This window comes from Eulemur rufifrons, chromosome 8 (assembly GCF_041146395.1).
Source record: "Eulemur rufifrons isolate Redbay chromosome 8, OSU_ERuf_1, whole genome shotgun sequence".
In the NCBI taxonomy this organism is placed as follows: Eukaryota; Metazoa; Chordata; class Mammalia; order Primates; family Lemuridae; genus Eulemur; species Eulemur rufifrons.
Genome location: NC_090990.1, coordinates 71,500,313 through 71,567,500, shown reverse-complemented (window position 1 = coordinate 71,567,500; position 67,188 = coordinate 71,500,313). Strand labels below are relative to the sequence as shown.

At 40.4% G+C, this 67,188-nt stretch overlaps 1 protein-coding gene across 1 annotated transcript; it reads left to right on the top strand.

Moving 5' to 3' along the window:
• The first annotated feature begins 9,205 nt into the window (after positions 1–9,205).
• BARHL2 (BarH like homeobox 2) lies at positions 9,206–14,963 on the top strand. Its single transcript, XM_069478197.1, has 3 exons — positions 9,206–9,934; positions 11,744–11,969; positions 13,865–14,963. Exons 1-3 carry the CDS (start codon positions 9,310–9,312, stop codon positions 14,175–14,177), a joined length of 1,164 nt encoding a protein of 387 aa, XP_069334298.1. The 5' UTR covers positions 9,206–9,309; the 3' UTR covers positions 14,178–14,963.
• Positions 14,964–67,188: the final 52,225 nt, after the last annotated feature.

Genomic DNA, 67,188 nt, shown 5'->3' with positions numbered 1-67,188 from the left:
GGCTCTGAAGGAAATCACTTGCACAGTTTGACGAATTGCTTGCAGTCCCTGCAGCAATCCATAACTCGCTCTCTTTCTTCCTCTTCTTCCCGTCTCCCTCTGCACCCCTTCTCTTCCCTTTTCCTCAGAGCCTACCCCTCCTTCCATTTTGCCCTTTCTCGCGGACTCCAGGTAATCCGAAATGGCATTGACCCTTCTCATCCTCCGATTCCCTCTCTGAAGCATGAACTTGGGACAAAATCACACATCAGAAAATTCGCCGTAATTATTTTGCGATGCTATCAGCACCGATCAATCACGCGCGCGGCCCAGTGCTGGAATGCCTGACGCAGCCCGGGACGCGGACCTGCGTCCCGCCTGACTGACAGTTTTGGTAATTAAGTGATTGTATAGACCTTTCTGACTGTTCTAACAACCTTGTCAGGGCCTGTCTGTGGACAGAACAAGCTGAAATCAATGTGCTTCCTGCTCTCTGAGCAGTTCTGATCGTGTACTCAGACTGATCGGGGAGGGGGAATCTGACAAAAGGAAAACAGCAGCTCTAAACGATCGGATTATGGGGGTGGGGGGAAGGCAGAAAGTTTACTCCTTCACGAGGAGGGAAGGGCGAGAGGCCCAGACCAGGTCACTAGAGCTTCGCTGAGCTGAGCGGCTGGCCGGAGTGGAGCGAGTCTCCATGTCCTTAACCCTCGGGCCCCCGGCAGGGCTGGCGGTACTTTGCCCTCCCCAGCTCCCAGGAGGGGAGCAGGGGCCTTCAGGGTTGTAGCTGAGGGGCCCGGCCCGGCAGCAGACAGCAACGTCGCCGAACGCCGCAGCCACGACTGGACAGTACAATCGTTTTCGCTTGGATTAGAAGCAGAGGCTGGTGGCTCAGTGTAAATGTCACGCAGCAGCTTTTAATAAAGGAACGTTCAGATTGTTAGATTGCGCAGTACAATGTGAGTTCTGTGCCCCCCCTTCTCAATCCAGCTTCATCGTCCGCCTCCCCCCCCCCCCCGCCCCATTCCTGCACACACATCACACCTCGGCGCGCGTTACAAATATGTTACATATTCAGAGAGATCTCGCTGCGGCGCCTGCGGGCGGGGCACTCTCTCGGTGCTTAAGATCTACCTCGCCAAAGGCTGCAGGGCGCCCCGGCCGACCACCAGCTTCAGGAACAGAAAAAAAACTCAGACTGGACCTGCTCTGCGGAAGCTTCTTTTACACCTCCACTTTCCAATCTCTGAAAGAAATTCCCATTGGGAAGGGCGTCCTAAAAGCGCCGAGCTAGGAGGCGGGACCAGCAGCTATCGGTTAAAGGGCTCTAGTTAAGAGTATTTTAATTCTTTCACATGGGCCCTCCCAAACCTTAAAAACCTAACCAATTGAAGACACACACACACACACACACACACACACACACACACGCACACAAAAGGGGAAAGGGAAGCAAAATCAATCCGCCGAGTTCAAAGCGCGGGGTCTCGGGAGGAGGCTGCAGGGTGCTGGGCGCGGGGCCCAGTGCGCAGCGGAGGGCCCCGTCGACCGCAAGGAGACTTCAGGTGCCACCCGGCTGTCATCCAGCTGCGGGTGTGTGTTTGTGTGTGTGGTGGGGGGCGTCACGCCCTAATCCAGCCCGCTGTTTGCCTGTCTTCCCTCCCCTGCCAGCCAGCAGCCGCCCATCCTCAGAGAGAAAAATGTTAGTGTGGGCACATTACGCACCATTAGGGAGACACTACGGTTTTAATGTGGCCTAATTAGTGCCGCTAACCGAGCAAATATTATTATATTGAATAATGATAATATGATGAAAATATTAATGCTTCTGAACTTTGCACGTGGGAGCTGTTCCTTCGGTTCTCCTGGGACACCCCAAGCACGCTCAGACCCACCGGCAGATGCGGTCAGCCGCACCTCCGGGACGGAGAGCCCACAGACCAGCTCAGGACACACGTGTATCATCGCAGGCACATAAACTACACCCTGTGCCATGCACACATCAGCCACCCACCCATCACCCACCACGCAAAAGACCTTCCTTTCAATGGCGTTCTCTTTTTCTCTGTAGCAGGCTGTAAAAAGCAAATCAGACAGGAGTCCGCCGGGGTCTCCCTTTACTGCGCTTCGGCTCAGCACCCCAGGAATGTTGCAGTGGGCGCTCCGGGTGTGTTTTGCCTTAACAAGGACCGCGAGGCAGGTGGAGTTGGACCGACAGCCTCCTCTTATTGCCAAATGTTTCTCCCTCGGGAATTCGGTGAAAAGCAGGCATTTAACAACTAGGGAATGAGGAAGGCTCGTCAAAATAAGAATTCGAAATCTTAATTCTCGTAGCGAGTTTGGAGGGCCAGTGGCATAGGAGAAGGGTGAATGTGTTTGGCTGGGAGGCACGCACTGGCTGGAATATGCCCCGGTCGCAGATGATCAGCACATTCTCCCCCGCCCATCCCATTCTTATGGAGCCTAAGGAGAAAGAGCCAGGGAGGTTGGCTGTCCTATCCTTGCTGCCTGAAGTCAGATCAGCTCTTTACTGGTGGCTGGGCTGCAGCAGGGCAAGGGCCTAAGAAGAATTTTCAAAACGAGGCGTTGGGTATGTCCCGGGAAATGGGGATAAGTGATCTCAGCCTGAGAGCGCCCCCTCTCGGGTTGAATTGCCTCCTTCCCCTGCTGGCGGCCCACAGATCACCTTGCTGCGCATTTTGGGAACTCTTTCCGGAAGGCAACCTCGGTGTTGGCTGCTGCTCAGTGAGTTGTTCTCCGACACAACCACTTACTCCCCGGCCCGTGCGTCTGGACTGGAAATCGCCTCCTAAACACTAGTTCAGTTCTGCGGGGGCGGGCAATCTGGCAGGCGTGATCCATGGAAGTTGGGAGATTCTGTAGACCCGGGAGAGACTGAGAGAGCAGACGGAGACAGCTCCCCGACTCCCCGCGCGGTATCTGGGAACCCAGCCCCGCCTGCACCAGAGGGAGGAAACGGGGCGGGGAGCTTTCAATTTGTTCCAGTGATGGCTGTAACTTAATAAGGCGATTGATTAGCGCTCAAAGTGCCGTTTTAATTAGCCGCTTGTTAATTAACATCGCAAATGAATTTCCTCTTCTCTGATTGGCATCCTCTCTGTGTGCTCTGAGGCTTTCGTTTCTCCTCTGTCTCGGCCTCTCGGTTCTTTCTTAACTTCAGCAATTGCTAGAAGAATCAATTCCCTTCATGAGACCTTACAGGCTTCAGGGTCCTTTTTACGCGGGACGTGGCTGTGTCACATGGAGGCCCTTTAATTTCTTCAGGAGCCTGCCTTCAATGGACAATATTTCAGCTTAGGAGGGGTGAAATAAAATCTCTCCCCATGTCCCCCACCCCCACTGCTTTCACTTTATCAACTTCCCTATCTCCTCACCTGAATTGGAGATCTCTTTCTGAGCTTTCTAAGCTCATCAAGCCTCCCAGAATTCAGAAATCTAGAAGGAGGGAAGGGGATACAGTTCTGGTTTGAGGGGGCTGAATCATCTCCTGGGACCACATCTAAGAGACTATGTAACCTGTTGTAAACTCTGCTGCCCAGATCTGTGGACATTGCCTTTAGTTCCTTTTCTCTCCAAAGTGTTCAAGAGTATTTTGTCTCTTCCTGCTGCATTCAAAAGAGATCCGTAAAGCCAACGTATGCCTACAGTTAGCAGCAGAGCTCTACAGTCAGATTAAAAGTTTGGACAATTTGTAGACATTTTTGCACCATTATTACCCTTAGCTACCACAGAAATCCCTCTATATCTCACTACTTCAGATGTTCCCCTTTTCTTTCTTAACTGAACACACACTTCATTTCTTTAGGAAGACCTTCTCTTCCCCCAACCTTTCCAAAGGTAAGATTTCCCACTCCCTTTCACATCTCCACTGTAGCAAGTTCAGATTTGCATCATGGTATTTATGACAATTTCTGGCACAAGCTCTTGTCAACTCTTTGAGGTGGATTAGTGTCCCTTTGTCAAGCATCTGGCATAGAATGCACATTCAGTAATGTCTTTTGACTGAGTGAATAAACACACTAAATGAGAGAAGGAATAAATGAAAAAAAATATGGCTACTGGGTGTTGGCCATAGCTAGAAATAATTGCCATCTTTGTGTAGTGTATTTAACAAACTCTTGCTTTACATTTTGTAAAGAGCTTTTACATAGAAGGTCTTATTTGGCCATGAGAGCCATCTTATTCTAGGCAAGAATTATTCTCTTTTTTTAATAGAGAAGGAACTTGGTGATCAGAAAGGTTAAGTGTCTTGCCCAAGAACACTAGAAAGTAGTAAAATGGGACTAAAACTCTCCTTTCCAACATTCTTTCTTCTACATCTGTGCTTACCTTCCTGACAGTTGCCCCTGCACAACATATATCTATCCCCCAGGGAGAGCCAAGTTCACCAGACCCCTTTCAAAACTGCTTATCTTTAAAATTTTGGTGATGCTTATGGCTCTTGCAAATTTTATTATAATACCAGAACCATCTCTCAAAACTTTCATTCCCCTAGAACAATTAGTAATTACATAGATTATCATTTTAACTTGTTCCTATTAAAATATTTTTTAGTTACCTTATTTTTATTTCTTTTACTTTACCTTTCTCCTTCTGCTCCCAATCCCCATTCTCTCGGTTTCAGTCTATTTAAGGGACTCAATTACATTTTAATCTCTCTTTCTCTTTCTCTCTCTCAGCAGAGCTGCCAGTATATTTCTCTTTAATATATTATTTTTCTAAGCAAATATGCATCAAATCCTGAAGCGGTTAAAAATATATTGATAGACGTGGGGGGAGGGGCGGGGAGAAAAAGGAAAACTTCCGACGTTTCTGTTGCTTTGAAATGGCGAGAGGTCACACAATCTTCAGGGTGTCAGCCTTAGAAGGCGGAGAGCTCATTTGTGTATCTTGCATCTTTTTTATAGAAAGAAACAATAGCTGGATCCCTCGGTTCGGAGCTCTTGGCGCCGCCCAGTGGAGGGAAGCGCCTTTGCACCTCGTTCCCATCAGTTGGCATTGTCATGTGAACATTTAGAAACGTTAAAATTGAATATGATAAAAAGAAACACTTCCTCCAAGTTCATCATAGTCTGTGGGTGAATTTCTTCAAAGTTAACCTTCATTAAAAAAAACCGGATGCTCCAGTTTAAACACAATCTAGGTGGTGAAAGTATCTTGTTGAGAATTTAGTAAGGAACAAAACTTGTTAAAATATGCTAGTGTTTAGACCATTCTTTGCAGTAGGAAAGGAGCATCTTTGGTGCTGCTCATCACTGATGTGTCCTTCAGAGCTAGGGAAAAAAAGTTTGTTCTCTATTACCCACAGTTGGCAAGTAACTGTTTTCTGGACGATAATTCTAAAATCTTTCAAAACATTAAACAATTTTCTTTCTTCCTTCTCTTCTTTTATTTAAGGCTTGAAAGTGAAAGATTATATTTAAACTCATGCCAGTTTAGGGACTCTATTTATTTGTATTTTAAGTCCAGAGAGGAAATCTGAGATGAAATCCAGTTAAAGTATTTCCTTTCATTTGGAAATGTGATTAATCTGCACCCTATTCTATTTCTGAATTGTGATTTTTTAAAATGAAAAGTGAATTATGCTTACTTTGCCAGAAAATGCATGACTTCTTGGATGTATACATTATATGTACTCTCAGGGGGGAAAAATGGCAAAAGAGGAATGTGTCTGGAGAAAAAAGAACTCAGAAAAGTTAAACAAAACTCCAGCTCTGAAGAATTTGTTTTTCATTGAGTTTGTGATCTGGTCCTCAAGTTCCTCTTTTGAATCTTCAGGTCACTAGTAGCATTTCCTCTCTGGGAGGGACCTAAATATAGGCACCTTAATAAAAGTCAAGGTCATACTTTTCCCTCACCATTGCTGCTGATCTCCTAACACCGACCCAGAGAAATCTTCTGTGATACCAACCCTTTCTTAAGAAAATATGATCAAAGACATTCACAAGGTGGGGAATACTGGGTTCCCGTTCGCTTTGCTTTAGGGTTGTCATAAAACACCCACTCTCCCCTGCTCTCAACACTTCCACTTTCCTCTCTCCCTTTCTTTTCAGATTTCAATTTTTCGTAGGGTCATATTTGCACCGTCTCCCCTGCCAATGTTGTGAATTATTCCAAGCAAAAAACCCTGCCGAACCGCCCAACACAAGCTGTGCGATCAGCCTTTTGAGCTCTTGAGTCATTTTAGGCGTCGGAACAAAACAAAAACAGGCTTAAATGAATTATTTATCAAGGTCGAGAATGATTGATTTGTGCAGTGCCGTCAGTTCTGGATTTTAAATTTGTTTTCGCCCCTGCCCCACTTCCCATACTGAATACGCAGTGAGGGGAGTGCGAGTTGGAGACCCCAAGGGCTAGGAGAAAACGCACCTCATTCGGAAGTTAGTGGGCGACAAAAAAAAAAAAAAAAAAAAGGCACCCTAATCGATATGTGAAGAGGGGAGAATGTGTAGTGTCCGTTTGCAGTCTCACAGCCCTGACGCCCTTCCCGCCCTTCCCACAGTGGTCAACTGTGCCAGAGGCAAGGAGATCAGGGTGCCCAGGCAGCGAAGGTGTGCGGCGCCCGGCCTTACAAGGCTGGGCCTTGAGACATTCGGTAAATTGACCTCCTACTTTCCTGGCCCGTGTTCGCATAACCCCGGCCCGAAGGCCAAGGCCTGGCCCAAGAGCCCTCTGGAGGGTCCTACCTGGCCAGCACTCAGTTCCTGCGCCAAAGGCGGCGGATCCAACCCTGCTCCAGCCTAGGGGGTCCCTACCCCTCACCGGCCACACGTTCCCGAGGGGCTCCCCGCACACCTAATGCTAGCGTCGGCCTCTGCCTCCAGCACGTCCCGCGTCCCCGCCTCGGCTCACCAACCCCGGCTCCTCCGCCAAACTCCCCTCGCCTTCTGACAAAAGCGAGAGCTGTCCGGATTGTACATCTCCTCGCCTCGATCCCTCCTCTCCCCAGTGTTCTCAGAGACAGCCCTAGGAAAAATGGCACGCAGATGATAAAAAGCAGCTCAACACACCCTCGAAATAGCGCGGGCTTTTTCTGGGTCAAACACAGAGATTTCCCTAGGAAAACGCGGAGAGAATGAGTGTCCCACCTACCCCCTTCCGGACCTAGGGTTCATACAGAAGCAGTTCCTACCGAAAGGCAAGATCTTGTCCCAGGAGGTCATTTGCCTCCCTGACCCTCCTCCCCTCGAGCTCAATAGAAAAAAGCTGTTGCCCAGAAAGCGACCTACAGAACTGCAACTAAACCCCAGATTTTGGCCCAGCCCTTGGAGACTTTAAAGGCCATTTTCTAACATCATTCTGCATCTAGTCACGGAAGCGATGCCAGCCCCGCAGATTCATAGGGTTCTTAAAATGGTAATTTGGAGTAAATTGTAACTCAAAGAACTTTGAATCATTCATTAGCACCTTATAATTACTCTGCTAATTAGGTTGACACGGCACTTAATCAGGAGTAATACGCCGTCTTGTCACTGGCACTTCCCATTACTCTGACATTCAACAAGAGACAGGTTGGAGACGTCCTAGAGAAAATAATGCAAGTTGATACCCTCCGACGAGGCGTCACAGTCATGCTTCGGGTCCCAAGTGGATCCACAGTGACTGTTTCCTTTCCAAATGAGCGGCTGGCCGAAAGGGGTGGGGGGTGAACGAACTGGCTTGTGGCGAGGCTGGGGCCCAGGCTGAGAACCGCCACTCGGGTTCCTGAGCCCCACGCCAGCCTGACCCCACAGTGAACCGTGGCTGCCCTCGCCACCAGAGAACGCTTCGGGCATTACTTCCCCCGCTCAGGAGAAAGTGTCTGGCCAGGCATTTATTTCTTCCAGCACGGGCTCTCAGTGGAGACCAGCTGGGTCTCCGGTTTTGAGCCGCAGGCTCGGGCTTCCCCGCGTGTCCGGTGGACGCGGACCTGCTGCATCTTCCTTGGAGACCAGCCGCCCCGCCGGGCTCAGCCCGAGCGCCTGGGTTTGTCTGTGGAGAAACCAGAGCTCAGAGTCCGCCCGCCCGCCCGCCCATCCGGAGCTCCAGCTCCTGAAGTTGTAGTTTCCTGTGGGTTCTTTAGGGACCCCCTTCTCTGCTCTTAGTGTCTTCCCACTATTCCAGCGCGAGTCTGGGGAGGCTGCGAGGGCGGCCGCGCTGGAGTCTAAATAAAGGTGAGTCAACCCAATTCCTTTTCCCTTCCGGTCCTCTTTCCCCTCTCTTCTGACTCCTTAAGAAAACGGGTAATTACTATTTTTTTTCTTTCCTCCCCTTTGGCTCCCTCTCTTTAGTCTCCTCTTTCCCCCTCCCTTTGCCCCTCACTCGTGATTGTGGACACCGGGACCACTAGACTAGGCGCTCGGCTCAGGGCTGCGGGCGCAAGGATGTGCGGGTTCTCAAAAGAGCAGCGGGTCCGAGCCGCGTTCGCTGACGGGCTCGCGAGCCGTGCGCCCATTGGCTCCCGGCACGTCGGCGTCGTTGGCTCGCGCGGGCACGGCCAATGGGGGCGCGGGGCCCGGCGCGCGGCCTCGGCGGCGGGGGCGCGAGCCCGGCGAGGCTCGGCTCGGGGAGCGGCGGCAGTGGCCGTGACGTCACGGGAGGGGGTCGGCGCCGCCCGCGAGCCGCCGGATTACAAGCGAACGCGCCCGGCAGCGGCCGGAGTCGCCTGGCGCCACGTCTCCGCCGTCTCCTCCGCCTGCGCCTGCTCCTTCTCTTCTACCTCTCCTTCCTCCTCTTCCTCTGGTTGCCGCTGCCACTGCGGCCGTGTCTGCTCCACAACTCTCCAAGAAAGTTCAGAAACTTGGCTCTGGGGCGGTCGAGTCTCGCGCAGCTGCCACCTCGGGAGCCGCGGGGGAGCTCCAAGGGTGCGCGGCCGCCGGGGCTTCGCGGTCGCTGCACCTGCCACATCCGCCGCCGCCGCTGCCGCCCGGTGCCAGGCTGTGGGCAGACCCAGGCGGCGGTGGCGGCGGCGAAGGGGTCGCTTCCTGCCGCCTGCGCCTTCGCCTGGGTCCCGGCGCGGCCACCGCCGCCCCACGTGCGCGGTCGTTCTTGGAGCGCACATTCTGTGGTTTCTCAAAATTTTTTGTAACTTTCCCCCTGTCTTTCTTTCTCCCCACCCCTACTTTTTGCATAAGGGAAAAAAAGTTGTGTCGAAAGTGTGCACTGATTGTCACCTCCCAATTATCCTTCCTTTCCTCCCCAACCCCACTTTTTTTTTTTTTTTTTTAGCGGCGGCAATATTTAGTGTTTATTTTGTTTTACTGTCGATAGCTTCCTTTGCTTGTTCTGGGCGGCTGCTGAACGGCGGAGTGGCGTGGACCTCATGTAGAAATGACAACAATGGAAGGGGCCAGCGGGTCGAGTTTTGGAATAGACACGATTTTGTCCAGTGCCAGTTCGGGCAGCCCCGGCATGATGAATGGAGATTTCCGCCCGCTCGGTGAGGCCAGGACCGCGGATTTTAGGAGTCAGGCCACCCCGTCCCCCTGTTCGGAGATTGATACCGTAGGAACGGCGCCTTCTTCTCCTATCTCGGTCACCATGGAGCCCCCGGAGTCGCATCTGGTAGCGGACGGGCCCCAGCATCACCACCACCTCCACCATAGCCAACAGCCGCCGCCGCCAGCAGCGGCCCCGACGCAAAGTTTGCAGCCTTCTCCCCAACAACAGCCGCCGCCGCCGCCACAGCAGCCGCCGCCGCCCGCCCAGCAGCTGGGCTCGGCCGCCTCGGCCCCCAGGACTTCCACCTCTTCTTTTTTAATTAAGGACATCTTGGGCGACAGCAAACCTCTGGCGGCGTGTGCACCCTACAGCACCAGCGTCTCCTCTCCCCACCACACCCCGAAGCAGGAGAGCAACGCAGTGCACGAGAGCTTCAGGCCAAAGCTCGAGCAGGAGGACAGCAAAACCAAACTCGACAAGCGGGAAGATTCCCAGAGCGACATCAAATGCCACGGTGAGTCGCGCCGCCCCGGCTCTCTCAGCCCGCTAGCTTCTCCTCCAGGTTCCCTTTTTCCCCTTCAGCCTCCGGCGAATCTGATGGGGAGTTTTTCCCGGAGCTTCTCGGGCGATTGGGCGACGGTCAAAAGACTGCAAGCTGGAGGGAGGCCTAGGCGTGCGATTTGGTAACTAGTTCCAAGTTCTGTTTATTGTTACATTTCCACCCTACAGCTTTCACCGCCGTCGAGCTCCTTTCTTTGTTTTACTTAATTTTAATTTGTCTGGGGGTGGCGGCCGCGGTGGAGGCCATCTGACTGGAGGAAATACTTTTCGTTGGTAAAAGGGACGGACTTGAGGTTTTCCTAGCCGAGACCTTGGGAATGCAAATGGGAGGAGGTGGGAGAGAGAAACAGCTCAGCAAGCGTGGTGTCTCGGGGTGTGAATAAACAACCTGATATTTATTCTTTAATGCAAATGATTTCACCACCACCCCCACATCTTATTTTCTAAACACCATTACAGGAATTACTGGATTTAATGAAAGAAAAATTTCCGAGTTGATTATCAGCAACTTTTTTTCATTAGATTGTGTAGATCAGTAAAAATTCATAAACAGTTTTTTAACAACATCTTTATTACCCCATGGCCCCAACTGAATATCTGTATCTTAGTAAGATTTTTGGCCCTGTACAAGTAATTGGGAGGTTGCATTTATAAAAATAAATTTTTATGGACTTGAATTTATCTATTTTTTGTAAAATCAGAAAATGAAAATTGAAATTGTCCTTCAACTCCCTTTTTACATTTTCTTCTCAGATAATTTCGTAAGTAAATGTTGTGGTTTGGGCATGACAAGAGTTTTAGCATACCAGGAGAGTTTTTTCACCTTTATTGATAAGTTTATTATCATTTTTATTATTAATCCTTGTTTTTCTGGTAAAGATATATGCTGACTGTCTGGAAGGTAGGATATTGCTCCTCATTTTACTATTATGATATTAGCATAATAGTGTCCAAAACAGATGTACAGTCTGGTCTGGCGATTTTTTGTGCACCAACCTCCCCAGTGGGTCAATTAGAGAGATTATTGTTCTTCCTGCAGGGAAGATCAAGGAGCACTGCACAAACGGGTACAAACAGAGAGGGATTGACATATCGATTTCCCAGCATTTCAGTAAAAAACCAAAGTTGACAAATAGAATCCGGAAATCTCCGTGCTGTCACCTGGATGGGGTCAGTGATTTTGAGCTCAGCTCGGTGTCTGTGTGACAAATTCTTTTGGAAGCTTTAAAAGACCTGATGCAGGTGGCTGCACAAAGCTTGATTCCAACATTTCCCAAGTGCATCTGAAAAAGAGAAACAAATGCCTGTAACTTTCAGTAGAAAGAAAAAAGTAAAATGAAAAAGGTGCCCCCTCAAAAAAAGCAGAGTAGAAAGGCCCTTTGAAAAGTACCAAATCAGAGAAACAAAGTCATAATGAAAACATTAAAGGAAAGAGACAGTGTCTCCCCCCAATCAAGGAAACAACAATAACAAAAGAACCCTTTATTGAAAAGTATTTTTTTTTTCTTTTTAACTGTCAACCATGTGAGGATCACACATGAACCCCTTTAGGACCTTCAAACAAGTCCTCCCACTCCCCAGTCAGAAAATGGCCCTCTTGCTCCGTATTGGCTGAGGCCCAAGTATGTGAGTGAGGAGGGTGGCAGAGTGTAGTCCCCTGAGAGAAGTGGCTGGCTTGGGAACGTGGAAGTGTGTGCCAGGAGGACTCTCCATCCTTCCCCATTCTAGCCTAACTTACAGCTATGGCTGGTTTCTGTTACAGGAACAAAGGAGGAAGGAGACCGGGAGATTACAAGTAGTCGAGAGAGTCCCCCTGTGAGAGCCAAGAAGCCTCGCAAAGCCAGGACTGCTTTCTCCGACCATCAGCTCAATCAACTCGAGCGTAGTTTTGAGCGGCAGAAGTACCTGAGTGTGCAAGACCGCATGGACCTGGCTGCTGCGCTCAATCTCACTGACACCCAAGTTAAGACCTGGTACCAGAACCGCAGGTAAGAGAGGCTGTTTGGCATAGCAAAGGTGTCTGGCCATTTAAGTCATGACCATCATACCAGTCTTCTCTCCTGGCCTCAGGAGACTCTTGGGAGAGTGAAAGAGCCTGGAGTGGGCACTTGGGTGCTCTCTGGCTGAGGCAGGAGTTAGCCACACCCCCAAGGTGAGAGGGACTGAAGGGCAGCTGGAATTTGGACAGTTTTGCACTTCTAAGTGTCTAACAGGTGCTGCTTTCCTTCTGAAACCTGAGTGGCTGGAATTCCCCCCACTTCATCCCCAAATCAATCAAGCCACACCTTCTGAAATTGAGACATCTGTGCAGCTGACACTCAGCCCCAGAGAGCCTGTGTGGTACACCCCTTGGGCTTGCCCCAGGCTGGTTCCAAATGTCTGTAGCCGGCAACGCTGCCTGATTATTGCAGTCCCACAGAGGGGTCCCACCAGCCTTGGTTTAAATGTCCTTGCTTTGGCCTATGAGGCGGCTGAGAGAGGCAGGGTCCAAGCCTTGGTCTGTGTAGCTGCAGAGTCTAGGAGAGCCCAGCTGGGTTAGGGTTGGGTTGGTAGCCGCAGGCTGGAAAATTGGGCAGCTGGCCAAGCATCCGGACTTGGGGAGGGTAGGGGAACTGTCCTCTGTACTGGCTGCCTCCGTGCTGTCTAGACATGGAGGAAGGGTACTGTGGAGCCTGCCCAGCATCGCTGCTTCTTTAGAAGGGAAATTGGGAAAGCAAAAAAGGCTGGCAGTGCTAGCAGGGTCCTGAACTGTACGAGCAGAACCTAGGCAATTGGTGGAGGTTATGCTGTTTTTCCCAAGCCTGGCAGTCTTCTCCCTTCTCCCGGTCTGTCTCCCCCTCCTTTTCTCTCGTTTGTGTTCTAATCGCCCATAAGTGCGGTTGGAAATGCCCATCCAGTTGTCATCTTTACCATAATTTTCTGTCTCATTACATACGGTTTCAGCCACCCTAATTCTGTCGGAAAACATTAGTGTCATTTGTAGCCAATTTAAAATGGGCGACATGTTTATTAATTTGGCTGGAGCTGCTGGGTATGGATGGCCCAGCAGCCTTGCGTTCCTTCATAAGGCATTTGAGCAAATGCCTGCTCATCTCTTTTTCCTAGCTGGGTGTGTGGTGGGGGAGGGAGAAGACCAAGAAAAGATGATCACAGGTTTTAATTGTTGCTTTCTCTCCAAGGAAGAAATATCTTGAAATGCATTCCCCCACCCCCACAAATGGCAGGGAGATACTGTCCCCTTGGGAGGGCCCTCCCTCAAACGAATTTGCGATCTTGTTACCCTCCTCTCCCTGAACCCCTTGCTCACTGTAAGTTCCTGTCAGGCTGATGAGAGAGAGATGTGTTTCCACAGCTTGGGGACTGAGAGGGGCTGGGGTCCGAGGCCCAAGAATCTCTGTGTCCCTTTGTTTCTGGTTTCTTCTCTCTCAGCTTGGAGGGAAGAAAGAGGGACCGAGAGGGGACACTTTGGGGTTGTTGGAGGGCGGTATACGGGAGGGAAAGGAAGAGACAGAAGACTGCCTGTGGAAAGAAGGGTCTCATTGGTCCCCCAGGAAAGTTTCAGGAAGTAGCCAAACTATAAGGGTGACAACAGCAGAATAGAGGGATAGGAAAAGGCAGCAAAGCTTGTAGGATTTCATTTGTGTTTCAGATGTTAAGTGTATAATTTATAAAATTGGCTTTGGATTTGGGTCGTTCTTCATTCTTCCAGCAATGCTGGTGCAGGAGAGGGGGTGCATTCCCGGTGCTCACCGGTCTCTCAGTCTTCCTGTCACCTTTGAGACAGAGAAGGGGGAGGTGGGAGAGGGCCAGAGAAGGGGCCGGGGTCTTGCTGCCTGCACAGTGTCCACAGCCGCTGGGTGCATGCATGCCCGATTTCTTTCAGGACCAAGTGGAAGCGGCAGACTGCGGTGGGCCTGGAGCTGCTGGCTGAGGCGGGAAACTACTCGGCGCTGCAGAGGATGTTTCCATCCCCTTATTTCTATCACCCCAGCCTGCTAGGCAGCATGGACAGCACTACGGCGGCGGCGGCTGCCGCTGCCATGTACAGCAGCATGTACCGGACTCCCCCGGCACCCCATCCCCAGCTGCAGCGGCCCCTGGTGCCCAGAGTGCTCATCCATGGCCTGGGGCCCGGGGGACAGCCGGCCCTCAATCCCTTGTCCAGCCCCATCCCAGGCACCCCACACCCCCGGTGAAGAACTGGCAGAGCAAAGGTGTTGCAATCCCTCCCCCATACCCCACTACCCGGACAGCTGCCCCTCCTCTCCCCGCACCAAGCCACCAGGCCTCCCTGGCAGTCGACCCTGGGAGGCAGAGGAGAAGGAGAGGAAGAGAAGATGCTCACCAGTGGGCAGAGGAACCTCAAAGAGGAGCCAGCCCTCTACTCTGCGTCTCCCCACCCCTTGAGATAGGGCTGGAAAGCTCTCCCACAGCAGTGTGACGGGCGAAAATGCCGAACCCACACAAAGTGCGACCAGTAAGTGAAAACATCAACAAAAACAAAAGCTCAAGTTCTTTTAAACAAACGACTTTAGGGACAAGGAGGAGGGAGGGAGGGGGGAGGGCGAAGGAGGGAAGAAAGAAGGGCACGGAGCGGAAACCGCACAGGCAGAGAGAATTGTCGATGGACAGATAGCCTCAAGTTCGGAGGCAGAGGGCGTTGCTGTGGACATTCCGTCTGCCCCAGAGAAAAGAGGAGGGTGACTGAGAACTTTGCACTGATTTCTCATGACCTTTTTTCTTTTGGAAAAGTGGCATGCTCCATAATATGAAAAAAAAAAATGTACATTTGAAAGACTGAGTGATAAGTGATATATCATATTTATTATATGTTGTCCAAAAGAGAGTCACTTATATACGTTAGTAAAAACATGATTTTTCTTTTCATGTCTTTTTGATTCAGTAAAATAAATGCTTAGACAAAAATATAGATTTTTTTGTGATTGAAAATTACAAAAATAAAGTTTATCTTTTTTTAACAAGTGATGAAATCCAAGGGAGCTGATTTTGCTAAAGCAGAATGTACTATGATGAGATGTGTGACTTGGTTTAGGAAAAAAAAAATCCTTCTGGAATATTAGGAGTTTACAACATCTGTAAAGACGTTGGATTGGCTTATGTAAAAACAGCTCCATTTTTTATGCTGGCCTCTTCTGAGCCATTATTTGATATGTGTGAGTTCCTTTCTTTTTAAGTGGACGGTTTCAGAGAGCCCATGAGGCCTTGGGAGAAAGTCGGTACTTGTAGGCTGTTGGTGCTGGCTAAGTGGACGGCCAATTTCTGCTGTCCTGGCCGGCCTGGAGGCCCCAGCTTGACCGCGTGTGGGGATCCCACTGCCCACCCCTCCCCCTTCTCCTAGGGGTCTTCTTGGGTTAGCGCTGGGCGCTGAGTGCTGGGCGGTGACGACGCTGGCAGGGGCTGGGCGGTGGGAGGACGCTCCTCTGGCCTCGCAGCTGTTCTGCCGCCTGCGGCTGGGCACCCTAGCGGCCTGGACAGCCTGCGAGCAGGAGGCTGCAGGGTGAGCAATTAGGACGCCCCGGGGGACTCAGAGAGGCCTCACTAACAAACCCTTGTCGCGGCTTTGATCCTTGCCTTCTCGGTCTCCCAGCGGCGGGCGTCCAGCCCCCAGCTCCACACAGAGCTGCTTGTGAGTTCGCTGTGCTGAGATGCCTGGAGCAGGAATGCAAAGGCGAACTCTGGCTGAGACAGGCGTGCCAAGCCTTTTATCCCCGCCCCTGGGACAGCTGGGACTGCAAAATGAGAGAGACCCTGCCCAGAGTGTGGAGGAGGCCCATTTCCTGCTTTAGGAGTGTGTGTGTGTGTGTGTGTGTGTGCGCGCGCGCGCGCGCGCGCGTGTGTGCATGTGTAAATGCTCATAGTACATGAGCGAAGCCCACCGCAAGCACCCCTGTGCAAAGCTGGCTTCCTACCAGGCTCAGTGCTCAGGACTGTATGAAGGAACAACTAAGTGGAGGGTGCAGTCCTAAGCCTGCTCCCCCTCTTCTCCAGCTCCCAGGATACTTCCTGAGTAGCCAGTCAACCCCCTATCTGGGTATCCTCAAATTTCTATCCTCAGTCCTGCCCTAGTACAGTGGCAAAGGGGTAAAATACATCTGGATCTGGCCTCCAATTTTCTCTGATGCTTGAACCTTAGTAGAGTTAAAAATGTTTTTAAAAATGTGAAGTGGTGTGGGAATGTCGAGGAGGGGTGGGAAGGAAGAAGGGAAGAAAGAGGTGAAATCTGGGCAGAAATTGCCTCGGGCGCCTTGATCAGACCTTGGCTAATTAAGGAGTGGTTTTTGCAGATTTCTCTTCAGTTCATCAATTTGCTTTAAACTAGGTTTTAGTCTTGTTTGATTCTAACAAAAGGATCTGGACTGGCCTTTCTCATTTTCTGCCTGCTGAGCTGGGACAAACTCAGACACCTGGGCTTGGCTGAAAATTGGGTGCCGCTGTGTCCAGTGGGGATGCCCAATGCCTGGGCACTCAGCAGACTCTCCTTGTTCCATCTTAGCTGTGGTTGGGTTTTTCGATCACGTTTAAGCAGTTTAAAAATGGTCTGCCTAGGCCTAAAAAGGCACTTTTCAAGGCTTGAGGGCGCTACAACTTCTCTCTGCACTGAACCTGCGGCTGGTCAGTTCTGGACACAAGGGGGACCTGGAAGGTCACAAAGTTCACACATACAAAGAATTACCTCAAGTCCAGGTGGGAAAAACACACAAAACTACATATCCCAAATAAGGCCACAACACCCATTTGCTGCCAGCAGCTCACTAGCCACCCTGCCAGGGAGTCTATTCACTGCCGATTCACTCTTAAGGCCCAACTTGGACTCCCTAGGTGAGCAATACAGGGGGAAGCACTATCCCTACAGAGAGCAACCTCACATTCTGCTGCTCTTAGCAATTTCTCTGGATCCACCAGAGTCCCCCCAAGTTTAATTTTTTCCCAAAGACATGTTTTCTTTTACCCCCTAAATCATGTAACTGAAAGTGGTCAAGCTCCCTTTTAAATTTGTTTTGGTTACTCGATATTGCATATAAGTTGGCAGATTGAATGCTGGGGGTGGGGGTGATTGTCCCAGGAAGAAATTTGGGTGGGTGCTGGGCTCCTTTCCTTTTTTTTTTTTTTTTTTGGTCTGAAGCAGTACTGCAAAGGCCACCTCAGCAGGTGCCCTAGTATTCAATAGTCCCTAAACTACTGTTTAAAAATCAGGCGCAAACCCAGTTCTTCTTTACAAGAGTTCCTCTTTCCTTCTGTGCTTGCTCAACTAAGTTGGGGGGTGGGCTAAGAGGTGAGAAGAGCAACCTCAGGTTTTCTGACAAGGAAGGAACAAGAGAACAGGCAAAGGCCTTTTCTCTCGGGAGATCTGGAGTTAGTTACGGAGGCACAGAGGGACAGCTGTTCCTGGGAACTGCACTCCTTTTCTTTTTCCCACTTCAGCTGGTGTCTGAAGGGCACTCCATGGCTGGACTCCATTTAGATTGCTTCTCTGGTTGAAGGCTAGCAAAACGGACTTTCAGTGGCAATCTTTGATTCCTACAGAAACAGGAATGTGAACTTGTTTCAGAGAGATGTTTAAAAACCTGTGAAAGTCCCTTAGATTTGTTCACCCCAAGATTGCCTTAGGGACCCCAGAAAACCTAGCACAAATCTGTAGTGAGTGTGGGGGAAGAAGTTAACTCACCAGCTAGCAGCTTGCTATTCTAGCCCAAGCCAGCAATTTTCAATGAGTTGCAAAGTAACGATTGCTACTTGGTTCCACACCTCCAACAAATACACCTACCGCCTTGTATCAGTTTATTTTTGCTCCACCTCTTAAAATGAAAGCCCACACGATGGCAAATTAGACAGCCAATTTCCTCTGTTGCAAATAAAACTGCATTCTCTCCCTCCTCCTCCCTCCTTGCCATCTGACTCCTGCCTAGGCAGCCCTTCCCCAGGAGTCTGCTGCATCCCACCTCCCCTCTTTAAACAGGCAGCTTGTGAGTAGTTTGTTTTGTTATATTTTTAACTTTCTAAAAATATTTGGAAAAGCTCTCCCCAGGGCTAAAGAAACTTTAGCTCTCGTTAAGCCACGTGGTTACAAAAATATACTGGAAGAGAGCTGCTTGGTTTTAGAAAAAGCCAGGCACTGCTTGAAGTCAACATGCTTGGAAAGAAACTGACTTTTAAGCACCGGTAGAAACGGTCAGGGGCAGGGCCAAGCCTGGAAGCGAACTGATGTTTCTTCCGCAGCTCTGAATCCTTGGTGAGGGAAAGCTGGCTTGCCCCATACCCTGGCTATTGACTAGAGAAAGGTGTGGGCAGATAAGTGAGTGGGAGTTTCTCCAGGGTTGACCTCATAGACTCTCTGGAAGTGTCCCCAGGCTCCTTAATTGAGTCTCCCACTAGGTCTTTGTCCAGTCCTACTTCTTGGCCATCTCCAGCCTTCCTCCCTACCATTTGTGTCTTCCCGCCAGGGCTCTGCACCTAGCGCCCCTCCCTTCTTACCTCTGGCAGGCTGAACACCCCCAGGGCTGGGGAGGAGTAAGTGTGTGTGTGTGTGGAGGGGGAGGAGGTGTGCTTTCAGAGAAAAGAGGTGTCATTGGCCTCTTGCTTTGAAAAACAAGGTCAGCTGTCTCAGGGCAATGAGATGACCCAGAAGGGACTTTTCCTCCCCTCCTTCCGGCTGAATTTTGAAGGTCTCTGTCAGTTTGAGTATTGCTGGGTGGACTGTCTCGGTCAACCTCACATTCTCAGTTTCTATCCTGGGTCTCTTTCTCCCGATTTCTCTCTCCTAGCACCACAGACAGCTCCCTGGGCGAGCGGTGGAGCGAGGTGCCCGGGGCTGGCGGGTTCCCGGCAAAGCCGGGGCTGCCGCAGGGGGCGCGCCGAGGAAGGGTCGGCGGTGCCGGGGGAGGTCCGCGAGGTGATTACAAAGCGCCCTCCCCGGCAGCGTTTCCTGATTAGCTCTAAGTCCAAACAGGGTCACATTCCAAAGAACAAAATCTTCAGATCAATAAAGTAATTCAAAAACCAAAAGATCTCGGGGTAAGTAGTGCTCAGTGACAGATCAACTCTAAACCGTCCCTATTTAATAAGTTCTTAGTGGAAGCCGACTGGGTTGGGGGGAGGAGGCCTCAGGTCTGCTGCTCCGAAGCCCTTGCGTCGCGGCTGCGGCGAGGTCGCCAGTGGAACCTCTCTAAATGGCATTTATTTCTTCGGCTCTCACAGTCCTGAGCGCGCTCGGCGAGCCGCCGCCTCGGCCGGTGCAGGCCCAGGAGAAGCGCTCCCGAGGCGGCCGCTCTGCAGGTCGCGCTGCGCCGCGGCCCGGATCTCCACCGCGGCTCCCACCACGCTCCCTCTCCCTACGGGTTTGGGACTTTCCCAGCTCCGGCTGCTCGCTGGTCCCGGACAGCAGGTCGCCCCTGCGGGAGCGCCACTGAAAGAAGAGGACCTTCTCGAGTGCGAGATTGAACTTGATTTACGATAAAAGGGCCTTTTCATTTTGTGGAGCTGATGGATTCTCGCCCCTACCCACCCCCATCTCCCGCCGTCAGACTTGATTCCTTAGTGAAGAGGCCCTCAGTGTGGCCGTCCTCCCGCCCACTCCTAACGATTCGCACGCACGTCGCAGCCAGGGATTTGGCGAGGCGGCCTGGAAGCCCTGTCGCAGAGCGCCGGCTCCGCGCGGGCTCCTCCGCGGTGTGCCCCCCGCCCCCAGCCGGGCCCCCGCGCTCCTCCGCTCCCTGCACAGCCCAGCCGCCGCGAGTTCGTGCGTGTTTCAGGGAGGAATGGGCACATCAGGACAGGGGCCTTATAGGCCTGGGACAGAAATCCAGATCATTTCACGGACGGTGCTTGGAATGGCCTACAGAGCAGGGCCCTTCTGTCACATCTCGGTGGGCCCTGGAGGGAATAGAAAGCCTTCTCTTCAGGTGGAGATAATGTAATGATCTTTGCCCAGTTGGGAGCTCATATCTGCGTCCAACTTCACCCCACCCCGCTAAAGCCTTCATGGCTGCAAATGATACCTCCTTCAGATCTTCCCCCAATTCTTGGAGGCCAACTCCTCTGTTGATAACCCCTCTCCTCCCCCTCTGGCTCTCCTCTTCCTCTTCCCCGCTATAGTTGGAGGTATGAAAATACTAAGTGGAATTTAGGAACTGGCAGAGATTTGTAATGGCATAGATTGTCCACATGTGTAGGTTTAGGCACTACTGAGGAGACTGGGTTTTGCCCAAAGCCTCTGGGGGCTGGAGGAAGAGGTGATCTAGGGTGCCCATTCGGGCACAGTCCATCTTTACGTGAAATGGGAGGGAAAGTTTTCTATAGAGCAATATGCAGCTATAATGCCTCGTTAGGAGAGAGGAATTAGTCATTGATGGTGAGTTGTTGTCCTACTCCTATGATATAGTGCCCAGGATGGAAAAATAGTCTGCATTCTAAAACCAATTGGCTGACAGAATGTTAGACAATAGATGTGCAAGGCCGTGCTATTCACTTCCCCCTTGCAGGGAAGCTAAGCTGTTCCGTATAGTTTTCAAAGATGGGAGTTTCCCAAGTGAAAAGACCACAGTAGGTCTCTTTCACACTAGCTGTGTTTTCTGTTGAGTGTACTGATTTTCTAATGATTTCATTTAAAACTTTTGATTTTCTTAATATCTCTAATTTGATAAAATTGTCATGTCATAATTTCTGAAAGATGCAAATCATGTTTGGTAATAACATTGAGAATCAGCTTCACCAACTTCTTCTTGAACCAACTCTTGCCTCTCGCAGGCTGGGCATCTGCAGGCCTGCGGAGAGGCTCCAGCCCAGATAGTAACAGAGACAGAATTTCCCATTGGAAATAGGGTGTAGCAGAGCCGCAGCCACTTGAAAACGTCACCATCTCATTCAGCTGCCCCATTTCCCACAAATTGTTCTATTAATGGAAGCTTACCAAATTGTTTCCATTAAATTAAGAGGATTTTAAAGGGACACCTCACATCCTCACTGGCTTTGTATGAACACACTGCAGAATCACATTAAGCATGCTCATACGTAAATAGATGCATAAGTGTCACATAATCTTTCATTGCTGTGCATTGATAGATTGGCCCAGAATATCAAGTAAAGCACAAATGTATAAACGTGTGTATGGTTCATTTCCCTTTCTCGTTTTTTTTTTTTTTTTTTTTTAATGGATTGCTTTAGAAATTTCTGGCAATCCATATCTTGGATTGCTCCATGAACTTCTCTACATTTATGTTAGAGCCCACCACAAGGGTAGGTTAGCACCAGAAGAGCTCTACCCATCTGTGTCACGTGGCTGCCCTCTGCCCGCCCACCTCAGCCAAGCCCAATCAGAGCGCAGGAAAGGAAGCTGCGGCTGCCCCCATGGCCGCTTCTACGTTCACCCCCGGAGTGGATGCTGCTTGGGTTTGGCTGGTTGCAGGGACCAGGGCCAAACTTTTGATACCCCTTTCCTCTTACCGTTCTCTTGTTATCATTTTGGGTTAAAATCCGTTGTCCCTGCTAGCGTCCAAAGCATGAGAGGATGGAATTCTACAAGCGCCACCTTGCGCCTCATGATCTAATTATGCCTGCAGAAGGCAAAATTCTTTTCTTGTCCCCAAAGTCCTTCCACGAATATATTTATCAGGGTAGAATTCGATTAGAATTTATATAAACTTTAAGAAAACATTAAGACTGGTCCGCCTCATTTAGTAACACAATAATGACTGGTTTCGTTTCAGGAACTGGTAATATTAACAGATATGATGGCCAGAGATCTGGTGAGAAGTGTCTGGGTGAGCAAATTCAAAAGGGGAAAGCTTTGGCCTGCTGGAGACTTTTCAGGCCTAGACCGGCAGAGTCGTTCTGCTCTCCATTCCCTGCTTGCTTTTGGCCTCCTGATTTTTATTTTGCTATTTCAGGTCTGTGGTGTTTTCATGGGGGCAAAGGTGATAGGCCACACATTTCTGTTGAGGGATGTCAATGCCAAAAAGATGAACTAAGTTTGTAAATATATTGGATCTTACTATTAATATTTTGGAACAGGATTTAAAACAATAAAAACTGTTCAAAGCACTGCTTCTTTACACCAGTGCAGCAAACATCAGTGGCATTTCAAGAAGGATCTCCTTTGTTTGGCAACTGTTTTATGGACTTTGCTTTTCCTCCCATGAATGATCTAGTTCGGTGGGGGAATATGACTGTTACTTGATTCTGCCTAGAAATTTGGCAAAAGGATATTTCCAACAACCACATTAATAAGTAATTGGATTTTAAGCAGAACTGATCTTCATCCAAACCCAGGATTGGAAGGAATCTCAAAGGTCATCTAGTTTAATACCTATTCTAAGCTTCAGTTTTTTTTTCTACAACATATTTGCTTAGTGGTTTTTCCCTTTTGACTCCTGTCCCCTCTCCCATTTTTTTCTGTGAGGATAGGGAGGGAAAAGTGAAGAAAAGAGAAACTGAAGGTATTACAGCACTTTCAGGTGATTCTTGACCTTCGATTTTAATGGAGTTATATGGCCAAATCCTACTACAAAAGAAACCAAGACTTTCTGTAAAAATCACTGAAGTACCTCTGCTTTTGTAAAAGTAATACCTGCTCACTGTAGAAAATTTATAAAATACTGAAAAGTGGAGAGAAGAAAAATAAAATCATTTTCTACCACTCAAAACCACTGCTATCATTTGGTTTATTATTTCTACATTTTTTTTTTTTTTTTTGCAACAGAGACTTGCTCTGTCACCCAGGCTAAAGTTGCTGTGGCGCCAGCCTAACTCACAGCAATCTCAGACTCTTGAGCTCAAGCAATCCTCCTGCCTCAGCCTCCAGAGTAGCTGGGACTACAGGCGTGTGCCACCACACCTGGGTAATTTTTTCTATTTTCAGTAGAGATGGGGTCTCGATCTTGCTCATGTTGGTCTTGAACTCCTGACCTCAAGCCATCCTTCCACCTCAGCCACCCAGAGTGCTAGGATTAAAAGCATGGGCCACTGTGCCCGGCCTATTTCTACATTTTTTCTGTGCATTTTTACTTAGTTGTGTCATACTTCATCTGGGATGTTTATATGTTTTTCCATGTAGTAGAAGTATTTATCTATATTATTAAAACTCTTTGTCATTTGATATTTGATACATAATTATCTCATCCATAAATGTGTCATAATTGAGTCAACCATTCTTCTACTGCTGAACATTTAGGTTGTTTTTCTTATTTCAAGATAAATAATACTTCAATGGCCTTGAAAGCAAGATTTTTGACAATGGTTTCTATGTGTTATTTGGTGTATCATGTTGCTGTTGATCTTGAGTAGGGCAGTGGAAGCAATGAAAGAGCAGAGATAGATGGCGAGCTCAAGAGGTGAAATGAATTACTAACCAGAGCTAGTGGTTTCAGTGACTAGTGCTATTTCAGTCTGACTGAACTGAAAGCCACATGAGTTAGCCTGGTGAAGTAAGCTAAGAACATCACTTACCATTTTACATGCATTTTAAGCCTCCCCAACTTTGGGTATGAATTTGGCAGCCTCCTCATCAGAGCAGGAGACTTGCCTGACTAAAGAGTGGGAAGCAAGGTTAGGTCTCTTTTGACTTAGGTTGGTAGCATGTTGCCCACCTAACTGGCCCTATTGTTTTCTGTGCTTCAACTATTCTGTGGATAAATAGAGGGCTTTAGTGTCTAGGGCTGTCAATCTGGCACCTTTCATGAGGACTAAATTCAGGTTAAAGGAAAGGAAAAAAAAGAACTATAACTCACAAAGAAATTAAAGGGTGGGAGTAAGGGGGGTTGAGGAAAAGAATTAAATAGCAATAGTCTACCCTTTCATTTACATGACACACATTAACCGTACTATAGAAGTTCCAAGAGAACTGTCTTGTTCTCTTGTCTCCAGGAGCCCATGTAGGGCGCTTTAATTGCCACATTTTCAAACCGATATAATGGTGGGGATGTCTTAGTAATTACCTTAATGAGATAACACCTTTCCTTCCCTCAACCTACTCATTATCACGCCTCTTGTTCAAATTTCAACTACAAAGAACTCTACTTGTAAAAAAAAAGTCTGAAATGTATTGTTCCAGTTCTCATGCCCTTAAAATAATCACATTGCACACGTCCTAAAAATATGAAAGAAATAGTATACACAGGCAATTCAAATATATTAAAGGAAAGGCTTGAGATAAGTAAACTAAACATCTGGGTGCCCTTTAATTATTCTTGGTTGGATTCTTTATCTTGACCTATAGTGATGCTAAGGTGCCAAAGTGATGAATTTTAAGATGTTGGGCTGTGAAGACGTGCAGCTGCAACACTGATGGATTTAGGAAGGGATGGTAACAAGGTTAGCTGCATGTGAAGTGTGAATTGAGATTTTTGCAAAGAGACTGTGATTGCAGATGGGCATAATGTTGTACCCTTGCATGAAATCTTGCTATTATTGTATAATGGTCAGACAGAGTGTGAAATGACTTATTACTTTTCTTTTATTCTTTAATGAAGTTGGTTAGAGTAGCAGTACTACTGCTAGTCAATAGTAGTAAAGCACACACATACAAAAAACTATATGACAGGTGCTGAAATATTAAATATTTATTTAGTTTTGACTTTTTTCTCCTAATTTTCATGAATATCCATATGCAAACAGAAACATCTCTTTATCCATATAGACAAATTGGTACTGATTTGTGTGTCTGCACTTACTCTATTATTCTGTATAAATATCTATATGAGGCCCTGATGTGTATAAAGAATTTCAATGTCTAAGAAAATTTCATAGCGTTTAAATGTCTAAAAATGCTGTAATGCTTTGGGGCTAATTTCTGCATGGAATTATGATTGAAAACTCTATTTGGAGTTATATGGGTAATGCTGATATTTATCACTATCACGACTAGAAGTGCTTTATGGAACAAAACATAATAAAAACCCATTACAAGGCACACTCCCTAACATGGTTTGAGTCACAGGAAAGATTAAACTATGGTTCTTCTGTTTTGTGATATAGAGTACATATTTTTCATTATATCACAGAGCCCATAATGTAAATATTTCTTTATTTCCCAATATCAGCATCACAAGAAGATAATACCTTAGGCTTTACAAGTCAAAGGGAAATAATGCTATGATGTTAAAAACAAAACAAAACAAACAAAAAACCCTCTTCTTCTACAGACGGTCTTCTGGATCCAGATGCTTCTGTTATAAATAGTAAGAAATATGCATTTAAAAAATATTTAGTTTTGGAGATTAGGGGTTTTATTTATTATAGAATGACTTTTACATGGTCTACAAGATTAATAATCATTCTTAATGCATTGGTTTGGGACTTGTTATGAATAATAAATGTTTAGGAAAGATACAAAGATATGTCTTTAACATAGCCGTTTGCATTGAAAATTTGGCATTTTAAAAGAACATTTACTTTAAATTTGTTTGGACTTTTAATATTACTATATATAGTTAGACCCTGATATAATGAAAGTTCTTGTTCTGTTTGGAATATATTGAGAATCCAATGATATTCTTCAGAACAATACAGATCAGCTCTTAGACACAAACTTAGAACCATTGCCCTATAAAAATAGTGTTTAGTCTTATCCCTCAGTACCAAATTTATTGACCATTTCTTTGCTTTTCTTTGGTTCAACTTGCTCCATAGATAGAAAGAATTCCATGACTATGTAGTTCCTCACCATTCAAAAGATAGAATCACTTATATTTATTTAGAGGAAATCTGGAAATATAACATATATTATACCTTCTTTTTCCATTTCTTTTTATAGAAAAATATTATCTTTCACTAGGAGCCTCTTAGAGTGACTGTAGTCTAACAATGGAGAGAATGTTGGAGTGTCTCTCAAGATTGTTCTAAGAAGAACATATTAGTGTGGGGCACTATGTATAGAGCAGATTTTTGAAGGACTTGAATTTGTGAGATACCTTAACTCTGTGTGTTTGTAATGTCAGTTTTAGGCAAGCTGTATACTCCCACTGCTTACATGGTGACTTGGCCATATCTATAGAAAACTTTAGCAACTGTAATTAGTGATCTCTCACCCTCTTTATTCTATATTCCCTACAGTGAAGTGCTGTGATTGGTCTGCAGTCTACTAAGATAAGCCCTTTTATAGCCATATGAAAGTGAATCTGTGTAAGAGAATCCATTATCTGTTACACGAGTGACAATTTGCTTCAGTACCTTATAAATTTCAGATTAAAAAAAATTGACATAGTAGCGTCTGTTGCAGTTAACTGTGATAACATTTTGGGGATCCCCTCCATCTCAACATTAGTGTTGTAAAACTTTGAATGCTTCCTCATTAAGGAAAGCTTTCAGCTTACCATGAATACACAGTATGCACATAAACATTTATCTCAACTAATTTTTCAGCTGATAGCTTTACCCTTGAGGTTTCCTTTCAAATCTCATTCTAGGTTAAGAGTCATTTGTCTTTATATTTGAAAGTGCTCAATCATAGTTTTCTTTAGCTAGATGAGAAATATTCCTTGTGGATTGGTCAAAGAACAATGAAATAAAACACTCAAAGTCTACTTGTTAAGGAAAGTGACATTACATCTTTTTCATTCTCATTTATAGTGCTGGTTTACAAATTCTGGATTCTTGTCAAGAATGTTAATCTGCATATACTTCCTGATAGTAACTACTGAATTGATGTCTAACATTATCCTCAATATGTGATATATATGTATTTTTGTCTCTGATCCTTAGGGCAGTGCCTAGTGTAGAGTAGGTACTCAAAAAAGTTTATATAATTGAACGTGAAGTCACTGATTAATTAAAAAGAGCATATCCAGGTGATGTTTGCAAGTTGATATATATTCCCTGATGGGAAAAACTTAGATCTTTCATTGTATTTCAAATAGCTAGCACATTAACTTGAAAATCCTAGGGGTACAATGTATATTTGTTACACAATTGAATATGGTGGTGATTTTAAAAATTTAATTTTAATTTTCAGTTGGTTTTGGCTAACATTTTATAAACTTCAATGAGAAGAATAGTATTTGGTAAAATTGTATTTATTATGTGACATCAGCTTATTCTTGAGTTAACTTCACTACTGGCCTACATTTTAATTAAACTTACCCATTTTTCATAGGTCTAGAGTAGTTATGTGACTCACTAGACTTTTTTGTTGTTGCTGATAATACATAGCAAGTAGAGAAATGCATGGAGTACTTTTCTCCCAACTCTCTTCTAAAAATGAGACTCTTGCCTAAGGATAGGAGTGAAGGCAGATGTCAGGAATTGACTCTACTTTTCATTGGATCTTATATTCTAAATTGTATTGGTAAGTAAATTCAGGCAGCTACATAAGCTAAGAAAAGGAATAGAGAGATCTTTGGCTTATTAACAATATTCTTAACAGGGTAATGACAATTGGGAAAATAAATTTAGTTGAGAATTTAATAGATATAATTCAAAGAGTAAACAGAAACAGCTAAATTTCATGGTTAATAGTGGTACAATTGAAACAGGCTGTTGGAAGACACTGTTAATGAAAACAGTGACTTTCAAAATGAAGCTACATTTAACAACTATTTTTCACTGGAAGTATTTGGCATACTGTTTGGGTTCAAAATTACTATTCTGTATTGCTTAATGCATTGTTAACTGGAATCTGCGATGTGTGTGGCAGAAGAGAGAAAACTGATGCTTTTTCATGTAAGAATGCTCACATTCAGAGTCTCTTTATATTTTACCACACCATGTTTTAAGATGCTTGGAGAACAAAAGCGTATCAGCGGAGAAAAATCTGTAAAATCTTGTCAGGTATTATTTATGTATTATTATTTTGTTGGAAAAGATGTGAAAATATGAAGAATTAGAAAACAGAACAGCTAAAATAAGTTATAATGAATCACATTTCAAGCACACACACACACATGGGAATAAAAATGTAATGACAACACATTTTCATTATCCTAAAAACAAATTGTGTCTGATGGTTAAACCTTATTAATTGGGTATTTTAGCTACTTACCAAAGGAATATGACTGTAACAAGTAGCCTTTTCTTCCAAGGGATAAAATAGAACTAGTATCATTTTATTTGGTGAATCTGGTTGTCTTATGCTACATAATTTGTGGATATGGAGAGTGGAGAGTATGTTGAAAGAATATAGTAAGATATTTCATATGGGGACATCAAATTTCCTAGATACTTTAGATACCAAGAAATTTGAGGAAAAAAATTGAAGAAACAAAGCAGGAACCTTAGAGAAACGATGACTATCCCCAGAGTATTACAATGATTCATAATTCACAGGAGAGCAAGGCTCAAGTGGATCATACTTTTTATGGTACAAATGGGATTTTAATATTGTGCTTCACAGATACAACATGTTTATAACAAAGAAGACCACATATCAATACATTCCTCCTACTCTATTAAGGCTTAGAAGAAAGAACATTAGAATATTTTTTAAACTTCTAGATTAAAAAGAGACCAGTGATTATTGTCCAAAGGTGGATATAATTTTAGAATTACTTTACTTCTTTTCTCAGGGCTCTGAAATCTATTCACATTAATTGTGTTGCATTGCTATGATTCATATTTATTGCTTGTGAAACATTGAAATGTGTGCTCATCTTTTCAACTTAGAAATCATTTTGCTGGCATATAAACTTCAAGACTATCTGTCCCTTTTCTAAGTTATCATAACTCTAGGAAGGAAGTGGATCCTAAAACATTTATTTACGTGAACATCCTGGAGAACCCTGTGAGTGGCATATATTTCTTAAACTATTGCGAAATTGCTAATTGTAGACAATAAGAGAGGTGGCTACAGAGGTTACTGTGTGAATACACCAAGTGCCATTTGGGCCAGTTTTTGGGTCATTCTACCACTTTCCATTCTGCATGCCTGGTGCCTTTCATTTGTTTTCTTTAATTTTTCCCCTCTCTACTGCCACTCCTTATACTCTTTTCTTTTATCCATTATATCTCTACTTAGCACTTTTGCCATTCTTCTGTATGTGATATTTGATTACTTGTCTATTTTCCTCCCTAGACTATAAGCCTTTTGAGGACACATACACATTAAAAAATGCCCACAATGCCTCTCAGAGTTGCTCAATAGATGTTTATTGAGCTCCAACAAGCTAATATTTTTATTTTGCAGGTTATGCTGGAGGCTGTCAGGATCATGAAACTCTAGGACAGGGATATTTTTCATTATTAGTACTGTATCTGCATATAAAATTTAAATGCGTAATTCTTTTAGTTTAGACATAGTGTTTAAGGATGATTGGTTTAGATTACCAACACAATGTTTATGTATAATATTAAATGTTTGGAAGATTGGGGTCTCCTGTATAGCTTCTTTTTTTACCAATGGAGCCTGTGGTTTGTGATGATTTTCTCTAAAACATAAGGCTAGAGATTGACCCTCTATATTATTTCTAAAACAGCCAAGAAGACTAACTATATGGTCCGAGGGAGGGAAATTGGAGATAGGAGCCATCTCTTTTCTAAAAGAGAGAGAGAGAGAGAGAGAGAGAGAGGGAGAGTTTCTCCCATTCATTCATAGGCTTTGGGAAAGTTTAATTAAACTCGTTGGTGAAGTGTCTAAGAAATTTAAGAGTTAGCATTCACCAAGCATTTTGACTATTTATTCTGATCATTATGAAGTCATTTTTTTGGTATTTATTAAAATGTTCTCTTGGCTCCCAATTTTTTGTTGGTTCATCTAATTTGAAAAGACAATTGAAGAGCTTTGATAGATGAGTATTAAAATGTGTCTAGTTTCCTCACAACTTCTGCTAGGGCTCTGTCCAGCATTTCTTTGCTATGCCAAATGACCCGGGAGTCCTGGCAAAGAATCTTCAGGCTTTGGCAACCGAGGGTGGGCCTGTATTTTCTCAACTGCCCAAATATTTTGTGACTTTCAATCTCAGCAGGCATCTCCTTCTCTTCCATAGCAACAGTGCATTTGGGGGATTACTGTTTTTTTTTTTTTTATTCTCTCTCCTACCTCCTGTGGGAGAATACCACTATTTCTAAGCTGGGATAAATCAGGTCACTGGCTAGAATTCTGTTAGACTCTATTTCTAGAGAGCAGAGTTAGATACAATATTCAAAGGCAAGCCTTCTTTTGGAGTCCTAGGGAAAAACATAACCAAATTAAATATAAAATCAGTTTCTAGCTTGTATTTTCTTTTCTAGTTGTGAGGTGTGTTAAAAATTATATTTTTTCCTTTAAGAAATAAACGTAGATATACATGAGTCAAGAATTAATCCTCAATCTTAGGGACATTTCCACAGAGGATTCTTTTATTAAACCAAAAATTTACCATGGATAATGATCAAATGCCTAAATGATACGTAACTACTCTTTTAGAGGACCTCACTAAAAACATTTTATGCTACATGGATTGTTTTAGTGTGAACATTCCCAGTGATTGGTACAAACCTTTGCCAATGAATGACAAATTTACATACACATCATGTCAGCCAGCAATATTTTGCAGCTTTAATTGCTTTAGCTTCAGGCATTCCATGTCAAAATAGAGTGTTTAATGTCCTGCAAGTTACTCTGTTTCTTTGCAACGTTAAATTATTCTGTAATTTGCCTGTTTTCTTTCTAATGCATTGTCCATTAAGTCCTTTAATAATTTATAATATAAAATGTATAATGCAACTTTAAGTAGCACGTCCAGTTTCTTTTTTGGAAGGTTCTGGGTGTGTGTGTGTCAAGATCAGAAAACCTGAAATTCGTTTGCATAAAATGTTTACTCCTACCTCATATGTCAGTTGAAAAGATTCTCTTTTATATTGCTCAACTTCTGTGTTAATGTGCACTATACTCTTTGTGTATATACATATATATAATTTTTAATTTTAGATAAAACAACATTAAAAAACTGGGTAGACAATATACAATTCATTAAAAGGAAAACGATGGTATTCTGTGCAGCCAATTACATTTCAATGGTAAAGTTGATTTTATTCAGTAAAACTTAAGAGAATGAATCAGATGAGAAAAGTTATTTGTGCCTGTTTAGTGAAGCCAGTTTCAATAAAGATGTATCAATACAGAAACACAATCTTTGACATGTCTTTGGTTGTTATAGATTTGAAGTACGTTGAAAAAATAATCTTTACCTAGCTTTTACTGGTATATGAATTTTATATTTTTTTAATTGTTAGGATTTTACCTTTGTGTCCATTGGTAAAGAATGACCCTTGCTGGGTAACTATTTCTGATGTGGTACTGCTATGCATGTGTATATTGTGTCTTGGGTATTAACATAAAATACATTAGCAAAATTCACATTAATGTGAAAAAGCCAAAGAATGCCAAACAACTGCTCCTCTCTATTAAAGGGCCATGTTCAAAGATAGTCTATTCTTTAGCTGTATAATAAAAAATAATTTAAAATAAGAGGCTAATGAATAATGATAATAACATATTCCTCAGTATATAGTAAATGTCTCTCTTTTCCAAGTAGTATTAGATTTTATCTTTTGTTTTGAATATTCATATTTGTAAAAGAAAGTTTTATTTAATCATTAAAAATGCAAATACATAATAAATTTACCTTTAATATTATCCCCCTCCTCTGCCTTTCTCTAGTCACATGGGTGTTTCTTTATTTATTATATTTTTCTATTGAGTTTCCAGAGAGCCATTGGGTTAGTTTAGCTATAATTTGGTTATTGGGTATTTGTGATCCTTAAAATAGGTTCAGACAATCATATAACTGGTTTCCTAAGGCTTTTTGGAGCATTGGAGGAGTTCCTAGTCCAATCTGTTACCTAAATATCCAAAACATTTTATACCTTTGAACTTGTAGAGAAAAGTGCATTATCTGGTTAAATAATCTCTAGAGACATTTAACCCAAGGTTGATATTATCTCTTGATAGTACCTCATACAGAAGAATACTTTACACTTCAATGGGATTTTAAAAATAATATATGATGACACTATATTTGGAGAATTTGAGCACCATACAAAGGTTTACCTTGATTAGTTTTAACTTTAATATTTCATTTATTGGGGGAGTATCTCACAGGAAAGGTTGATGAAGGTGGATATATTGAGATGGTAGGATTTTCCTCCCACCATAAGCTTAATTGATCACTTAACAATCACTTAACAATGACCACATCTTTAAAGGAGAACACATTTAGTTTTCTACAAAACTAAAACTGTATTGTACCGGGGTTTAGTGGCTTCAGATTCTATTCTATGACTTAGAATGTGAAGTGGGAAACCTGCATTGACTTTGAAAGCTTGAATTAAGGGGCAGTTATTAGCATTTTGAACTTCATGTTTCCCAAACTGCCTGGAATAAATTCAGCAGAGATAAGAATATGCTTTAATGAACAGTAAGAACTCTTTCACTGCATTTAAAATGGCATATTTGGATTATCAGAAAGAATTTATTGGCAATAACATATATTTTCTTTAATTTTTCTGTTTATTCAATTTCTGCTGGAAACTATGACCAGGAAATTTTATGAAGCAATGTCGGAATAAGCTTGGCTTAACAATTCTTAGAGGAAACTCCTACAGTTTGCTAATTTCCAGAACATATATGGTAATTAGAATGGTCCTCCACCAAGAAAGGAAAAAGGTATGTAAGTAAAAATCAATTCTTCTGCTTGTTTCCCCAGGTCTGTGCCTTTTTTTCTTGCTATCTCTTCGGAATCCTGAGGAATAACTGGATACTCCATCACATGCCTGGGGTGGTGAGGGCACAGAAAGGGTGAAGAGAGGGGTGCTTGTGGCCACATTTCTGTATTGAATTTAATTTTTCATTGATAATTAGACTCTCGAAGCCACCTGATATTTTTGACCAGCAGGAAACAAAAGCCCACTGATTGACTCAGGGGATACACAGGAGCGGCCCCCACTGTGCTCACACAGCAGCTCCACAAAGACTAAAAACAAGAGCTGTGGCAAATTGGATCACCATACAAGTTCCAACTGGCCCATTGTGTACAAGTAGTAAATTGGGAGCTGATATTTCTGAGAACTATTTATTAGCAAAGCTTGGTGTTTTATTCCCTCCCCCGCCCCCACCCCCGCCCTTAGTTTTCTTAAGCAAACAGCTTTTACCAAGTTAGATGAGCAATCTAAAGCACTTACAAAAAATTCAGTTAATTATCCAAAGAGTTGTCCAGACTAGAAATGTACTGATTATATGTGACAAATTGAGTACAGTTTTTTTTTGGTAATCTTAACAGGCATTTATGTGTGTGTAATTGTACAAAAGGCGAATGGGTGACATTTGCAAGAGTTTACTGAAATGCAAAAAGATAGAAAAATATTTTAAAATTCAACTCTATTGCTGCATGTCTTATTAAGATTTTTAAATGAAGATGTCTCCATGACAGCTTCTGGTGGAGTGATCAGTTCTAACCATTTAGTACAAAAAAGGTGTGAAAATACTAGGCTGTGGCCAGTTAGCAGAAATCATAGTTATACAAGCCTAGACCTGTACGTCTTACAGAAGAATTGATAACTCTGGATTTTTTTCAATTTGAGTAACGCAGAGAGAGGAAAAATGGAGTCTGTTTCATTAGTTGCTTATATATATGCCACCTCTGCGAGTTTTAGCTTTTGGTGAGTTGGGAATGTGGTATTATTGCTACTACAATATCACAGAAAATGTATACAGAAACTTGGCTAACTGCAAAAAACAAAGTTTATATTAATCTTTCACAATAAGGCTTTTGAGATGATACCAATTCATTTTATAAGTATTTACCCATTTGATCTTTTATAGGCACAATCACACATGGTACATTTTTGTTTCTGTGCTCTTCCATTTTCATCCACTGTATTAATTAATTCCATGGATAATAAAATGATTTGATGAGAGGAGCTCAGAGTAACATGGTTAATATTGGCGTGCCAGTCAGGGAATATCACACAGAGGTTGCCAACATGCTCTGGTCATTATTCTGTTTCTGAGTATTAGGACTTGGCCATCAAATATTAATAAAAGCCTATGGTATCTAATAATCTGTTAGGTATTGTAGAGGGTGAGAAGAGCATGATGCTTGGTTTCTGACATCCAGAAGTTTATCACTGTATAGGTAAACAGAAGTTACCAACATAAAACAATTAGCAAACTATTGAACAGCAGAGGTTTCAAGTATAATACAGAGCTATGGATATTTGTGTGCCTATTTAGGCATTCTTTTAGAAAGAATTGAAGTGCGGACTTCTTTAACTTGGTAGCTAGAATGAGGTGGGTAGGGTTATTGTACCTCAGAAAGTTCTAACAGAATTCTAATATATCTTAATAAATTAGAAAAAATTTTCATTTGATTCTTGGGAATCAAAGCCGACAATACTCAGGATCCAGACATAGCGAACAATCTCAAAGACTAGGGGAATATTATTGGGACTTTTTAGTTTTTATCATTACATATCTTTTTAAAAAGTAGATAAATTAAAGAAGAGCAAATTGATAAATAAATATTATACTTTTATAATACTTAAAAAAGTTCTTCATTAGGTTGCTATGAGGATTATAAGGTGCCTGGCATATATTAGGTTTTCAACAAACGCTGGTTGTTTTAAAAATAAATCTGCAGTAAAGGTTGAAGAGTGTCTCAGTGCCTGAGAATAGAGAATAGGGTGGATTGGTGGTTCATGGTCTTTCTCCCTCAGCTCCCGGAAGGTCAGGTGGGCATGCAGCTATGTGTTGGACCCAGACGTCTTTAAGTTGGCTGGGGCTGGGCACGGTGCTCTCCTTACAGGTGCTCTGCTTACTCCTAATATTTTCCCCTTTTTCATCACCACAGGAAATAGACCTAGTTTCCAGGTCCTGTGGACTCCTTTCTGCGGCATTACATATTTGTGCCTTTTCCTCTGGTTTCTAAAATTTCCTTTTCTTTGGTTTCTGGGATAATTGCTATTTCTTATTTCTCCCACTTTTTGGAACCTTTTCTCCATCTCTCTTGATGGGTTCTCTTTTTCCATAAGCATGCCCACCCCTCCTCCTGCTGTTTTAAAACAAGAAACTGAGTCCCATTCTCAACTCCCTTTTCTTTTTCCTGTATGAATCCTTCCTAGGAGATTCTCATCTTGCATGGCATCAGTTCTCATATAATGACTGACAGTTCTCCATATCCGGCTCCAGCCTCTCCACTGGGCTCTAAAAATGCATTTCCAACCTGTTTCTCCTTATATCTTTTGTAGTTATTTTAAATTCAAACTGCTTGTAACAGAATTTGTTTTCTGCAGCAAAAATGTTCCTTCTCCTGTATTTCCTATATAAGTTAATGTTATTCCTATCATAGGGCATCCAAATGTATAGTTTGCCTGGGAGAGAGGTTTCCTAGAACATGGGACTTTCAGGGCTAAGGCTGAGAAAGTCCTGGGCAATTTGGGATTAGTTGGTCACCTCATCTATAAAGTCTCCCAAACCAGACACTTCTGATTTTTCCTTCTCATGTCCCTCTCCCTCATCTCCTACCTCTAATTAGTCACAAAATTTTAAGTATTATACCTTAAAATATCTCTTGAAACTTTCCCTTCTTTTTTTATTCTCAATACTACTGTCTGCATTCAGGCCTTTATTATTTCTTACCTGGGATATTGTAATAGAATCCCACCTGGTATTCTTGACTTTGATCTCATTCATTTTATACGCTGTCTGAGTAATCTGCATAAATACAGATCTAATCATCACAACACCATTAAACAATAAACCCAAAAGTTGGATGGGATAAATCTGTAGAGAAAATTGCATTCTGCCATAGATTAGAGTGTTTTGGTTCTTCAACTAGACCACAAGAACTCTGTAATTCTAACAGGAACTGAGTGTAACCTCAGTATGCCAGATATCTTTTAGAGATCAGCACAATATTCTCCTCAGCATCTGGATCAATTTTTTCCCTCTGTCTGGACAGGAGTGCTTGCTCTTTTAAACACTACTATGGGGAAATCAACTTGCATCATAGTCTAATTAGAATAAAAGCAAAAATATTGTGTGATTATCTATGTACAAAGAACTAGATACTGGTGATAAAATTAGGAAGTAAGAAAGAGCACAAAATATAAATTTTAACCAAAAACCAAATATAGGTTTACCTTCTTTTCTTGTGTTCTGCCTTATTGCACTTTGCAGATATTGCATTTTTTTACTAATAGAAGATTTGTGGCAACCCTGTGTCAAGCAAGTTTATTGGCACCATTTTTCCAACAGTATGTGCTCACTTTGTGTCTCTGTGTCACATTTTGGTAATTCTAGTAATATTTCAAACTTTATTATTATTATTATATCTGTTATGGTGTTCTGTGATCAGTGATCTTTGATGTTGCTATTATAATTTTTTTTGGGGGGAGCACCATGAACCACACCCACATACCATGGTGAACTTAACTGATAAATGTGTGTGTTCTGACTGCATCCCTCACCAGTCATCCATCTCTATCCCTCTTCTTGGGCCTCCCTAGTTTTTGAGATACAAAATTGAAATTAGCAACACTATAAGGGCCTCTAAGTGTTCAAGTGAAAGGAAGAGTTGTGTATCTCTCATTTTACATCCAAAGCTAGAGATGATTAAGCCTAGTGAAAAAGGTATATTGAAAGCTGAAATAGGCCAAAGCTGGGCCTCTTGCACCAAATGGTTAGCCAAGTTGTGAATGCAAAGGTAAAATCCTTGAAGGAAATTTAAAGTGCTCCTCCAGTGAATACACACATGATAAGAAAGCAAAACAACTTTATTGCTGATGTGGAGAAAGTTTGAGTGGTCTGGATAGAAGATCAAATCAGCTATGACATTCTCTTATGCCAACCCTTAATCCAGAGCAAGGCACTAACTCTCTTCAATTCTATGACGGCTGAGAGTGGTGAGGAAGCTGCAGGAGAAAAGTTCAAAGCTAGCAGAGGTTGATTCATGAGGTTTAAGGAAAGAAGCCATCTCCATAACATAAAAGTTCATGGTGAAGCAGCAAGTGCTGATGTAGAAGCTGCAGCAAGTGATCCAGAAGATCTAGCTAAGATAATTGATGAAGATGGCTACGCTAAACAATAGATTTTCAATGTAGACAAAACAACCTTATAGGAGAAGATGCCATCTAGGGCTTCCCTAGCTATAGAGGAGAAGTAAATGCCTGGCTTCAAAATGTCAACAGAGAGGCTGACTCTCTTGTTAGGGGCTGATGTAGCTGGTGACTTTAAGCTCAAGCCAATGCTTATTTACTATTCCAAAAATCCTAGGGCCCTTAAGAATTATGCTAAAATGACTCTGCCCATGCTCAATAAATGGAACAAGAAAGTTTGGATGACAGCATATCTGTATACAGCATCGTTTACTAAATATTTTAAGCCCACTGTTGAGACCCACTTCTCTGAAAAAAGAAGGTTCCTTTTGAACTATTACTGCTCATTGGCAATGCACCTGGTCGCCCAATATCTCTGATGGACATGTCCAAGGAGATTAATGTTGTTTTTATGCCTGCTAACACAACATCCATTCTGTAGCCTATGGATCAAAGAGTCATTTTGGCTTTTAAGTTTTATTATTTAAGAAATACATTTTATAAGGCGTAGCTGCCATAGTATGATTCCTCAGATGGATCTGGGCAAAGTAAATTGAAAACCTTCTAGAAAGGATTTGCTTGTGAATCAAGGGATGAGGTCAAAATATCAAAATTAACAGGAGTTTGGAGGAAGTTGATTCCAGTCTTCATGGATGACTTTGAGGGGTTCAAGACATCAGTGGAGAAAGTAACTGCACATGTGGTGGAAATAGTAAGACAGCTAGAATTAGAAGTGGAGCCTGAAAATGTGAATGAATTGCTGCAATCTCATGATAAAACTTAAACAGATGAGGAGTTGCTTCTTATGAATGAGCAAAGAAGCTGATTTCTTGCGATGGAAACTACTCCTGGTGAAGATGCTGTGAACATTGTTGAAATGACAACAAAGGATTTAGAATATTTTATAAACTTAGATAATAAAGTAGTATCAGGATTTGAGAGGATTGATTTCAATTTTGAGAGAAGTTCTACTGTAAGTAAAATGCTATCAAACAGCATCGCATGAAATCTTTCATGAAAGGAAGAGTTAATTGGTGTGGCAAACTTCATTGTTGTCTTATTTTCAGAAATTGCCACAGCCACCCCAACCTTCAGAAACCACCCTCCTGATCAGTCAGCAGCCATCAACATTGAGGCAAGACTCTTAGCAAAAAAATTACAACTTGCTGAAGGCTCAATCCCTACCATTTTTTAGCAATAAAGTATTTAAATTAAGGTATGTACATTATTTCTTTAAACATAATGCTACTGCACACTTAATAGCCTACAGTATAGTGTAAACATAACTTTTATATGCACAGGGAAACGAAAAAATTTTTGTGACTCACTTTATTGTGCTATTGACTTTATTGCAGTGGTCTGGAACTGTACCTGCAGTATGTCCGAGGTATGCCTGCATAGAAAATTTGCAACTTGGGTATATTGTATCATATCCCCCCATGCTACTCTATGATTTATCTCCTTTTTCAACTACAGTCTCCCTAATAGTGATATCACTTATTGCTCATTGACAATATTCTCCATCACCGTGCCGGATGCTTCAACTTGGAATGTGTGGTAGTTTTACAATAATGTCCATAAAGTCATTGACATCCTATCTTTTAATATGTGGAGCTTAATTCTCCTTCTCTTGAGTATGAGCTGGACTTAGTGACTTGCTTATAATGAATAGAATATAGCATGAGTGAAAGTATGTCTTCTGAGACTAGATCATAAAAGGCATCGTGGCTTCTTCCTTGATCTCTCTTTTTGGATCTCTTGCTCTGGGAGAAGCCAGCTTGCATGTCATGAGGAGTCTCATGCAGCCCTATGGAGAAGTCTACATGGTGAGCAACTAAAACTTCCTGACAGCACCCAGCACCAACTTGTCAGTTGTGTGAATGAATGATCAGCTTGAAGGTGGATCTTCCAGTCTAAGTCAAGCCTTCAGGTGACTGTGGTTCCAGCCAACATTTAGACTGCAAGCAACCTCATGAGAGATCCTGAGCTACCCAGGTAAGCCACTCACAGATTCCTGACCCATGAAAACATGTGAGATAATACATATTTATTGTTTTTAAACCACTAAGTTTTGGAGGTAATTTTATTATTCGGCCACAGAAAACTAATACAGAATAGTTTTGCTTGATTTTTTTCTAATCTACTTCTTTTTTTACAGCCCTTTTTCCAAATGTTCGGACCTGCAGGTCACAATACATTTTTGCCGTTTCTTCTGCAAAAAGCTAAATTATTTCCCCCTCATTTCTATTTTTTTATATTCCTTCATCTTTTAATTCTTATTTTCCCATGCACTCATTCTGTGGACCTTTATGTCTTCCACTTGTTGGGAAACAATTCTCCATAGGACTTCTGTATTTTTTTTTTCTATCTTGTGAACAGAAACACTAGCTGTCATTTTGTTCTGGGTAATCTTTTCAAGGATGCAAGTTTGTTTACTGTTCATTATAATAAAATACTTTCTTCCTCTGGAGCGAAGGTCAAACAGGTTTGCTTACTTCCCATTATAAAAGATTTAGGTTTCATATGTTCAGTATTCCTCAGTTGGGATGCAAACCTACTGCATGTGTGGGATACACCTGGGCACTTCTGTATCTCCCCCATGGCACTTGGAAGGTAAGTGTAAATGAAGCAAAAGTGATGCTTCTGTGGCTGCTGTGCCCTAAGTAATTAGGTCCTTTTCCTCTGGTGCAGGATTTCATGACTTTTGCAGGCTAATTTGGCAGCTTGCAAATAAGCCAAAATCTCAGATTTTTCATAGTTCCTAACAGTTTTAACCATTCTCCTCAATCCCACCTGAAGCTGCAATCATGCCCCTTTCAATTAATTATTTTATTCATTTACCAAATGGAAACTGATCATACATGCTAAACTTCTGACTTCCATTTTAACTGCTTTTTTGGGGGGGAGATACATCTTAGTAAATGCTTCAGCAGGGCAAATCTCAAGCACATTCTTCTAATTTCTGCCTTGAAACTCTAGAAGGTAACAATATTTTTGTCTATTATATCTTCCTCTTATTCTTTTCCATGGAACCATAGCACCTACCACTTTCAAGATAAATGTGTAAAACTTACCACCTCTGGGAAATATTTAGGTCATTAGATATAAAACGTCCAATTTCAAATCAAAAGTGTAGTTCATTATATCTCAAACAAGAGCCAGTACAATTAATCAAAGTATATGCCTAAACTATTGACACAGTTTTGCCATCTTAACAGTGACTTGCTTATGCCAGCAGCAAAGAAGCCTGAAGAGCGAGTGGCGATGAACTAGTGAAAGGCGTTTTCCACCGCTTGTTGAGAATGGAATATTTTTCCTTGCAAGAAATGGTCCAAAGCCTGGAAGAAGTGACAGTCAGTTGGTACAAGGTCTGGTGACTATGGTGGATGACAGAGTTTCTAAGTCCAGCTTCTGTAGTTTGAGCAATGTAGTTTTTTGCAACATGTTGTCTTGCAAAAGCATTGGCTTGTCTCTATGTCTCTGGACCAATCTCGGCTGCGTAATCACAAGCATCCTCATCATTTTGTCCACTTGGTTGCAGTAGACATCTGTTATAATTGATTGACCAGGTTTTATGAAGCTGTAGTGGATAATACCAGTGCTGGACCACCAAACAGACATCATTAGTTTTTGTTTTTTTGAAAAGAAAGAAAATTGCATTTGTAAATGTAATGATTGTCTACATAAAATTTACAAAAATACCTCCTAGAATTAATAAATGAGTTCAGTAAGCTTGCAATATACAATATCAATACACAAAAATCAATTACAATTATTAGGTTTTTTTTGATGAAAATTTGGTTTTGGACTGTGTTTTGGCACTTCGTCTTTATCCAACCATTGTGCCAAACACTTGTGATTGTCAAAAAGAATTTATTTTTCATCACACTTAACAATACAGTATAGAAATGGTTTGTCTTTATGTCGTGACAGCGAAGAAAGGCAAGCATTGAGACAATTTCTGATGCTTGTTTAATTCATGCGGTAACCATCTATCCAGCTTCTTTACCTTCCCCATTTGTTTCAAATGGTCCAATATTATTGGAATAGTAACGCCAAACCTTGCTGCTAATTCACATGTAGGTTGAGATGGATTCACTTCCACTACAGCTTTCAGCTCATCATTATCCACCTTGGCCTCAGTCACCCACATGGCTCATTTTCAAGATTAAAATCACCAGAACTGAACTTCTCAAACCACCAATGTACTGTGTGTTCATTAGTCACATCCTTACAAAACACTTTGTTGGTCCAGCAATCCCATTACTGGGCATCTACCCAAAGGAAAAAAAGACATTCTATAAAAAAGACATCTGCACTAGAATGTTTATGGCAGTACAATTCACAATTGTAAAGATGTGGAAACAACCCAAGTGCCCATCAATACATGAGTGGATTAATAAAATGTGGTATATGTATACCATGGAGTTCTACTCAGCCACAAAAAAACAGTGGTGATCTAGCAACTCTTGTATTATCCTGGATAGAGCTGGAGCCCATTCTACTAAGTGAAGTATCACAAGAATGGAAAAACAAGCACCACAGGTACTCACCATCAAATTGATATTAATTGAACAACACTTATGTACACATATAGTAGTAACATTCATTGGGTGTCGGGCACGAGGGAGCAGGGAGGAGGGGATGGATATATTGACACCTAGTGGGTGTGGTGCGCACTGTCTGGGGGATGGACATGCTTGAAGCTCTGACTCAGGTGGGGCAAAGGCAACACAGGTAACTTAAACATTTGTACCCCTGTAATATGCTGAAATAAAAAAATTATAAAAAATTTCAAGCTGTCTGCCTGCATTGGTTCCACGACAGGACTCATATTTAAAAATAACACAAATTTTTGACTTATCCATGGTTTCACAAAAAATTGCTCTAAAAAAAATTTGAAAGACAATCACAAGCCAAAATGAGTGTTTGAAAGACTGAGGATGTACCTTCACAATAAAAATAAAACAAAAAATGTCAATGTGAAATATCAGCGATATCAACTGTCAAACTTAGTACTTAAGGAAATTGGATATTCCATACTTAATAACCTAATATTAACCTATTGTTCTTAAACTGATTCTGACCAGAATCACTCTTCATTCTTGCTTTCTCCTATTCCCTCAAGTACTTAGTTTTTACATGTTATACAACAGTAGTGAATTGTAGACATAAATTTATGGTTTTTAAAAAATCATATGTTATCCCATATAGATATTTTTTCTCCTATGTAAGATAAGAAACTCCTTGAAAGCAAAAGAATTAGCCTTTGTTTCCTTAGTAAGACATGCAGATCTGGACAGAGTGTGCTTTACATGGTGGTCATTTACCCAGTATTGGCAGACCCAAATGTTCTGGTTTCCTGGGATAAGCCAAATCTTGTCTGGTGACATTGCCTTGGTTTTTGAACGTAGGCTTGGAAACAATTGCTGAAATAGCTCCAATCCTAGGAAGCAGATGGCAACCCTTGAAACTGCCTCTGGCTGCCACTACAGAGCCATTCCTCTTTTCTAGCCCGAGTCTTTCTTACCAGACTTAGCCTTTATCCAAGACTTTTTACTCTTTCCCTCAGGCTCCTATAGTTTAAGTCGTCCTCCAGAAATAAAAAGAAAACCCACCAAAGCTCTTCAATCTTTTGTCCATTGAATAACTCTTCAATTCTCTTTCTTATGCCCTTTAATGTTCTCTCTCTGAGTTAAGATTGGGCTCCTTGGTTTCATATTCTATTCTCTGTGGGAAAGCATTAAAAATAAGAACTAAACAAAAAGTCTTACTGTAAGGAGAATTTTTTGTGGATCTCTTCTTTTCTTTTTGATGTTTAATCTATTCTGCAAACACAGAATTTTGGTTAATCTGTCCTTCACTCTATCTGCACTCCTGGAAGTTCAGTCCTTGTGGGCAGGGTTTCTTTTATTTTTTTGTAATATCTTTTATATTAGCCTTTTAGGGATCATCCTCCTTCTCCCGATCCATTCTGCTGCAGGCTTGTGAACTTGAAGCATCGTGTATGTGTGTGTTTGTGTATGTGAGCACACACATCAGAAAGAGAAAAAGAATTTTCTCTCCATGCAGGCTTTTTCAAGTGTCCTCAGCTGGTTTTGGAAGCTGTGAGTAGGGCACAGAGGCAGAGGGTGGATTTGTCCCCTCATGGGTCACATGGCCAACAGTGTCTTCAAATTCTGTAAGGTTGTGAGATAGCACTTTTCCTAACCAGTTTCTTGAATTGCTATTCTGTAATTTGGATGGTCTGAAGTTCTGATATTTAAAGTATTCAAAAGAGTAAAAATAAGGCTCATTTTCATGTTGTGGCCATGCAACATGGAGATTCATAACCAAACACATTTTATCTATAACATGAAATAATATATAGGTAATGCAATATAAACTTCTTTTTGATACTGTTCTTTTAAATTGCTGTAAAAAACCAGTGAAGCCAGGCAAGGTAGCATGTGCCTGTAATCCCAGTTACTAGGGAGGCTGAGGCAGGAGGATCGCATGAGCCCAGGAGTTGGAGGTTGGAGTGAGCTATGATCGGCCCACTGCATTCCAGCCTGGGTTATAGAGGAAGACCTCATCTCTAAAAACAACAACAACAACAACAACAAAAAACGCAATGAAAAGAAACTCTTATATTAGAAAAATCTTTATCTTTTTGGTCTTGTGAAAACAGAGAATATTATTTTTTTCATCTGTTTTTGTTGTAGAATTAAATTTTTTTCCCCTCAACCTTAAAGATATATTTTTTACAAGTGACTTTCAGAGAAAAAAATATCTGAGTACAATAGATGATTTCACCTGGTGTTTTCATATTTGATGGATTTTTTCCCCTGGGCCAGATTATTACCTACATTATAGTTTATGAATTATCCAGAAATTACTACATAACTAGCAGAGATATTTGGCTTGAATTACCATAATAAAGATCACAGTGTCTGCTGAAGGCATGCATATATCATAAAAATTATAAAATATTTCAAAAATGCAAAAAATAAAAAATATCAGACACTAATATTAAGCTTTTCCGTATTCTTGCCCCAAATCCCATTCTCTTCTTTCCCTCTCTAGAAGTAAACGTAATTTTATTATGTCATATGTTAGGTCCCTCAGCAAACAGGCTCTGAGATTTGTATGTGAAATTTTTTTTTGTGAGATGTTTTGGGACACATGCCTGTGAAGGGTGAGGGAAGCAGAACTGCATAAAGGGAAGAGTTGAACGGTGATTCAGTCACAACAGATATTTCAGCTGATCTACAGAGAGTCCTATGGCTGGGATGCCTGTGCAAAGTTGTCTGTCTTACAATAAGGGAGCCAAGTCTTTGGACAGGACCCCCACCTTGGCTAGTCACTGGTGTAGACTTTCCCTATGGAGGAAACATAACCTTAGGCAAGACAGCGCCTTCTGAGTCTGGTAACTATGTTGCTAGAAACATTCATGTAAGAAGGAGTTTTGTGTGAACATAAGTTTTCATTTCTCTAGGATGAATACTTGGAAGTGGAATAGGTGGGCCATATGGTAAGTATAGGTTTAATTTTATAAGAAACTGCCAAACTGTTTTCCAAGATGGCTGTAACATCTTGCATTCCTATCAGCAATGTATGAGAGTGCTTGTTGCTCTGCATCCTCATCAGCACTTGATATTGTTGTTTTGGTTTAAAAAAAATTTTTAAGCCATTCAATAAATGTGTAACAGTATCTCATTGTGGTTTTAATTTGTATTTCCATAATGTCTAATGATGTTAAATTTTTTTCATGTGTTTATTTGACATTCGTATGTTTTCTTTGGTGGAATATCTGTACTTTTCCCCCATTGATTGTTTTCATATTGCTGAGTTATTTATTGTGGGAACAAATTCTTTGTCAGATATATGATTTGCAAATATTTTTCCCCAGTCTATGATTTGTCTTGTCATTCTCTTTATGATTTCCTTTATAGAACAATATATTTTAATTTTGATGATGTTCAACTTATGAGTTTTTTTTTAATGGATTGATCTCTTGGTGTCCAAGAACTCTTTGATTAACTCAAGGTCATGAGAATTTTTTCCTTTTTTCTGAGTTTTTTACTTTTCTATTTTACATTTAACCTCTGATTTATTTTGAGCTAATATTTGTATGTGGCATTATGTATAGGTTGAAGTTCATTTTTTGCATATGAATATCCAGTTGTTCAAGTGCTATTGTTGAAAAGACCATCCTTTATTAAAAATCAATCATATTTATGTGGATATATTTATGAATTTTCTATAATGTTTCATTGATCTATGTGTCTATCTTTTCATCTTTCACCAATGTCTTGATTGCTATGGCTTTGTAGTATATCTTAAATTGGGTAATGTGAGGTCTCCAGATTTGTCTTTTTCAAAATTGTTTTGACTGTTGTCGTTTCTTTACTTTTCCATATAAATATTAGAATTTGTTTGTTTATATTCACAACATATCTTTCTGGGATTTTGATTCCTGTTGTGTTAAATCTAGATCATTTTTGGGGAAAATTGACATCTTAAGTACATCGACTCTTCTAATACATGAACATGGAGAGTCTCTCCATTTCCTTAGGCCTTCTTTGACTTCTTTCATGAGTGCTTTGTAGTTTTTAGCATATAGATCTGCTAATGTATTTTATTTTTCAGGGGACTATTCTAAATGGTACTATTTTTAAATTTCAATTTTTCATTGCTAGTGTATAGAAAAATGATTGACTTTTAAAATGTTGACCTTGTATCCTGTGACCTTGCTAAATGTACTTTGTTAGCTTTTGGAGCTTTTTGTAGATTCTTTGGGATTTTCTATGTAGATAAACATGTTATCTTAAGTAGGGATAGTTTTATTTCTTCTTCTCTAATCTGAAAGCCTTCTATATCTTTATCTTGTCTTCTTGCACTTGTTAGGACTTCCGAAACAATATTGAATAGAAGTGGTGAGAATGGACATTCTTGCTTATTTCCCAGTCTGAGGAGGAAAGCATTTAGGCACTCACCATTAATATGATGTTAATTGTAGGTTTTTTGTGTATGTTCTTTATCAGATTGAGGAAGATCCATTCTATTCCTAGTCTGCTAAGAGGTTTTTTTTTTTTTCTTTTAAAATCATGAATGAGTATTGAATTTTCTCACATGCTTTTCCTGCATCTGTTGATATGATCATGTGGCTTTTCTTGTTTAGTCTGCAATATGGTGGATTACATTGATTATTTTTCAAATGGTAAATCAGCCTTGAATTTCCAGGATAAACTCCACTTAGTTGTATTATTATTTCTATATATTGATGGAATTTGACTTGTTAATATTTTGTCATGTATTTTTGCATCCATGTTCATAAGGGTTATTGTTCTGTGGTTTTCTTGTCTTGTATTGCCTTTGTCTGGTTTAGGGGTCAGGGTAGTACTGGTTTCATAAAATGAGTTGGGAAGTATTCTTTTCTATTTTCTGGAAATGGTGCTAATGTTTTCTTAAATATTTGGTAGAATTCACTTGTGGAACCATTTGGTTCTGGAGTTTGTTTTATTGGAAATCTTTCAGCTATGAATTTATTTAATAAATATATTCATAGAACTATTAAGTTATCTATTTCTATTTTGAGAGAGTTTTGGTAGTGTCTTTCAAAGAATTGATTCATTTCATCTAGGTTGTCAAATATACAGGCATAGAGTTTTTTGTAGTATTCCCTCATTATCCTTTTAATGTCTGTGAGTTTTGCGGTAATATCCCGTTTCATTCTTGATGTTGGTAATTTGTATCTTCTCTCTTTTTCTTGATCAATCTATCTAGAGTTTTATGTTTGTTTTTTTTTTTTTAAGAAACAACTTTTGGTTTCATTGATTTTCTCTTTTGTTTTTCTGTTCTCAATTTGATTGATTTTGCTCTCTTTATAATTTCCTTCCTTCTGCTTTCTTTGGTTGTATTTTGGTCTTTTTTTCTAGTTTCTTAAGTTGGATGCTTAGAGTATTGATTTGAGACCTTTCTTCTTTTCTGATATCTGCATTTAATATCATAAATTTCCCTCTAAACACTGTTTTGGCTATTTACCACACATTTTTGTTTGTTTGTTTGTTTTGTTTTTTTTTTTGAGACAGAGTCTCGCTTTGTTGCCCGGGCTAGTGTGAGTGCCGTGGCGTCAGCCTAGCTCACAGCAACCTCAAACTCCTGGGCTTAAGCCATCCTCCTGCCTCAGCCTCCCGAGTAGCTGGGACTACAGGCATGTGCCACCATGCCCGGCTAATTTTTTCTCTATATATTTTAGGTGGCCAGATAATTTCTTTCTATTTTTAGTAGAGACAGGGTCTCACTCTTGATCAGGCTGGTCTCGAACTCCTGACCTTGAGGGATCCACCCGCCTCAGCCTCCCAGAGTGCTAGGATTACAGGCGTGAGCCACCGCGCCCGGCCCTACCACAAATTTTGATATGTTGTATTTTCATTTTCTTTCAATTCATTTTCTAATTTCTTTTGAGACCCAGGATCATTTAGTAGTGTGTTGTTTCATTTTCAAGTATTTGGGGGAATCTTCTATATATCTTTCTCTCATTGTTTTCTCGTTTAATTCTATTGTGGTAACAGAACATAGTTTGAATAAGTTTAATTTTTTTAAATTTAAGACTGTGATCTATCTTACTGAGTATTTCAAAAGCATTTTCAAAGAATGTGTATTCTATTGTGTTGGGTGGAGTGTTCTATAAATGTCAATTATAGATGTTAGTTTATAGCATTCAAGCTTCCTAAATCTGTGGCTTTTCTGTCTGTTTATTCTGTTGATGACTAGGAGAGGAGTGTTGAAGTCACCAACTATAATTTCCTTGTTCTAACTTTGTCTGATATTAATATATCCACGACAGCATTTCTTTTATTAGTATGTACCTGGTATATCCTGTTTCATTCTGTTATTTTCAGCCTTTTTTTTTTTTGCCATTAGTTTAAGTAGATTTTTTTTAGACAGCATGTAGTTGAGTTTTTCTTTTTCAAGTCCAGTCTTATAATCTCTATCATTTAATTGATATGTTTACATCATTGACATTTAGTGTAATTATTGATATGGTTGGATTTAGATGTACTATTTTATTAATTTTCTGTTCATTCCTTTTGTTTTTCATACCTTGTTTTTCATTTCTTGACTTCTTTCAATTTATTTGAACATTTAGAAGACTTCCATTCTCATTTACCTGTAGTTTTCTTTAGTATATCCCTTGGTATAATTTTTCTTTTAGTAGTTCCCTGAGGGCTTACTATACATATCAAACTTTACACAATCTACTTAGAATTAATATTTTACCACTTCAGGTAAAATAAAGAGACCATTGGCTGGGCGCAGTGGCTCATGCCTCTAATCCTAGCATTCTGGGAGGCTGAGGCGGGTGGATCATTTGAGCTCAGGAGTTCCAGACCAGTTTGAGCAAGCGCGAGACCCCGTCTGTACTAAAAAATAGAAAAAAAATTATCCAGTCAATTAAAAATAGAAAGAAAAAATTAGCTGGGTGTGGTGGCTCACGCCTGTAGTCCCAGCTACTTGGGAGGCTGAGGCAGGAGGATTGCTTGAGCCCAGGAGTTTGAGGTTGCTGTGAGCTAGGCTGACACCACGGCACTCACGCTAGCCCTGGCAACAGAGTGAGACTCTGTCTCAAAAATAAATAAATAAATAAAGAGACCATGGGACCCTTTACCCTCCCCCATTTTTGATGCAGTTGTCATATGTATCACATCTACCTACACTGAAACAGTATTATAATTTTTGCTTTCAGCAATCACACTTCCTATAACATACTTAAGAGGCAGATAATAGTCTACTTTATTTACTTAGATATTTGCAATTTCTATTGTTCTTTCATTATTATTGACCTTCCAAGTTTTCTTCTATTTTTGCTTTCCTTCCACTTGAAGACCTTTGTTTATCATTTCATTGAAAGCACATCTGGTGGCAGCACATTTTCTTAGTTTTCCTTCATCTAAGAATGTTCTTGCTTTGCCTTAATTCTGATGAAATTTTTGATTTCATATTAGGTTGATGGTTCTTTTCCTCCAGCACTTTAAAAAATATTCCACTGTCTTCTGGACTCCATAGTTTCTGATAACAAAACTTCAGCAATTAAAATTCTCCCTCCTCCATATGTGATGTAATTTTTTCCTAGCTACTTTCAAGATTTTAAAACTTTATCTTTGGTTATGATATATCAGGTGTAGTTTTCTGTAAGTTTATCCTGTTTGTGATTTGCTGAGATTCTTTGGATCTGTAAATTTATGCCTTTCACCTAATTTAGGAAGTTTTCAACTATTATTTCTTGAAATGTTTTCTGTACTAATCTCTTTTTTATTTCTTTCTGTAACTCCAGTGTGATAAATGTTAGACCTTTAATATTGTTTCACTGGTCTCTGAGGCTCTCTTCATTTTTTTTTTTTTTTGACCTTTCCCCCTCTCTTTTGCTCAGATTGGATAATTTCTACTGGTCAATCATCAAGTTTGATGACTCTTTCTTCTTTCATCTCCATTCTGCTATTGAATCCATCTGGTGAATTTTTAAATTTCTGTTATGGTATTTTTCAGTTCTAGAATTTTTTTTTTTTTTTTTTTTTTGAGACAGGGTCTGCTCTATTGCCCAGGCTAGAGTGCAGTGGCATCATCATAGCTCACTGAAACCTCAACCTCCTGAGTTCAAGCAATCCTCCTGCCTCAGCCTCCTGAGTAGCTGGGACTACAGGCATGAGCCACCATGCCTGGCTAATTTTTCCATGTTTTGTAGAGATGGGGTCTCGCTGTTGCTCAGGCTGCTTTCAAACTCCTGGCCTCAAGCAATCCTCCCACGTCAACCTCCCAAAGTCCTAGGATTACAGGTGTGAGCCACCGTATCTGGTGTTCAGTTCTAGAATTTTTATTTAGTTCTTATTCTGTCGCTTCTATTTCTTTGCTGAGAATGTCTATCATTCTGTTTGTTTCTAGATTGTTTGCCTTTACTTCACATGGCATAGTTATAATAGCTGCTGTAACTCTTTTTTTCTGATAATTTCCACATTTGGGTCATCTCAATGTTCATGTCTATTGATTGCCCTTTCCCTTCTGTTGTTTAGATTTTTAAAATTCTTCTTATGTCAAGTAATTTTGAAATGTATGTAGGCTATTTTGAATACTGTGTTATGAGATTCTGAGTTCTGTTAAATCCTTCTGGAGTGTGGCTTTTTTCTTTTTTAAAAGAAGGCAGTAACCCTCTTGGATTTAGATGGCAAGTTCTAACCTGGTTTCTGTGGGCTTAGTTCCTATGTCAGTTTAGTTTTCAAAGACTTTACAGGACTGTTCTGGTTTTCACAGCTTGTATAACTTCCATTTGTGGTCTACATTGTAGTTCAGTCCTCAAAGCTTTTTCTATACTTATTTTAATAGATTTCATGCATATTCAGATTGAGGGTAAGACTTCATACAGAAATTAAAAAAATTTTCTTTCAGCTTCCTCCTTTCCAGATCTTTTCTCACTCAGTGGCTGCCAGTTAATTTATTCAGCATTTCTATATGACTATAGTGTGTGTGTGGGGGGGTGGCGGGGGCTGTATTAATTCAGTCTGCTATATTGCCAAAACCAGAAGTCTGCATATTTATTAAATAATTAATTATACTTGTGTATTTTTTACAACAAAGTCATGTAATTTTCACTGTGATATTTAAAAACTTTTACAAAAAGTTTATTTAGCAGATAATGTCAATGCCCCACCATTATTTTCTTAAATTGCTTTACTATTTTTATTCATATTGACTCCTAGAAGTTCTCACTCCTGACGGCCAGCATTGCTCTGTGAGAAAGTTGACCTTAGGCTGTGGGTGTCAGTTTGCTAGTGTGTGCCTGAAAAGTCTAGGAATTTATATCCCATGGATATAAGCCCTGATGCCAATGGCTGATAGGGACAGGAATGTAATATTTCAGTTTCCTTACCCATGGTATGGATAACTCCTAGATGTAACTTAAACTGTCTATTGAGTTTCCTGGTAGAATTGAAAACTTGCTGAATATTGGCATCTTGCTTGGCTTCTTTGTTTTTCCTGCCCACTTCTCCATTTCTTTACAGATTTTCTCTTGGAAAACTTCTTAATAAATAACTTTCACATGAATTCTTGTCCCCAGATCTGCTTCTGGGGAACACACAGTGCTAGGTAGAATTCTAATGCAATCCTCAAGATTCCTTGGTGTATACACCCTATATAATCCCTGCCTCTTGAGCACAGGTGGGACCTGTGAACATGATGAGCTAGTCACTCTCTTCACTAGGTTATATTGTATAGCAAAGGTGTTGGCATAATTACTCCCTCAATTATATAGGACTCAGTTTTAGCAGACTCTTACGCTGGCCTTAAAGAAGGAAACTGTCATGTGTGAGAGGGCCATGGGCAAGGAACTGCAGGGCTTCTAGGAGCTAAAATGGCCTTCAGCTTACAGTCAGCAAGGAAGTGGGGACCTCAGCCCCACAACAGCAAGGAACTGAATTCTGCCAACAGCCATGTGAGCTACAGAAAGGGACACAGCATGGCTGACACCTAGATTGTAGCAACCTTGTGAGATCTGAGCAGAGGATACAGCTAAGCCATGCCTGGACTCCTGCCCATGGAAACTGTGAGATTAATAAATGTAGGTGATTTTAAGCAGCCAATATTGTGGCAATTTGTTATTCAGCAATAGAAAATGAATACAATAACCTAAGGCAGTTAGTCCAATATTCTCTATTTTCTCACTAATATTATCAACATTGTAATATCGAGTGGTGTTCATGATGGTGATTCAGAAACAGCTTCTGAATTATCCAAGGCCACCATGGGCTTACTTATTTAAGAATCATTTGTTGAATGACTGGCACGTGTAAGGCACTTTTCTAAGTCCTGAGGGGATATCAAGGTGAATATTATCCTTCCTATCTTAAGGGTACTAATATTGTAGAGAATAGGGGAAAATACAACTGTACATGGATAAAAACTATATGTAAATCATATTTGTAAAACTGCTGTAAGGAAGGCATAAAGAAGATGTTATAGAAAGAACTTCCATGGAGGCTCTGTTGCAATTAAATTTAATGTATGTAATGTGTCTATGTCAATGTTGAATTCACAGTTGAAGTTCAAAAAACAATAGCAGAGTGGTCTTGTGGATAGAGTAGTGATTTGGGCATCAGAGCTGGGTTTAAATCCAGCCATTTTGCCTTAGTAGCTGTGTGACCATAGGTGGATTATATCATTTCACTCAAGTCCTTCACTGGTAAAGTCTTTTACAAACTTTGTAACTTTAATGGTGACCAGGAGCAAACTATTTATAGCACGCTCCACAGATGTTTATGATACTGCATAACTGCTGGTATAGAGAATGAATTGGAAAAGGGAGGCTGCAGTAATAAATCTGAGAGGAGATGAGGAGGGCCTACAGTCGGTGGCAGTGGAAAGGAAGAGTGAGCGTGGATTCGAGACAGTCGGGAGGGGGAAGAGACAGGACTTTCAAGCTGATTATGTGGCAGGGGATGGGGGATGAAGGAGAGAAGTAAAAAACGACTGAACAATATGACATTCTACATTTGTAATTTATCTCATTTGATCCTATAGCCTTTAATGTGTTAGTAGAAGAGCATCGTCGTAAGCGGGGGCTCTGGAGTCAGACTGCTTTGGCTGAAACTCAGCCCTCCCAAAATCTTGCCATGTGACTTTGGGCAGGTCATTTAATCTCTTTCAGCTTTTTATTTGTAAAATGGGAATTCCAACATGAGTGCTGTGAGAGCTGAAGGAGTTGCTTTGTAGCTTAGAATAGTGCATGCACAAAGTGCTTTCTAAACGTGAGCTATTATGATATGTATAATCACCAAGATCTATTAATTATTATTACCAATAATTATATCAATATTCATTAGTAAATAAAATATATTAAATGTATCAAAATGTAACATTAAAATTTTAATAATAAAATATATTAAATATATTTGATAAAATACATTGGAATATATTAATCACTATTATTAAATAATACAATTATTATTATTATTGGCCATACAGTAATAATGCATCACTTAAGAGGTCTGAAATTACTACTCTTGCTTCATATCACACTTTTTTCCCACCCATTCTTCACATCTTCCTGCCTCTCCATTCTCCAGGGCTCAGTAAAAATGCTATCTTTTTTATAGGGTCTTCTGTGATTCTATCTACCCTCCGAAATTTCACATTTGTATACTTATATTTCTCTCATGGCATTTATATCTCCTCCCTCATTGTTCCGTGGTGGAAAAGGTTTTATCTTGGACTGTGTATGATAGAAACTCAATAAATGTTTGTTGAATGAATGCATGAATTAAGAGCATTAATAGAACTTTTAGGAGCCTTTAAGCTATTCTCTTGCTATTACTCTATTAGTTTCTCACTAGTGACAGAATGCTCTTCTTATTCATTACGGGAGCATTCGAAATGAAGATAGCAAGCTGGGTGCAGTGCGCACGCCTATACTCCCAGCTACTATGGAGTCTGAGGCTGCACTGTGCTGTGATTACATCTGTAAATAGCCACTGCACTCCAGCCTGGGCAACATAGCAAGACCCTGTCTCTGAAAAGTAAAATAAAATAAAATATCGATACCAAATACACAAAACAGCATACATTTCAATTGTTCTTATGGGAAATCTGTGTTTATGGGGATCATCTGACTGTCTTTTCTTGGAAAAAATTGTAGTGCTGTGGAGAGTAGCCACAGGAGTCAGAGTGGGCTGAAAGTATTACAATGCTACGTGGGTGCAAGGCTCCTGCAGATTCTGTACAGGTGGAAATGTTATTGGGATATTTTAACATTATTTTGGGACTCTCTTAAAGTCTGATTTAAAAATATTATACAATTTATGTAAGGCATACTTTTGGATTGGAAGTAGAAGTTTGTTTTGAGCCTTGCATTTTGGTACTCAGCAAATGCTAATTTCCTGGTTGGACAATGGAGCATCAGGTACTTCATCTCAAGATGTTTATGAGAAGACCGTGTTTTCCCTTGACAACAAGAGCACAGGACTGGATAATATGCTAAATAGTTATTACAGTATATGAATGGTGTGTTTTTGGTTACCCTGGTACACGTGCTTTTTCTCTTGTACAATGCAAGACAGGTATAGGTGTAATTATCATGTTAACTAGCCAGTTAGCTATTCTGTGAGACTATGATTATGCAGAGCATAGAGAGAACTTTATTTATGAACTTATTCTCAAGAAAAAAACAAAAGCAAAAAGCTAAACTAGCACATCATCTAATTCTCAATGTAAAATAATGCAGAAGTGCGGAAGATGAACATCTGATTTGTCACATCTGATACACTAATGTTTTATCCAAAAGGAAGAACACATTGTAACTTGCTCAGTCATCTGCATAAACACCACCTGGCCCTTTACCGGCACCTACTCAAATAACAAGAGTCAACGGATGGCAGCTCTGCTCATAGCCTTTTCACTGGTAGAAATAGAAAAATCTCTTTGTTTCTTTAAAAACAAAGCATTTATTTTTCAAAGTAACAGCATCTAATACTTTTTTTTTCAACAACATAAGACTAGGTGATTAAAGTGAAGCCAATGGAACCTTCTACATTAGGGAATATATGATCACAAATTGCTTAGATTTTGAACAGCTAAAAAAATTCATTATCCTTTAAAAAGAGGGTAGATCAAACCAGACCCTGTGCAATAAGGTATTTATTGCAACATGAAACCACTTTCCCCTTGGGTATATCACTTAGTAAGTCTTACATTGGAAATAGCTATAGTTTTTAGTGTAAAATATTTTGCCAGGGATGAGAGGTTTTTTCCTCCTCTGAACTGACACATTCTGGCTGTATGCCTCAGTGAGCATACCTTTGTGCTACATTACACACATAGAGGTAGCATCACATTTTCCAGTTGTACTAATATAAAAAGGAGGAACCTGGATCACTAAAGTATACTGTACCAGTCTTGCATGTTTTCAAAGGAAAGTTAGTGGCATGGTGAATGAGACTGATACGCTGTCATAAGGAAAGGGTTAGGAAGAACAAATCTCACTTGCCTTTACATTTTAGATTCAAGTTGGCTAGCTGGAGGGTGTCAACTACCTTGTTTGCTCCATTGTGAAAACCCTGCCAAGGTCTTAGCGTATTTCTATTGACAGAGGACAATTGGGTAACTGTAGTCTTCCGGGTGTACCAGTGTTTTTTTTTATTTTTATTTTTTTTATTTTTTAAGAGGAGATAATGTCACAGAGCCATTGAACTCTGCCCTTGGTCCATTCTTTTATTGACTACCTGTGGAACATCCCTAGTTTCTAAAAATTCCTACCTTTAAATAAATCTTCCAGTCATCTATCACCCTAAAATTCTCCCTGGGGTCACTTGAAAAATGACAATCTGCAGCTCTTTCTTATTGGGTTTCTGGAGCACATGCCTTGAGTTAGTGCTTCCATTAATAGATTAAATAATTTTTTTATTGATACATAATAGATGAACATATTTTGGGGTACATATGATAATTTGATACATCCATATAATGTATAAAGATCAAATCCATATGATTGGGATTTCCACATTAATAGCTTTTTTATGCATCTATTTGGTGGTGAGGATGATTGGGCCTTCTCTGTTTTGGGATTTAATGTATTGTGGATGCTGTGCTGGTTAATTGCCCAGGAAATCTATGTCAACTCAAAGCAAATATTTAATCTTATTTACACCGTTCAGGTGCTTTTTTCATTAGTCTCTGGCATAGACTCTTATTTTAGTTGTGTTCTCTAATTCGTGTTGGAAAAGTATGCCTGAACTGGGGAGGGAGAAGGATCTTGTTCTTTTCCCAATTCTCAATGCAGCTTGGAAAGTAATTTTTGTTCATTCATTTATTCTACTAACAAGTTTAAAGTTCCTACTATGTGTCAGTGTTGGGGAGAAACTAATGAAAGGTAGACATGGTTCCTGCCTTCTTGCAGCTTATAGTCTAATAAGTTTGAATAAATATTCATGGTTCCAGAAATAATTGACGAAGTTTTTACTTCAGGATTAAAGAGATAGTGTTATTTCAGCAATTAACATGAAATCATATTTTTGAATACCCTGTATACACTAAGCACTATGTTACATGTCATGTCATTTAATCTGTACTATAAACTATAAAGTAGGTAATGTAATTGATACACAGACAGGTCCCATAACTTCCCAATGTTAGACAGCTATCCAGGTCTATCTAACTGTAAAGCCTAATTGCTAAAAGTTTGTGTTGGTATCGGGAGCTGAACAACCTACCTCTGCAAAACGAATTTAAACTTACAATATTCAGATAGATGAATGAGAAGTATCACTTCCTTCTGATGTTGACCAAAAGTTGGAAACTCAAATGTCTACAGAAAAAACAGGTCTCATAATACAATGAAGCAGTAGAGTAATAGTGGTAGGTAGTGTAGTAAATTCAAGCTTACATGTTTGTCTAAGTGTTCCAGGTGATTGCTGCTCTGTGTGAATGAGGGCCCAGGGATAGCATTATTGCTAGACTATATAGCACATTTGTGAAAATTAGAAAAAGACACTCGTTTCCCTTAGTGCATTTAGACCTGGCTTGGCAAACAAGCACAGGCCTTGTGTGCATGTCTCAGCAAAGGAGTGTGGGTTGCTGTTACCCTTTGGCTGATGCTCTGTGCAAGGCACAGCCTACGTGGTCTTTTTCAAGAGAAGCTGGCCATTTGAATTATTATGATTATTATTTTTTTTGAGACAGGGGTCTCACTTTGTTGCCCAGACTGGAGTGCAACGGCATGATCATAGCTCAAATTCCTAGGCTCAAGTGATCTTCCTGCCTCAGCCACCTGAGTAACTAGAATACTGCAGGTGTGGGCCACCACATCTGGCTAATTTCTTCTTCTTCTTTTTTCTTTTCTTTTTTTTTTTTTTTAGAAACAGAAGTTTCACTACTTTGTCCAGGCTGGTTTTGAATTCCTGGCCTTGGTCTCTAAAGTAGCTGGAATTACAGGCATGAGCCTGGCAACATCTGGATTTTTAAGGTAAAATTGCTTGATTTTTAAATCTTGGTAACAAATTAAAATTTTAAAAACCACTGTGTGAGTCAAATAAAACTCATTTATGTGTTGGATTTAGCCTATTGGCCACCATTTGAAACTCCTGATGATAGGCTAAGCCTCTGAGGTGAGAGCTAACAGCTTTTATTTATTTGGTCATCAGGCTTCTCAAAAAATCTGGAGATAAACGTGTTTTCAATTTTGATCCCAGAAGTAAGAAGCATTTTCAGTATCTGAATCCTAAAGCCTACCTTGAAGAGAAATTGTCTCTGTCTCTTAGAAGTCTAGTAGTACTAGTCATGAAAAATTCTCAGGTGGTTTTTTATTTGATAATTGCCTATATCTAACACAGATACTTGGGAGTTAAAAATGTGTCAAGGTTAATTGTAAAAAGTAAGTAGAACTTATGTAAATCTCAAATTACCTAGAATTTTTCTCTTAGCTATAGATTATCAGTTGTGGCCTGTGACCGGTGTTAAGATAATATTTGATGACACTAATGCATTGAGCTAAGAATAACACCAGAGAAAATTTACATTATCTCACCCCTAAAAGAATTTCCCTCTGGTCATGGATTTATATTGTCTCAAAATAATTTTTGAGTCTAAGGTTATTATTACTCATTTAAAGTTTTATCTCAGTTAAGTTTTGTCTTTGTAATGACTCATTTTTTATGGTATTTTATTTAAGCAAACCAAACCATGTACCATGTACCACTTGAGTCAAGAGAATCACGAAAGATATACAGTGCAGTGAAAAGATATAGGTACCAAAGGTATACCTCATAACCCTTATGCTTTCCAAGCTGGTACTTCAGGGAAATCTTGTCTTAAGGAATGATGGGAAGCTGCCTAGAGAGAGAGAAGAAAATGATACTTTTTGTAGAGGTGGGAAGAAAATACCAGGTCTGTTTGAATAATTACTAATGACCTCTTTTGATGAAATGTGGTTCTTCACGGACCAGAGCTGTTTGGAACTTACGTAATCGTTAATTTTGTGAAGTTACATAAACACGAAGTTCTTTTTCATCTTCAAGGAAAAGAGAGCATAGGTCAGTGGGAAAACTTTATTTTATTTTTTTCCTTCTCACCCACAGACCAAACTTATATACTTTCATGTGCCTAATATCTTATAAAACCCAAACGAAAATTTAAACTACCCACATATGAAATTGCCACAAGCATAGCTAGTTGTCTAGAGTCCACAGCATTCTGAAGAAGGATTTTTGTTTTTGTTGTTCAGAGAGAAGCCTAGAACAAATTTTGATTGGGATCCCAAAGCCTGGCACTTTAGTGAAAAGGTTTCACTAGGAAATAAGTTGGAACTTCAAAGTAAGTCATAGCTATTGTTATTCTTGCCTTTAACCTTCAGCTTCTTAATTATTATGACATTTAAGGACACATATTTTTCTTGCCAAAAAATAATATGTACCAATGGAACAGGCTTGTTGAAATATTCAGCTTATGCTTTTACCCTAACATGATATTTTTGGCTAAAATATTAGAACTGGAAGGAATCTTAGTGATGCATTTGGTTTTCAAACTGTGACCCTTGGAACTGCATGTTGCTTTGGACATGTTTCAGGGTTCCTATAAGTGTGTCCTTTGAAAATTATATAGTCAGTTCTCAATTACCTAAGCTATCATAGGCTGCAAAAGGCAGGTTATTAGGTAGGACTTTAGAATACCAGCCACATTTTAGCCAAGACCACCTCAATTTTATTCATTTCTTTATTATGCAAATATTTATTTAGCACCTACAATATGTCCAGGCACCATTTTAGGTGCTGGGAATAAAGTGGCTGAACAAGATAGAGAAAAACCCTAGTCTCATGGAGCTTATATTCTGGGGTGAGGTGGAACAGAGGAGAATAGATTTCTGATTAGCCTGCTTGAGGAGTACTAGAAAGGTTTATGATGCTGGAGCACAGTGAACAAAGAGAGAATAAGAGGTGAAGTCAGAGAGGTATCATATCAAGAACATATAAGGCCTTGAAGACATAATAAGGAATTTGGATGTTATTATGAGTGCAACAGAAGTGATGTAATCTGATTTATGATTTAAAAGCATCAACCTAACTTGTATGTGGCAAATACCCTACAATATGAGCAGAATGGAAGCAGGAAAGGCTGTTGGGAGATTAAAGTAGATTTCTATTTCTAAGCATGGTGTAGTAGATTGCATCAAGGCAATGCTCCTGCTGAAAACAATTAGAAAAAGCTGGATAAATTTCAAAACTTACAACTTTATTTTTATTTTATTTTAATTTATTTATTTTTTTAATAAAACTTATTTTTAAAAGGACAAAGAGCTACAGGGGCAATGAGGATAACATGGACTGCTATTTCAGAGAGGAAAGCTGATGATAAGGAGCCATTTTTTTCCCCCGTAAGGGCCATTGATGATTCTGGGGATGGGCTAAGGATAAGAACTTGGCCCCAGGCTGAGGGCTACTTCTTGGAAAAATATAGATTTTAGTGGTCGTGTGGGCGGGAGTGATAAAATTTCAGGCTAGAAGGATCCAAAATACATGGCCAGCTTTCCCCATAAATTTGCTGAACTCTAAAACTTCATAGGAGATTAAAAAGCTAGGCAAAAAGCTTCTGACAAGAGTGAAATATCTTATAGTCTTTTGATGCTTAGGAAACAAAGACCCCTCCAGGAGGGGAGGCCCAAAAGCAAGATACACATGGGATGAAATCCCTAGAAGGAGTGGTGAATTGATCTAGAGGTACTTTTTATCTGGGATACTTACTAAATCTGGGTGCATCTCAAGGTCGAAAATCCAGGCTTGACCTCTGGCAGAAGGCTGTTCCTGGTAAACAGAGAAACCAGCAGGAATTTGGATTTTTTGGGGGAGAAGGGGAGATGAAGTAACAAAATTGGAGACTTGAGGAGTCTCAGACACATAGACGAGGCCTTGAAGACATTTGCCACATTTGAAGTTGTGTGAGGCAAGAAGCTAAAGAGCTAAGCTGTAAACCTCTTAAGGGAAAAATTGAATCTCCTCCAGTCTTTCAGATTTGGAAAATTAAGGTCCTGCCAAGTTTATAATTAAAAGCCCTGGGGAGCTATGCCCTAGGCAAGCATGGGTTGAGTTTTACCAAAACTTAATCACACCCCCAACTCAGCTCAATTCATATTGGCTTGAGATGATTAGTTCTCCTAAAAGCTGTCCTTGCTATTAGCAGAAAGAGATAGTATCATCTGGAGGCACCAAATTTTTTTTTTAATTGGAAAATAGGCCAATAGAAAACACCTAAGAAGAAGCCCAGAGAGAAAATACAATGGGAAAAACAGATAAGAGCAATATGGAACATGCTGAAAAGGAGATATAAGTGGAATTCTGGAAGGAGAGGAGGAAAGATTTAAAGTAGAAACAGTATTCAGGGTTAAAGGTTAAGAATTTTCCAAAACTGATGAAAGACATCAATCCACAGATTCAAGGAGATAAATACATGAAGATAATACTTAGCATCTCATGTGTAAAACTGCTGAAAACAAATAAGTAGACAAAGTCTTAATTGAAGCCAGAGAAAGAACAAAAGGACATCAATAAAACCCACATTTGACTTCTTAACTGAGACCATGGAATTTAGAAGGCAATGGAATGGCATCTTTAGCATGCCAAGAGAAAATAGCTGCCAAGCTGGAATTCTATACCTTGTGAAAATATACTTCAAAAATTAAGATGAATAAAGACATTTTCAGAAAAATAAATGGGAGGGAATTTGTTGCGACTAGGCCTGTGCTAAAAAAATATTGTAAAAAGAACTCTTCCAAAAGAAGCATGTAAATTCAAGAGGGAATGAAAAATATTAGAAAGAAAGAGTATCCGGGTAAATATAAATGACGATTGACTGTATAGAACAATAAGAGTAATGTCTTTTGAGTCTTAAATTGACATATAACTAAAATGTCTGACAAAAAAATGTAAAAATCAAGAAAGGATTAAATAGAATTAAAGTGTTCTAAGGTTCTAACAGTATTGGAAGGAATAAAAGTAATAACTCATACTAGAATGTGATAACTCAAGTATGCATGATGTAATCTAAGTTATTTATAGGAGAACAATGAAAAAAATAGTCTAATAATTTAACATAGGAAAAGATGAAGTAATGTATTTGATGAATCCAAAAAAGGAAAGAAAGGAAAATAAAAAGAATATAAAACAAATGGTAAAATCATAGTTATAAACCTACTATATCAGTAACTATATTACAAATAAATGGATTAAATACTCCATGTAAAAGACTGAAATTGTAACACTGGATAAAAATACAAACCCTAATTATACAAAAAATAAAGAATGCAAATATATATGGACACAGAAAGGTTAAAAGTAAGAGAGGATGGAAAAGATAAAAAAACACTAACCAAAAGAAAGCTGTTGCAGCTTTATTGATACCAAAGAAGACTTTTTAATAATAAGCATTATTAGATATAAGGGGGATATTTCATGACTGTGAAGGGTACAATCCAACAGCAAGGAAACTATTGCAGTAATCCATGCTAGAGGTGATGGTGACTTGGGCTAGAAAGGTAGCTGTGAATGTAAAGTGAAACAGTGAAATTCTGGACACACATTGTGGATAGGTGTCAACAGGACTTGCTATTGAATTTGGTATGGGATATAACAAAGGAGAGGTATTAGCTGGGGATGATGGCTTGTACCTGTAGTCCCAGCTACTCAGGAGGCTGAGATGGGAGGATTACTTGAGGCCAGGAGTTTGAGACCAGTCTGGGCAACATAGTGAGACCTCATCTTAAAAAAAAAAAAAAAAAATTAGCCAGGTGTGGTGGCTTAAGCCTGTAGTCTCAGCTACTTAGGAGGCTGAGGTGGAGGTGGGAGGATCACTCCAGCCCAGGAGTTTGAGACAAGCACTTGGACAATATAGTGAGACCCTAGCCTCTAAAAAAAAAAAAAAGATGTATTAAGAATAATTCCAAGATTTTTGTCCTGATGGGCTAGATGAATAATAGTTCTATTTATTTACTGAAATGGGAAAGTTTGTTGAGATGTGGGTTTAGGAGAGACAAATAAATGTTCTCTTTTGGCTAAGTGAAATAGGATGGAGGACATGTCAGTAATTCATTTTGAACATGCAGAATGATGCTGCTGAGAAGGCAGTAGGACACACAAATCCCCCATCTAGGTTAACTCCTTTACATATGAAGATATTGAAGCTCTGAATCTCACTCACAGTCACACAGCAAGTAAATGGCTGAGCTGGAACTAAAATCCATGTCTTTCTGGAGCTTAGCCTAGTATTTCAAACAATACCGTACACTGTTTGTAAACTTGTTTTTTTGAACTATGGAAAATATTTTGTTTGGAATAACAATAATTGTTATAATGTATTGAGTGTGTAGTATATGCCAGGTATTGTGCTAAATCTTTAAAATACCTTTGCTCTTAAAGTCTTTATAGCCCAATGAGGTAGAGACTATTATCCTCATTTTTACAGGTTAGAAAACTGAGCTTTTAAGGTTAAGTAACTTTCCCAAGATCATATCACTTGTGAAGCTAGTCAAATAACCAGGGAGTTTAACTCCTGTAACTATCATGCTACACATTTTCCTTCCAGGTAGAAAATGGGCACTCAATTGTGCTGTCCCACTTAGTTGCCTTGATTCTTTCATGGGTGTGTGATCAGTTCACACATAGACTATTTGATTTTTTGCCCTCCATGTTTTTTCTTTACATTTTGAATTTGACTGAGGGGCCATTTTCATTCAGTTAAATTTAGGGAAATTACTGATACTTGTATAAGGCTCTTTTTCTAGGGCCCAGGATAAATGCTTCATTAGGACATGGTGGGGCGTATTAAGTCTCAGTGGCTATAACTGCTGTCTTTTTGGAACAAAGGTATAATTAGAGCTCATTTGTAATAAAAGCCTCTTCTCTTTTTCTGATATAAAAGCCTTTGTATTTTTGTTGACCTCTTTGAAAATTACAGAGAAAATAAAATAAATCCAGCAAAAAAAAAAAAAAAATCCATAGAACTCAACACCTCATCCAAATCACTTTCCCGACCCAAACTAAAACATCCTCAGAAGAAGGAGGCTTTTTTGTCTTTCATCTAAGGGCAGTGTAAAAGCCTAGGTAGTTTCTGGGACTACTTTAATCAACTTAATGGAGTTTGTGGACTTCAGGCTTCGGGCTAGTACAAAGAGACACTCAGATGTAAGCCAGTGAGTGAATGCTTTCACAGGGCCTGGGACTAAAACCAGCTCTATGTGATAAGAGGCAAGACCTAAAAGGAGTCAATGATGTGGCCTATTCTGGCTGGATTGGTACAGTCTGAGAATGTGTTATGTTACTAGAGGTGTAGTGGCAAAAGCCAGCTGGTCCGTCTATCTCGCATAATTTCCTTTACAAGGCGCTTGTGAGAAAAAAAAAAGTGCATCGTGATGGACCTTTGTTAGTTCAAAGGTTTTTACCTCTTTATTCTAAAGCCTCATTGTGAATTCACAGGGCTTAAAATATGTATTACTGTCCCTTTCATTTTATCATTCTAAAAGAAATCAAAGACAGAAAACTTTTTTCTTCTCAATGAGCTTGTCTGTTTGAAATCATAGGATGTTTGTACATATGGTCTCCTAATATCTCCAATGAATCTTTGGAATTTCGGTGGGACTTGGTGAGACATTATTCTTCCTTAAAGAGTTTCAAGAAACTTTTGCAAAAAGACAGACTCGCTTTCTCTTCCTTTTCAATAATTACAGTTTGGTTTATTGTAAGATGAGACAGAGAAGACTACAAGTACACTTTTGAAAAGATCTGAAAGACTGTTAACCCTGCTCTTTTTCAGTTAAAGGTGACGTATTTGTCTTGCTATAATCTCAACCCTTGAGTATTTCTATCCACAGCTTTTGCTTCAACAAAACTGACTAAATCAAGCAGGCTTTGAGCATAAACACTGTATGCTGTATAGGGTGATACTACTAAAAAAAAAAAAAAAAAAAAAAGGAAGATTTTGGCTTTATGACTAAAATAGTACTCTCACAAGCATTAATAATTGTTGGTTACTATTATTGGCCTGAGGAATTTTACCTGAAGGCACGCATTTTATATTATAAATTTCTTGCTCACTGGAGTCTCTATGTACTATATTTTTTCATCTGACATACAATCCATACTTTAAAATCTATCTTTTATCCATTCAATACACTTTAAAGTATATTTTCAGTGACTGATAGTTTATAAGAAGAAAAAATGCTCTTTTTTTTTAAAACTGGAAAAACAGAATAATCTCTTAGTAGTATAAAAACATTAGTGACATTACCCAGTTTCCCAAAGAAATATTTTTGTTCATCATCTCCTGAAGTGTGAATCAAAATACTCGTGACAGGTGAATGGGGAAACAAAAATTAAGATATGGACACACACAAAAGCAGCATTAATAATTCAGGTAAATAAAATTTGTATACAAAAGAAAACTGTCAAGGTGATGGAGAATGTTTCTGCAAGTACAGGACACAGGCGATAGGAAAATGAGTTGAGATTTGAATGTTTTACATTTCACTCAAGGGCTTTGTATAATTTGAATTTTTCTTTACCTGATTCCATTGTTCTAGCAAACATTATTTACTGTAATCTATAACCTTTCCTGAGTTAAATGAATTGGAGTTTTTCCTATTCACATTATTGCAAATTTAAGGGACTAACCAAGTAAGCTGTAAACTGTTCTTTAATGTTTTACAACTTATTTATATTAACCTTAATGGGTTGAAAGCCATTGTTTTCTTACTTGAGCCATTTAAAACTATGTCACATCTCATTGGTAGTGCCCCTTGGTAGGCCTCTCCACGTAGTATGGATGCTTCAATTTTTAAGCCACAATGTCAAAACATTGTTTACCAGATGCTTCAATTTTTAAGCCACAATGTCAAAATATTGTTCGCTAGAAGTATCTTTAAGAGATGAGTTAGGAGAGCAAATTGCAGCTCACAAGAATCAAAAGATACATTGACAAGATTCATTGTTTTTAAGGAAGAACACGTGTTAGGCTGGAGGAGTTGTCATTACCTGTGTTAGAATGATAGCTGGTTTGTCTAATTTACTTCATTTCTTCAACAAATATTTAATGACAGCCCATTATATATTTGGCACTGTAACAAGATTTGAGAATAGGAAAACAAAAGAGAAAATATAAAGAAGGAATAATGGGAATTTGGAGGAGAAGGGGGCAAATATTTCAGCAAGAGGGAACAACAAGAACTCAGCGTGATGAAATTGGAGGCTGCAAGTATTTGGAGTGGAAGGTTTGCATGTTGAGGGGGTGGGGAAAGAAAAAGTGAAGACGGTGGTAGATGAGGCAGGCAGGGGACAGATCACAATTATGTGATATGCCAAGTAATTTAGATTTTATTCTGAAGAAGACAAAGACCTATGGAAAGGGTTTTAAGTAGGGGAGTGGTCTGATCAAATTGGGGCTTTTAAGAGATCACCCTGACAGTTGCGTAGAATATAGATTCAAGAGATAATGGATGCAGAGAGTTAATAAGGATATTTGAGTGATCTGGGGGAGGTATAAATACTGTATTAATAAATATTGTGTTAATTAAGCCATTGCTGGTTTGATATAGAATTGTGAGCAGTTTGGGAGACAGAATTGATAGCATTTGGTGATTGGATATAGGGGGTGAGGGAAAAGGTAGAGTCTTATGTAACTTCCAGGTTTCTGATTCAAGAGACTGGAAAAGAGTGGTCAAATAAGGAAATGGAGGAACTGAAACGTGTTTGATGGTGGTGGCAGTCATGGTTAAGATAAGATCAGGAGCTGAGTTCTGGACTTGTTGAAATTTAATTTTATATGCCTCAGTGTCAAGAGAGTTCTAGGTGAAGAATATAGATTTGAGACTATCTTATTTCTAATAGTAGCTAATGTTCAGATAAAGATACACAACTTTAAAAATGTCCTTTTAACATTTTATTTGTTTTTAAATGAAAAATACCGGCATATGGTTAAAAAAAATCATATGTATGCAATAAAAAACAAAGCCTTTTTCCCATCCCAGACCCACAATTCTTTTCTCCAGATTTAGCTATTGTTAACAGTTTTCAGAAAGGTATCTGACATTTTCTTTCCAAGTGTGTGTGTATGTATAAATAGGTGGAAGTTTATATAAATATAAATATGTATTACATAATACATATTTTAAATAGAAATGGTAGTATATTTATTCTTCTGCACTTTATTTTTTTCATTTTTCAGTTTACCTTGGGGATCATGTCATGTGAACACTTACAGATCTATTTCATTCTTTTAATGGTTTCATAGTATTCCATTTCACAAATAGACCTAGTTTCTTAAACCAGTTTTTTAAAATACAGTTTTTGTGATAAGCAATGCTTTAGTGAACATCTTTTCACATATAGGTTGGTTTATTTATGCAAGTAAATTGCTAATGAAATTACTGCAGGATAAATTCCTGGGAGTTTACTTGCTGTGAAAGATATAGTTAAATTTCTCTCTGAAGAGTTTTCATCAATGAACATTCTTATCAGTCCTATATGAGGGAGTCTTTTTCCTTATATTCTGGTCAATATTGAGTACTATCATGTATTCTGAGCTTTGCCAATCTTATAGTGAATAATTATCCATCATTGAAAGTGGATCGGAAGTTCTAAGTACGTGAATGCAACTTGTTGCTGTGACTTGCCTGTAGAGAGATCTGTTCACTTAGAGAACCTCTAATGTCAGAGTCCTTAGGACTTTGCTTTTGGAATCTGGTGGCATTGCAAAGACTCTTGCAATCTTCTGTCTGGAGAGCAAATGCTTGACTCTCAGTGTTCTGGGAGCCAAGGAGGGAAGAAGTGTGTTTTCAGTGTAAGCATTCAAGCCCTTAGCTGTACCTGCTGTTCCCCAAGTCAAAGATCCTTTTATAACCTCCCCAGAGAATAAATCTCCAGTCCTTTTCCTAGAAGGGAAAGGGGCAGGAATGGAGGAGGATATGTGGAGATCTGATTGTTTCTTAAACAAAGGTTTCAGCAAATTTTCTTTATTTTTAGTCACTTTCACCCCTTCACCCTCATTTCCAGAAGCACCTGGAATTCTCATTCCTGATCATTGTAAGGATTCTGCTTTATGAATTATGTTGCTTTTCTTAAACTCACTGCCAGTTTAAGATTCTGTGTTCTTGGATCTGCTAAGTCATTTACCATTCACTCTTTATGTACC

What these genes read in the sequence shown, in the direction of transcription:
- BARHL2 (XM_069478197.1), top strand. Translation starts at nt 9,310, where the DNA reads ATGACAACAATGGAAGGGGCCAGCGGGTCGAGTTTTGGAATAGACACG. An exon ending in GAGCGACATCAAATGCCACG is followed by an intron (nt 9,935 to 11,743) that starts GTGAGTCGCGCC and finishes TTTCTGTTACAG; the next exon opens with GAACAAAGGAGGAAGGAGAC. An exon ending in ACCTGGTACCAGAACCGCAG is followed by an intron (nt 11,970 to 13,864) that starts GTAAGAGAGGCT and finishes GATTTCTTTCAG; the next exon opens with GACCAAGTGGAAGCGGCAGA.